At 46.8% G+C, this 72089-nt stretch overlaps 1 protein-coding gene, 1 non-coding gene and 1 pseudogene across 6 annotated transcripts in view; all 3 read left to right on the top strand.

Annotated features, from left to right (window-relative positions):
• The window catches only part of LOC132540452 (leucine-rich repeat-containing protein 52-like), a 282090-nt gene extending 257612 nt beyond the window's left edge, over positions 1-24478 (top strand). For 3 of the 5 annotated variants that reach the window (XR_009551632.1, XR_009551631.1, XM_060198188.1), the window contains one exon: positions 22968-24478. Coding sequence is in view for 1 of the 5 variants with exons in the window: in XM_060198188.1 (XP_060054171.1) it covers positions 22968-22988 (21 nt within the window). In the remaining 4 variants the exon portion in view is untranslated. Of the gene's footprint in view, positions 1-15002; positions 15090-22391; positions 22440-22967 lie in introns of those variants that run through there. The other 2 variants (XR_009551633.1, XR_009551634.1) reach the window with 2 other exon arrangements.
• A 5569-nt stretch (positions 24479-30047) lies between these two features.
• Positions 30048-30154, top strand: LOC132540568 (U6 spliceosomal RNA). Its single transcript, XR_009551766.1, has one exon. It is a non-coding gene; the product is annotated as a U6 spliceosomal RNA (small nuclear RNA).
• Positions 30155-48237: 18083 nt separating this feature from the next.
• On the top strand, positions 48238-56396 carry LOC132540310 (cytochrome b-like; annotated as a pseudogene).
• The last annotated feature ends 15693 nt before the right edge of the window (positions 56397-72089 follow it).

The following is a 72089-nucleotide window of genomic DNA, read 5'->3' as shown; positions in this document are numbered from 1 at the left end:
AAATTATGATCATTTATCTACAACCAGAAAACACATGGAAGTGCCAAAACTAAAACTATCTTGAGGAAAAGAAACAAATGGAGACATCACATGACCAGATCTCTAACTATATTATAAGGCCATCATCATCAAAACAGCCTGGTACTGGAACAAAAATAGGCACACAGTCCAGTGGAACAGATTTGAAGGCCAAGAACTAAACCCCTATACTTATGGACCTCGAATCTTTAATAAGGGGGCCCAAAGAATAAAATGGAGAAAGAAAGTCCTTTTCAATAAATGGTGCTGGGAAAACTGGGCTGAAACATGCAGAAGACTGAAACAGAAACTCTTCATCTCACAAAAAAACAAAAATAAACTCCAGATGGATCAAGGACAAGGATGTTAGACCAGAAACTATCAAATACTTAGAGGAAAACATTGATGGAACACTTCCCCCACCTAAATCTCAAGGACATCTTTGATGAAACAAACCCAGTTTCAAGGAAGACTAAAGCAGAAACAAACTAATGGGACTATATCAAATTGAAAAGCTTCTGCACAGTCAAAGAAACTATCACACAAACAACGAGATACATCACAGAATGGGAAAAAAAATCTTCATATGCCATACATCAAACAAGAGACTAAAAACCAAAATATACAAAGAGCTCAGCAAACTTAGCAACAAAAAGCAAATGACCCCATCCAAAACTGGACAGAAGATATGAACAGAACATTCCCTACAGAAGAGATCCAAAAGGCTAACAAACACATGAAAAATTGCTCCAGGTCAGTGACTGTCAGAGAAATGCAAATAAAGACAACATTGAGATAACACCTCACGTCTGTGAGAAAGTCATACATCAAAAAGGACAGCAGAAATAACTGCTGGAAAGGCTGTGGGGACAAAGGAACCCTTTTGTACTGCTGGTGGGAATGTAACTTTGTCCAACCTCTGTGGAGAGCAGTCTGGAAAACTCACAAGGCTAGACATGGACTTTCCATATGACCCAGCAATTTCACTCCTGGGGATATACCCCAAGGACTCCCTAACCCCTAACCATGTGTACACCTATGCTCATAGCAGAAAAATTCATAATAGCTAAAACCTGGAAGCAACCCAGGTGTCCTACAACAGATGAGTGGCTGAGGAAACTGTGGTATATATACACGACGGAATACTATGAAGCTATTAAGAACAAATGAACCCACTTTCTCTCACCCATCTTGAATATGGACCTAGAAGGAATTATGTTAAATGTGCAAAGTCAGAAAGATAAAGATGAGTATGGGATGATCCCACTCAAAAACAGAAGTTGAGAAAGAATAACAGAAAGGAAAACTCAAAGCAGGATTTGACTGAATTTGGAGTAGAGCACCAAATCAAAAACCCTGGGTTGAGGGTGAGGGTGGATGTTTGGCTTCACGGGATAGATGGGGTTGGGGGGATGATGGGATGGAACACAGTCTTTTGGTGGTGGGAATGATGTTTATGTACACACCTATTAATTTGTAGTCATATAAATCACTAAGTAATATGGAAAAGGAAAAACTGAATGTCTCAAACTTTTTAAAGCACAGACTGAGTCTTTTTAATACATAGGCTGAGTCTTTGATATATTAACTCTTTTAAAATCTTAGACCAGGGAGAACAGAAGCAATCAGTGGCATAGCTATATAGAAATAATGTTATGGGGCCGGATGGTGGCTTACCTGGTCAAGCGCACATGTTGCAGTACACAAGGACCCAGGATTGAGCCCCAGGTCCCCACCTGCAAAAGGTGAGCTTTGCAAGTGGTGAAGCAGGGCTGCAGGTGTCTCTCTCTCCCACTCTATCTCCCCATCCCTCTCAATTTCTGATTGTCTCTATCCAATAAAAACATTAATAAAAAATTATAAAGGAAAAAATGTTAAAGGACATAAATTATGGTAATGTTGTGCATGATACATTATATCTTATGAAATTGTTTTTTCAAAATTAACTCAATTTCCAAACACTGTGATTTTGCAATAACTCTCTATTGTCTTCTTAAACCCTAAGACAGCAGGAACCTCCCATTTCCTCTATAGAGCATATATTTCCCACAGTCCTGGAACCTCTGGGGCGGGGCTCACTTTCCTGCAAGTTTCTCTCAAGTCATAGGAAATGATAATTCATTCACCTATCCCAACCTAATCAACACAACTAGTACCACCGCAGCATGCTTCACTTCAGACTGTGTCCAGAGACATAAGGCATGCAATGCCAACCCTTCAGCCTCATTACTCAGGTGAGACCTTTCCTTTCATAGTATTCTCTAATTCCATTCCAGGTGGTTCAATTTCTATCCAAGTCCCAAAACCTAGATATAGACCAGGTCCTGTGAGATAGAGCAAATGTTCACATGTATCCATATATTAGGGCAAAATATATACCTGAAAGCAAAAGTACACAGCAGTTTGTAGTGAGTCAGTATCAATTTCATAATGAAATAGTATCTACTTAGACTTAGATACCCTCCTCACCTACATTCTATTACAGTTATCTCACTGACTCCAAAGCTCACCTTATCAAAGCAAGGACTGCAAAAGGTGAATAAAGGGGGAGAGACTGACATACTTTAATGATGACTCTTTAGACACTATCAGCCCATTCCATCAGCTGGAGTCCTACATTCCTAAACAGACTTCATGGGCCTAAACCTCAAATAAATAACTCTCTCCATTGTTACCAATAATTTCTACCAGAAACAACAAAACAGACCCCTTTTGTGGGCCCTATAGGACCTTGCCCTCAACTTGAATCAACAATGGTAGAGAATGTTTCATCCTCCCTTGAGGATGGACAACATATGTGATGCTACACCTGAGCAAGATGGGTCCTGAAATTGGGGCAGCTTGGCATGTTCCTACTCATGACTACAGAATGTGAGCTCAGATCTAGAGGGACGCAGATGTCACATAGGCTCCTAAGCTAATTATGGGCCCCAGATCACATCAAATCAATGGGGTTTACATTAAATATTTATACCCCCTTCTCATATTAGAGTGCTACTCTCTACCCTGATCCAGCTTTCTGGTCCTTTTCCCAGCCATGACATAATCTCCACAGACAATAACTTGGATACACTGGTGTATCAGATTTCAGGCTAGGGGCAAAAATAAATAGGAAAGAAAAAACAATCAACCAACCAACAAACAAAAAACTAGCATAACCACAGGCCCTTTAGAATTTAACTAAAATATGACTCCTAGCTATCTAAAAAATGGAGGACCCCCTAAAACTCTTCATCTCCATTATTCTAGCCCTTAGGTCCATTATTCGACAACAATTTGTTTGGCTTTGTATGTTAACTCTCTATTCAACTACCATGTTCCAGATGTTAGCATGCCAACCAGACTTCCCTGAAAAGACAACCCCACCAATATGTACTGGAGCTCCACTTGCCCAGAGACATTCCCCACTAGGTAATGAGACATGCTTGGAGTATGGATCCAACTGTCAATGCCCATGTTCAATGGGGAAGCAATTACAGAAACCAGACCTTCATGCTTTTGCATCCCTCGATGATCTTGGGTCCATACTCCCAGAGGGTTAAAGAATAGGAAAACTATCAGAGGAGGGGATAGGATACACAGTTCCGGTTGTGGGAATTGTACAATGCTGCACCCCTCTTATCCTATGGTTTTGTCAATGTTTCCTTTTTAGAAATAAAAAACATTTTTTAAAAAGAAAAATAATAACAGAAAGGAAAACTCAAAGCAGGATTTGACTAAATTTGGAATAGGGCAGCAAAAAAAAAAAAAAAAAACCCTTTGTTGAGGGTGAGGATGGATGTTTGGCTTCATGGGGACACAGTCTTTTGGTAGTGGGAATGGTGTTTATGTACACTCCCATTAATTTGTAGTCATATAAATCACTATTTAAGTAATATGGGGGGAAACTGATTGAATGCCTCGAACTTTTTAAGGCACAGACTGAGTCTTTTTAATACAAAGGCTGAGTCTTTGATATGTTGACTCTCTTAAAAGCTCAGACCAGGGAGAACAGAATCAACCAGTGGCATGGTTATACACAAATAATGTCAAATGACATAAATTATGCTATGTTGTGTATGGTACATTATATCCTAACAAAGGGATTTTTCAAAGTTAACTCAATTGCTAAGCAATGTGATTATAGCAATAACTATCTACTGTCTTCTTAAACCCTAAGACTGCAGGAACCTCCCATTTCCTCTACAGAGCATATATTTCCCCAGTCCTGGAACCTCTACGGTGGAGTTCACTTTCCTGCATGCTTCTATCAACTCAGACCAAATGATATTGAATCTGCAGATCCCAACCTAATCAATGCAACAAGTACCACCTTAGCATGTTTTATTTTAGACTGTTTTCAGAGACATCAGGCATGGAATGCCAACCATGCAGCCTCATTACTCTGATGAGACCTTTCCTTTCATAGAATTCTCTAATTCCATTCCAGGTGGTTCACTTCCTTTCAAAGTCCCAAAACCTAAATATAGACCAGGTCCTACGAGACAGAACATATGTTCACATGTATCCATAAATTAGGACAAAATATATACCTGAAAGCAAAAATACACAATAGTCTGCCATGAGTCAGTATAAAGTTCCTAAATAGTGTCTACTTAGACTTAGATACCCTCCTCACCTACCTCCTATTACAGTTCTCTCACTTACTCCAAAACTCACCTTATCAAGACAAGGACTGCAAAAGCTGAATAAGGGCAAGAGACTGGCATAATTTAAGGATGACTCTTTAGTCACTATCAGGCCATTCCATTGGCTGGGGCCCTAATTGGGAAGTTCTGAGAGTCCCAAACAGACATTATAGGGCTAGACCTCATATAAATCTCTCTCTCCATTTACTGGTCATCTCTATCAAAAACAACAAAATAGACCCCTTTGTGGGACTCCATAGGACCTTGCCCTCAACTTGAATCAACAATGGTAGAGAATGCTCCATCCTCTGAAGGGAAGCCAGACAACATACTCTATGCTACACCTGTGGAAGATGCATTGATATTGGAGCAGCTTGGCTCGTTTCTATTGATGACCACAGAATGTGAGCTCAGATCTACAGGGATGCAGAGGTCACATAGGCTCCTAAGCTGAATATGGGCCCCAGACCACATCAAATAAATGGGATTTATAGTCAACAATATTTATGCCCCTTTCCCATATTTGGGAGCTACTCTCCTCCCTGATCCAGCTCTCTGATCCTTTTTGCAGTCAAGACATCATCTCCCCAGACAATAACTGGGATACACCTGCATATCAGATTTCAGGCAGGAGGGGAGAGAAAGATAAAAACTAGTATAGCCACAGGCTCTTTAGAATATAACCAAAATTGCCTACTAGCTATCTAAAAAATGGAGACCCCCCTCCTGCAACTCTTCATGTGCACTCTTCCAGACTTTAAGTTCATGATGAGTCAATAATTTGTTTGGCTTTATATGTTAAATATCTTTTCAGACACCAGGCTCCAGATGCTAGCTGGATACCAACCAGACTTCCCTGGACAGACAACCCCACCAATGTGTCCTAGTGCCCCAATTCGCCAGAACCCCAACCCACTAGGGAAACAAAGAGGCAGGCTGCGAGTATGGATTGACCTGTCAACACCCATGTTCAGTGGGAAGAAACTACAGAAGCCAGACCTTCAAACTTCTGCATCCCTCAATGACCTTAGGTCCATATTCACAGAGGGTTAAAGAATAGGGAAGCTATCAAGGGAGAAGTTGGGATATGGGGTTCTTGTGTCAGAATTGTGTGGAGTTGTACCCCTCTTATCCTATGGTTTTGTCAGTGTTTCCTTTTTATAAATAAAATGAATATAAACTTAAAATATTAAAAAGAAAACTCACAGACTTATTGAAAATATATACTAAACTGGCAGGCTACAAATATCAATGGCATTCCTCTATGAACACACAAAACCAGAAGAAGGAAAGATACAGAAATCAATCCACATCACCATAGCAGCAAAAACAATAAAATATTTGGGAATAAAGTTAGCAAAGGAGTGAAGGACTTATACACTGAAAACTATAAATCATGCTTCAAGGAAATGGAAAACATCCCTTGCTCATGGACTGACAAGATTAACATCATCAAAATGATTATCCTGCCCAAAGCCATGTAAAGATGTAATGACATCCCCATCATGGTACCAACAAATGAAATTGAAGACCCAGACCCAGAAATAAGGCTCCACATCTCTAGACAACAAATCTTTTCCAAGTAGACTCAAACCATTGAATGGCAAAAGGAGAATTTCTTCAACAAATAGCACTGGGAAAGTTAAATTGAAACATGCAAGCAGAGGAAGTTGTACCATGCTCCAAAGTCAATTGCAACTGGATCAAGGACATGGATATTGGGCTAGAAACACATGGGAGAAATCATTAGCAGGACACTTCACAACTTATGCTTCATAAAAGTTTCCAGGGATTCAAATCTAACAGCAAAGAAAACAAAAGAAAAAATAAGCCAATGGAACTACATCAAACTGAAGAGCTCTGCAAAGCAAAGGGTACCGCCACACAAACAGAAGGGCATCTAATGGCATGGGAGAAGATCTTTACACAATGCACAAAATAAATAAATGAACAACCCACTTAGAGAATGGGGCCAGAACATGAGCAGAAATTTCACTGAGGAAGAGATCCAGAGGGCCAACAGATATATGATAAGGTGCCCAAAGTCACTGCTCATTATATAAAAACAGGTAAAGACAACAATGAGTTTCCACTTTACATACACACGTGAGAATGTCATTCATCAGAAAGGACAGAAATCACAAATGTTGGAAAGGATGTGGAGAAAAAGGAACATGATCCAAAGACTGTAGAAAGCAATCTGAAGACTTATCAGCACACTACAAATGTACCAATTCCTCTCCTGAGGATTTGCCCAATGGAAACAGATTTACCTATCTGAATACTTATGTTCATAGCAGCACAATTTGTTAAGTATCAGGACGTGCAAGCAACCCATATGTCCAACATTAGATGAGTGGCTAAAAAAAGGTTGGTATACACAGTGTAATTCAAATCAGCTATTAAAAATGATGAATTCATCTCTTTTTGCATCCTCCTGGATGAAACATGAGGACATCACATTGAGTGAGATAAGCCAAAAAGAGAGGGACTAATATCAAATGATCTTACTTACTAGTAGGACTTGGCACAAAGTGAAACATGAACTGGACATGGTGTACTGCACCAAAGCAGAGGACCCTATGAGGGAAGGAGAGGGATAATAAGGAGAAAACTTTGGGGGGCTAGTACCTGGCTATCCTCCACAGGTCCTCTAAGGTCAGGGACATTCAAGTAGAACAGCAGATCATGCCATTGATTCCATGGCCAGGCATTCTCCAAAGAGCCGGGCTTTTGTGTCTTTTTTAGTTTACGATACTTTTCTGACTAGCAGGGGTATTACTGAGGTTCAGTAGCAGTATTCCCAGCAACCATTCCCCCTCCTTTTCTTTTCTTTGGCTAGAAACAGAGATGAAGAGGGAGGAAGAGAGGGGAGAGAGAAGAGACTTCTGCAGCACTGACTTTGCTCATGAAGTTTCCCCTCCTGTGGGTGAAGACCAGAGATTGCAACCAAGGTGCCTGTGCTTGGTGATGTGTGGACTCTACCAAGTGGGCCACCACCTGCACTGCCCTACTTCCTCTTTCTGATAAAGAGTGAAACAGAGAGGCAGAGAGAGAAAGGAGGAGGGAGGAAAGGAGGAAAGAAAGACAGAAAGAAATATAAGAAGAAAGTAAGAAAGAAAAATAAAGAAAGGAAGGAAGGAAATGAGCATAGCACCAAAGCTTCCTCCATTATGGTTGGGGCCAGGTGCGAATCTGAGTTGAGCACGTGGCAAAGCAGCACAGTATATAGATGAACAGTGCTGCCAAACCCTAACAGGAGAATTTAAAACTGAGGGCCCCTGAGCCATCTCAGACTGTTAGAGCACCAGCTCACAGGTCTGAGGCCCCAGATATCACTAGTTCAATCCCTAGTACAACCTTATGCCAGTGCTGAGCAGTGCTCTGGTCTCTCTTCCTGTCCCATGATAAATAACTATGTCTTTCATTTTAAAAGAGAGAGCTTACAACTGCAAAGTGCCTTGAGCCTTTAGAGAGTCTGACAGGTCCTATGTCACCAGCATCTCATGCAGCCAGAAGTGAAAGATGTGTGGGGACCAGGGATGGGGAATGGGGTGCTATGCATAGAGCAGTGGGAAGCATGTGCAGTGATGGTGGACCTCAGTAGAGGAGGACCTCCAGTCAGGAGACATACCTCCGGGGTGCTTTCTCTGTCCCATTTGGTTCCAAGCGCCATGAATAGGCTCTTTCTAGAAGCTTTCTCACTAAACAGGACACCTGGCTGTGAAATACCATGACCCAGAGGCTGAGAGAACAGTGGAGGAACTGACACAGGACGTGAGTGAGGCTGGGCTGAGATCCCAGCTACTTTCTGACTCACCCAACCCTGCACTCAAGAGTCTCCATTGGTAAACCCTAAAGGGAAAGGGGGGGAGTAAAGGGGCCAGGCAGTAAGGCACCTGTCAGACTGCATACATTTCCATGCACAAAGACCTGGGTTCAAGCCCTCAGTCCTCACCTGCAGAGTCAGGAGCTTCATAAGCAGTGGATCAGTTCTATACAAGTCTCCCTACTGCACCTGCCCACCACTGTCTTTCAAAAAAAACGAGACAAATTGGGGTTATGAACCATTCAGCAACCAATCCAAAAATAAGCTACCCACCCCCCAAGAGTAGAAGCAAGTCCACCTAGGGTAAACAGCTTAGAACCTTACTAGAAATAGCTGTCTCATGAGTCTGCAAGAAAAATGTCTCAGGCACCCAGAGGTAGTCTCTTTCTCCCTTTGAAAAGTTAGCCCTGAACAGGGAAGCTCCAAAGATGACTCAACACCCCCACCTCTACCCCCAGCCTTCCCAGAAAGAAAAGAAGAGAGACACGCAAAAGAAAGCAAACATCAGGGCCAGGTAGTAGGGCACTAGGTTGAGTGCACATGTTATAGTGCACAAGGACCCAGGTTCAAGCCCCTGGTCCCCACCTGCAGGGGGAAAGCTTTGTGAGAGATGAAGCAGGTCTGCAGTTCCCTCTCTCTCTCTCTCTCTCTCTCTCTCTCTCTCTCTCTCTCTCTCTCTCCCCTCTTCCTTTCAATTTCTGGCTGTCTGTCCAATAAATACGCAAAGATAATAAAAAATTTAAAAAGTAAACAATCTCTGGAAAGGGGTATCATTTAGGGTGGGTCTCATTCATTCATTCACTCACTCATCCACTTATTTTTTCCCAGAGCAATCCATTTCCCAACTCTTTTTGAAATTGTTATTTATAAAAAGGAAACACTGACAAAAAACCATTGGATAAGAGGGGTACAATCACACACAATTCCCATTACCAGCAATCCATATCCCATCCCCTCCCCTGATAGCTTTCCTATTCTTTATTCCTCTGGGATTATGGACACAGGGTCATTATGGGATGCAGAAGGTGGAAGGTCTGGCTTTTGTAATTGCTTCCCCACTGAACATGGGTGTTGACGAGGTGATCCATACTCACAGCCTATCTCTCCTTTTCCCTAGTGGGGCGGGGCTTTGGGGAGGTGGGTCTATAGGACACATTGGTAGGGTCATCTGCCCAGGGAATTCAGGTCAGCATCATGATCACCTCCCAACTCTTAATGCATCCCTTCTTACCACCCCCAGACACCTTCCCCTTTTCAATACCTCCAAAATAGGCAACAAATACACACTCACCCTCTGGAGAGAACTTGTTGCTTTCAGAAAGCCTGTGGTTCTGAAAAATGCCTCTCCTGCCAGGGGCTCCAAGGTCCCAAGTATGATCGCAGGCACCACTAGAATCCAGAGCTGAGCATTCCTCTGGGAAAAATAAACTAATGAGTGGATTAATTAATGAGTGAATTAAAATTAAAGACCAAAAGTTACAAAAAAATTGTAGCCATTCAAATCAGATTCTTCTCCCAGCACCCATACACTGAGGTTTTGATTAAGTAACAGCTTAGACTTGTTGGAAAAGTGGGTTTCCCAGACATGTAAACTTCCACCCTCCAACACATTCAGGGGATCCCTCCTTTCTGTTCTTAATACTGAGGACCAGTTTTACCTGAGTCTGACCCATCAGCAGGGCAGAGGCCTTCTGAATCTTCTACACCTCCCTCCTTCCTTTAGATTTCTGGATGGGTGGGGTCCCCACTGCCCTACAGGACAGACTCAGGGAAGACACACACACACACACACACACACACACACACACACACACACACACACACAATACTGCACCCCTACATGTCAAATTCTCCTCAGGACACCTACACACAGCACCCCAGTCCCTGATGGAGATTGTGGCCCCAAGCCTCCTCCCTCCCAGTCTGCTGACATCACAAAGGTATCAGATGGTGACCTGGCTGTCCTGAGTCTCCCTGGTGACTCTGAGCTGACAGAAGCAGGCAGGGACCAGCCCTAGGGAGTAGGCCAACCTCCAGTGGCCTGAAGTTTCATCCTCTTCCTCCCCCTGGCTCACCAATGAAAATCTCCAAAAGAAGCTAGGGTACAGGCTTCCTACTGGTGCCTCCAGTCCTGGTGGCTGAGGGCAGAAGGAGCCAAGAGCAGCTACCACAAGTGATGTCCCGCCTTCAGGCCCTGGGCCCTGTTGGCTGCTCCTGACCTTTGGAATGGGCTTTGTCTCAGGGTCTGGGTGCCCCACTTCCTGCAAATGCCAGAAACAGGAGGCCATTTGCTTGTGGGCTGGACTAAGTGAGTACCCCTGTGACCTGTCCCTGAGCACCCACAGACTGATCCTGGCCCACAACTCGCTGACATTTCTGCCAGCGATGGACCTGGGGCTGCTCAGTGACCTGGTCTCCCTGTACTGCTCACAGAAGGGCTCCGTGAGGTGCTGGACTACACCTTTGTATGGGTCTCCTGCTTGTTGTACCTGGACCTCAGCTGCAATGTACTAGCAGCCATGCACACAGGGCCTTCTCTCCACTGGCTGTCATGCTGCAACTCAACCTATCGCACAACCCACAGCTGAGGGCAGTGCCCTGCTGGGCCTTCACCAATGCTAGTGCCCTCAACATGTGTTCCTGTCCTTGAAAGTTCCTGCAAAACTAGATCATCTAGTGGAATCCATGAGACACCCACACATGTTGTCAACTGAAAGCACCCCCAACTCCCACTGCAGCCCAGTGACTTCTGCAGAGGAGCCTGCCTTGGAGATACAAAAAAATCTTTCCTGCCTGAAGCTTTGAGGCACCAGGACCAAGCCCTAGCACCACAAAAAGCCAGAGCTGAGCAGGGATCCAGGTAAAAAGATGAAAGAAAAAGAGGGAGAGATAATGGGAGGCAGGCTATGGAGAAGGGCAGGTTTTCAAAAGCAGCCCTGGATTATTCTGTGTAGTGAGGGCAGAGGCATGGTAGCACATGGCAAGGAGTGAAGGCTGCCTGGGCAACAGCAGGGGGAGAATCACCTCTGCTGTGAACTCTATAAGGGCTCAGTCCCCTCAGTTCAGCCTCAGGCAGCCAGAAGAGAAGAGACAAAAATAGGTCACAACAGATGGCATGAAAGTCAACTCTGGCTCCATGGCACTCTGTCAATCTCTCTCTCTCTCACATAAACACATATATAGACACACATTTACACTCTCACACACATATAGACAAGACACATATATACAGGCACAGATATACACACATGTGCACACACCAACACACAAGAACTAACACACAAACACATGTAGACATATACACAGATATATATGTATATTCATATACATATTCATATATATACATATATATGTGTACACAAAACATATTGAAGTACACACAAACACACATGCAGACACAAATACACTCAAACATATATACACATATACTATGTGCACATAAATACACACACATGAAAATAAATATGCTTATGTAAGAACACACACACCTGCTATATTCATACAACACCCACACATGTACTGACACACAGGCACACACACAGAGATCTGGCCCATGCCAATGCCTCTTGGCATATCATGGAGCTCTTTCCCTTCTAGACTGAACTTACCCCTACCTCTGCCATGGGCCACCCAGGTAAGACTGACCTCTCACATTGCAAAGGGATGTGGTGGCACCCAGGTTTGGAGAGAATAGGACACCAGGTCCTGAATGCTTGGACTATCAACATTTCTTTTTCTGTGTTTATTTGTTTATTTGTTTTGCAGGGGGTCAGCGAGGGATAGAGACTACAATACTAAAGCAATGTGGTAGGGCAGGGCTCAAACCTGGGTCACACATACAAAACACATCTAGCCAACAGAGATAACTTGCCTCACTTTGGGGAGAGGGAGCCTCTGAGAAGGGGAGTCAAGTTGCTGACCTGTGATTACATGTCCAGTGGTTGGTGGCCATGGGGGGCACCTGTCACTGTGACCTGCCCACCTGTAGGGGGATGGAGCCCACACTCAGAGGCCAGTTGGCACTTGAGAGGCAGTACTAAACAGGGTTGGTGAATCTCTATCAGATCTGGCTAAATACAGGAGCTGAGTGAGGCTGGGCTGAGATCCCTAGATTGCAGCTCCCAGCTACTTTCTGACCACCCACCCATGCCTGCCCTCAGAGTCTCCATTGGTAAACCCTAAAGGTAAAGGGGGGAGTAAAGGGGCCAGGCAGTAAGGCACCTAGCAGACTGCATACATTTCCATGCACAAAGACCTGGGTTCAAGCCCTCAGTCCTCATAGATGTCTCTCCCTCCTCCACCTGCCCACCGTTTCTCAAAAAAAAGGAGACAAATTGGGGCTATGAACCATTCAGCAACCAATCCAAAAATAAGCTACCCAACCCCCAAGAGGTGAAGCAAGTCCACCTAGGGTAAACAGCCTAGAACCTTCCTGAAAATAGCTGTCTCACGAGTCTGCATGAAAAATGTCTCAGGCTTCCAGACGTAGTCTCTTTTCTCTTTTTCAAAAGTCAGCCCTGAATAGGGAAGCTACAAAGATAACTCCACATCCCCACCCCTATCACCACCCTTCCCAGAAAGAAAAGGGGAGGTAGACAGAGAGAGAGAGAGAGAGAGAGAGAGAGAGAGAGAGAGAGAGAGAGACAAAAGAAAGCAAACATCGGGGCCAGGTGGTGGTGTACTATGTTAAGTGCACATATTACAGTGCACAAGGAAGGACCCAGGTTCAAGCCCCTGGTCCCCACATGTAGGGGGAAAGCTTTGTGAGAGGTGAAGCAGGTCTGCAGTTGTCTCTCTCTCCCTCTCTCTCTCCCCACTTCCTTTCAATTTCTGGCTGTCTCTGTCCAATAAATACACAAAATAATAATTTTTTTAAAAAGTAAAGAATCTCTGGAAGAGTGTATCTTTTAGGGTGGGTCTCATTCATTCATTCACCCACTCATCCACTTATTTTTCCCAGAGCAATCCATTTCCCAACTCTTTTTGAAATTGTTATTTATAAAAAATCAACACTGACAAAAACCATTGGATGAGAAGGGTACAATTACACACAATTCCCATTACCAGGTATCCATATCTCATCCCTTCCCCTGATAGCTTTCCTATTCTTTATCCCTCTGGAGTATGGACCCAGGGTCATTATGGGATGCAGAAGGTGGAAGGTCTGGCTTCTGTAATTGCTTCCTTACATCCCTTCCTTACCTCCCCAGACACCTTCCCCTTTTCATCACCTCCAAAATAGCCAGCAAATACACACTCACCCTGGTGACACTAGAGAACTTGTTGCTTTCAGAAAGCCTGGGGAAGCTGAAGAGACAGCATAGTGGTTCTGCAAAACACCTCTCCTGCCTGGGGTTCCCAGGTCCCAAGTTTGATCGCAGGCACAAGAGACCAGAGAGGCTCTGGTCTGTCTTTCTCTGATTAAAATTAAAATAAAAAGGGTTACTGACACAGTGGCCTGGGAATTGGTAGTGACTGGTTCCAGTAAGCCTTTTTTTTTTTTTTTTTTTTTAGAAACTTTGTGCTCTGGGTGTAGAAATAATGAGGTGGTTTAGCTTTCTTTTGGCTTATCTGCAGGATGGAGTTAAACATTAAAGACCTGGGAGGAGGGGTTAAGAGCAGCAGCAGATCTGTTCCTCTCCTCTCCTTCCCTCTCTTTTCCTCCCTTTCCCTCCTCTCCCCTCCCCTACCCTCTCCTCTTCCTGATCAACTAGGAATACCACCTGGTATTCCTAGGAGACCACCTGGGACCAAAACAAGACAGGCCTAGAATGACTTCAGGAATCCACCAAATCACCAGTGAGTGCAAACACCTGTGGCTGGTGGTCAGAGAGGGGTTTAGGGGAAGATTAAGAGGCTGGTAACAGTCTGGCAGTTTATCAGTTTATCACTAGAGACACTACCTCCAGTCTATTTCAGTCTGAAGTTTTTGAATCATTTTTACTACACTCCCATTAAATGTTCCCAGATAAACTTAAAATACAGAGGAAATGCAGATGAAAGAGAGGACTGCTTCATCGTTATTTGTCCAGTTAAAACTGTTTAACAGTTAAGAACACAGAACATCACCAAACTTTGGTAGTTGGGTGCATGTGAAACTACACCCCAGTAAGTTTAAAATTTATAAACTACTATTAAATCATTACTATAAAGAAGATATTAAAAAGCATTAAATGGGGAGACAGGCAGGGAGGCAGGCTTCATCATTTTTAACACATCTTCAAAATAAATAACAAAACAACACACAACTTCTGTTTTTCTATTAAATGTGCTGTAGCCATTCTGGTTTTGATTACCCATGGAAATAGACATTTTAACTAAATTCAGTATTCATTAGTTCCTACTCGAGCAAGGCATTTTTTCATCAGGACCAGAAGTAGATATAAAGATAAGAATATTTGGTTTGAGTTGGTGTGCCCAGTGGAGTGACTGTACCTCTAGTCCCACACTGCAGAGAGGAAGCTTCATAAGTAGTGGAAAATGGCTCCAGGTCACTCTCTCTTTCTCTCTTTCCCCCTTCTGTCTTTTTACTTCTGTCCTATCATGTGAAAGAAGAGAAGAGAGAAGAGAAATGAACAGAAGAGAAGAGAAGAGAAAGAAGAGAAGATAGTTTGGTTTGTAATGACTGCAATTTTACAACATCCTTTCTCTGGGATTTAATTTATATGACGGGATGGAATGAAAATCTAAACTGAACGGGAAGCTAACACCAGATCATAGCAATTCATTTTATTATTGTGTAATATATTGATTAATATTTGGGGTTTATCTACATTGTCAAGAGATTTAGATTCAGATATAGGACAGTTCTGTATCCACCTTCTCCCCTTTGGTTGGCAGTAAAATATTGATAAAGTCTTCCCAAGTTATTCTCAGATTATAAATCATTCTATGCCTTAATTCAGAATGGGGTTTCTTTCGGTTTCATGCAATCATTCAAGCTCTACCTCCTCTTCGAAGTTTCCACAATCCTAATATGTGGAATTCCTTTATGGAGTCACTGATAGTTTTCTGCTATATGTCAACTAAATCTTTACATAGGAAATTTATTTATGACCTTAAACCCAGGATAGATCAGAGCCCCTGTTCAATGACCACAAAAGTATGTAAGTCTCCTTGTCTCTTACGTGGGGTTTATATACATATATCGAAAACAGTGTTTTCTAAGGACTCGGGAAATAGCAGGTTGTGTGCTTGGCCATGTGTGTGACCAAGCCTTGAGCCCTGAACTATATGAATGATGCCACAGCATGGGAGGGGACTGGTGCTATGGTGTCAATACCTCTGTTTCTGTATCTCCACATGAAACAGTGAGTTGTGTGATAAATTTTGCATGCATTTGATCTCAGCTCTGGAAAAAAATTGCAATAAAATACATGTAAAGAAAATACATGTAAAGAACCTTTTTTATAAAAGAATTAATCACTTCTCCCAGGCAACTCTTTCAGTATTGGGTACCCTTTTTTAAATACATTATTTTATTTTTGAGAGACATGCAGAGAGATGAAGATAGAGAGACAGAGAGAAACAACTGAGGACTGCTCCATTTAGGCTTATGGTAGTGAGGGGGATCGAGCTTGGGCAGTTCCTCCTTGCTAAATTTGGGGTACATCTTATAATATTGAGGTCTTTGCTCATGGAAGAATCTGAGGCAAGCAGTTTCCATTTTGCTGGATTTTTCAATATATAACTTAGCCTCCAAAATTAATTCTCTTAAGGCTATTCTTTAAAGCTCTCTCTTTAAGGCTATTCAAAATCTGTAACCATTTGCACATTTATACTCATTTATTTATTTATTTATTGCCTCCAGGGATATCACTGTGGCTCAGTGCCTGTACTACGAATTCACTGTTCCTGTGGCATTTATTTATTTATTTATTTATTTGGATGGTACAAAGAGATTTTGAGAAGGGAGTGTAGATATAAAGAGGTAGAGAACGGCATCTGCAGACTCGCTTCACCACTGTGAAGTGACGCCCCCACAGGTGGGGAGCCAGGGACTGGAGTGGGTCCTTAAGATATATACCATATGTGCTTAACCCAGTGCTTAAGCCCTTGTCCAGCCCCATTTGCATATTTCTCTAGAAAAATCTTTAATAGTTACTTTTTCCCAGTCCATCTTTGGATTCTATGAATCCCTCTTTGTCATGGGGAGGAATAATATCCTCTATGCACTTCAGCAACTCCACAGTGTCGTCTATGGACCAGTGGGCTTTGACTTCATTTGTTGCCATTTCCAGGCTTGGGGTCACTAAAACCTTTCCAGATATGTAGATGCCACAGCAGCAGTTCAAACTACTTCACTCTTCTTTATTTTATTTTAATTTGGCATCCAGTGTTATTGCTGGGGCTCAGTGCTCGCTCCATGAATCCACTGCACCTAGTAGCCACCATCTTTTTTGCACTGTTGTTGTTTTGACATTGTTGTTGTTGCTATTGCTGTCTTTGGATAGGACAGAAGGAAACTGAGAGGAGAGGAAAACAGACAGGAGGAAAGAAAGACACTTGCAGACCTGCTTCACAGCTTCCTGCAGATGGGGAGCTGGGGGATCAAACCTGGAACCTTGCAGTGATCCTTGCCTTTCACACTATGTGTGATAAACCCACTGCATTACTGCCCAGCTCCCCCACTGCTTCTCTTTTGAGTTTACTAATAGCCCGTTTTTATAAGCTGTGCAGTACAGTCTTCCCTCATTTATCTTGATTAATCAGTGCCAGACTCTAATGAGATAAGTGAATTTCCATGAAGTAGGATTCTTTCTTTAGAAATAAAATATTTTTGTAGCTAGAGCATAGAAAATCTTTTTACAACCTTCTAAATGTGTTTTTTTTTCAGAATCTTAGACCCCTCTACACATGAAATAACACTCCTTTAGCTTTGCTTCTCTTTGAAAGATACAGTAGCCATTGCATGAATGTTCTTTTAATTTAAAAAAAAATTATTTATTTATTTCCTTTTGTTGCCCTTGTTGTTTTATTGTTGTAGTTATTGTTATTGTTGTCATCATTGTTGGATAGGACAGAGAGAAATGGAGAGAGCAGGGGAAGACAGAGAGAGGGAGAGAAAGACAGACACCTGAAGACCTGCTTCACCACCCGTGAAGCGACTCCCCTGCAGGTGGGGAGCTGGAGGCTCGAACCCGGATCCTTACGCAGGTCCTTGGGCTTTGTGCCATGTGCGCTCAACCCGCTGCACTACTGCCCAGCTCCCTGTTCTTTTCATCTTTACGGATGGTGCGGATGGTAGACTCATCCAAGTGGTAATGGTGGGCAACCTCCAGGATGTTCTTGCCAAGAGTTTCACCTTCTCCTGGATGGTAAGCATCTTCCTCTAGCGCTTAGCCAGAAGGCTTAGAAGAAGCAGCACATTTAGGATCCATTGTGGGACTTAGATAAAGGTTGTCAGAAATCACAAACACAAGAGCAACAATGCTTCTGATGCATAGCCACATAGAAGTGCCTATGAGAGATATGTTGAATAAATTGGTTTATTTCTTAATTTTAATAATTTATTTACTATTTATTTTACTGTTAATGTATCTATGGGTTTAGGCATCTGCTTGGTTTAAGATTGAGAGTGAAAATCAGAGAGTGAGTGAGTGGAGCAGAGGGAGATGCATATAGAAGGAAAAAGAGACAACAGAGACAGAGAAGGGAAGACCCTTCACCATGGCTCCAGCTCTGGTGAATGAATATTCCCCTGCAGAAGTTCTCTTTTGTGGTGGGAGAGTGCTCCTACTGAGACCTATTCTTCACCACTGAGCATATCTTTGCGCTCTCTCTCTAGTGAATTTCCTAATATTATTGATGTCTAAAGAATCATTTGGGAGTTTAAAAATTTCTCTATTCAGATGCATTCTGAAATGTATCCACAGGGCGGCATCACACCACCACAGAGCAGGTTGTTTCTAAGTATTTTGTGGACGATGGAGAGGACAGTTTTTGGACAAAGGGAATTTTAACCATTGAATTGAACAGATCATACAAAAATAGTTTCTCTTATGGTGTGTTGAAAAACTTGGCATTTAGAATTATTATTTACTTATGTGTCCCTACTTACTAATTCCTTTATTTTTCCATGACCATATCTCTTTAGTTAAGCACATGGTAGATTCAAGATTATGTTATAGACTGCTTTATTATTATTATTATTCCCTTTTATTGCCCTTTTTATTGTTGTAGCTATTACTGATGTTGTTGTTGCTGGATAGGACAGAGAATAATAAAGAGAGGAGGGGAAGACAGGGAATGGGAGAGAAAGATAGACACCTACAGACCTGCTTCACTGCCTGTGAAGCACTGCCCCTGCAGGTGGGGAGCCTGGACCTCCAACAGGATTGTTTACCCAGTTCCTTGTGCTTTGCGCCACATGCACTTAACCTGCTATGCTACTGCCCTACTCCAGATAGACTGTTTTTTTCCTTTTAAATTACAAAGGGGTTGCAAGTCAGAGAAGTAATGGGAGGGTGAGTGAGAGGAAAGCATAGAGAAACACATCATGCCCCCACCTCTTGTGAAGCTTCTCCCATGCAAGTGCTCTCATGCAGTGATTGGCTGACAAACCCAGGTGCAAGCACAGGTTAAGGTAGATGCTCCCCACGTGAGCTATCCAACACTACACCTTGAAGAGCTTTTAACTCTTTTTTTCACTCTTTTTTTTCCCCTACTTTCTTTGATTGCTATCAGGGTTATTGCTAGCCCTCCATGTATCCCCTCCCAGTGGTCTTTCTTCCTTCCTATCTTCCCTTTTTCTTATTTGATAGGACAGATAAATTGAGAGGGAAGGGAAAGAAGTTGTATCCATGCGTCCATAACTGTATTGTAAAAAAATTAACTTTCCCCCAATAAAGTAATTTAAAAGGGGGAATCATCATGTGGAAAATGTTACTGAGTAAAGTTTTAGTCCAAATGCTTTTGCTTTATTGTTTGTAATTGGGTATGCAAATAGTTGTCAGGTTAAAAAATACAAGAGGTAAAAAAAAGCACTTTTCTTGGGTATGAATTCCTGATGCAATGAACTTGAGTGCCCAGACAGAGAAAGATATCATTATTAGAGTGCGAGTTCCACACACACTTCAAACATGGAGAGCCAAAATGAGGGCCTTTGCCTGAGTCATCTGTCTGAGAATATGCTTCTGTTGTCCTGGGACTGCTTTATAAATCTTAAACAAGTCAGAGTGGCCCAAAGTTAATTTTTTAAAGTAAAAAAAAAAATTAGATAAAGATAGGCAGCAAGATAGCCAGGGTGATGGTAGTGGGGGTGGCTGGTCAGTGGCGTACTAGTTGAGCACACATAATACTAAGTGCAGGGATCCAGGTTGGAGCCCTCACTCCCTATCTGCAGGGGGAAAGCTTCACAAGTAGTGAAGCAGGTCTGCAGGTGTCTTTCTCTCTCCCTCTCTACCTCTTTTTTCTCTCAGATTTTCTTTGTCTCATCCAACAAATTGAAAAAAACTGCCTCCAGGAGTAGTGGACTTGTAGTGCCAACACTGAGCCCCAGCAATGACCCTGGAGGCAAAAAAAAGCAGGGACAGTCAAGTGGTGGCATAGGAGGTTAAGGGCACATGGTGTGAAGTACAATGACTGGTCTAAGGACCCTAGTTCAAGCCCCCGGCTCCCCAACTGCAGGAGGTCACTTCACAAGCAGTGAAGTTGGTCTGCAGGTGTCTGTCTTTCTCTCACCCTCTCTGTCTTCCCCTCCTCTCTCTCAGTAAGGAAAACAATAATAACAACAACAGGGGTAACAACAAGGGCAACAAAATGGGAAAAAAGGCTTTCAGGAGCAGTGGATTTGTAGTGCAGACACTGAGCCTCAGCAATAATCGGGAAAAAAAGGAAAAATAAAAGAGACTGCACATTTGAGAGTGAGAGCAAAAGAGAGAGAAAAAAAAGAGGCTAACCCTCAGCTCTAAAACTCCCTTCATTATGGTAGAGCTAGGGTCAAATGTGGGTTGTACATATGGAAAAGCAATGAGCATGATATCCAAGTGAGCTAGCTATTTTGTTGGCCTTGACAAATAAAGCATGCAAGTCTTATTTGCTAACATTGTCTGCTAACATAACTCCCTAGTGCTGCATTCCATGGTGTGTGTGTGTGTGTGTGTGTGTGTGTGTGTGTGTGTGTACGTACATACACACAACAGAGCTTCCTGCTATTCCAGTGCTTTTGATGAGATTTTTTTTTCATTTTTCTAAAAATATTTGTTAATGAGAGAAGAAACTGAAGAGGAAGAGGAAAAATAACTAGAGCAACCTACTCCTACCTTTTGGTTCCTGTTTATTAATCATTTTGTCCTGCTTTATATCTTACCACATTTCAGCTACCAAGTTACAGATGCTATCAAGTTGCCATCCTGATTTTCCTAGGCAGATAACCTCACTGATGTGTCTGGGAACTTCATCTCTCCAGAGCCCACCCATTAGGGAAAGAGAGAAACAGACTGGCATTAATAAAATGAAAGAACTAAAGCAACACTCTGGCTCGTGAAATACAGTGACTCTAAGTTGCGACCCCCTACTTGAGCATCCAAAGCTTTTACCCTCTGTGCCACCTCTTAGGTCACACTTGTTTCCTTTTGAAGATATATGGGTGTATATATATTAGCTTCCCTTAATTTTAGAATATTAGACTAGTGTATGACATCATCTCTCTTTCACATCCCTGCAACAAAGCAAGTCTCTCTCCTTTGATATTTGTATTTATGCACACACCAAGACAATTTACATTTTAGTCTTCTGACAGCAAAACCTTTCAGATCCCCTCACTACTTGATTTTGTCTTCTACTGAGACCACCGAATTTTCACTGAAATTTAATAAAATATCAGTGATAGGAGCTTGAGTGTGTGCATGGCAGGCCTCCTGTCTTCCCCACCTGACTTCTTCTGGGCACAGTCCTACCAGGAGAGGTGCTGCTCTACCTCAGTTCCATTAATTAATTTTTTTATTTATACCACCAGGGCTACCTCTGGGCTTGATGCCCTCATAATGCTCTCCACTCTTGATATATATATATATGAGGTGGCTCCAGATTGAAGTCTAGTGTCATGGTTAGAACCAGTTTTAAAATTATAAAAAAGGTATTATTAGAAATACATTAACAATTTAAACCCAGTGTTGAAATTAAATCAGTTTACTAATTTGAAACCTTAAGTGCTTAACGGATTATACACTCAGAACTGAATTTTAAGTATTGAGTGATAACAGATCTAGTGTTCTAATCATGTGATAGAATGTTCTTACTCATAAAAGAGGGGTGGGGTTGGGGGGACGAGGTTGTACACCTGGTTAAGTGCTCAAATAGTGGGAAATGCAAGGGAAGGTGTAAGAATCCTGGTTCTTTCCCCACATGGAGGGGGTTTGCTTGCCAGTGGTCTTCAACAGGTCTTCAGGTGTCTATCTTTCTCTCCCCTCTCAGTTTCTCTCAGTACTATCCAACAACAATAGCAACAACAACAATAATAATAATAGTGGCAATGGAGGAGCAGTGGATTCCTAGTGCAATCACCCAGCCCCTGTGATAACCCTGGAGGCAAAGAAAAGAACCAGTTTAGGAGGAGGTCATGAACTTGTAGCAGGTGTGGCCCTTCCCCAGTCTCCAGGCAGAATAAACAGCTTAGTAACAAAGAAATAGCTTCAGGGCTGCTGACGAAGGCTGGAGTGTGCCCCACCCTATTTGGGGAAGTCCTGAGATTCCCAAACAGATATGATGGGCCTAGACCTCAAATAAATCCCTCTCTCCACTTCTTCTTCTAGCGTTTGCCCTTCTTCCATAGCCAGTCAACAGCGTCAGGTTGAGCCTGATGTAAAGTTTCGAGACCTCCTTTGAATCTGGAGAGGTGGCAGTCGTTGACTATGTGGGTCATAGTCTCTCTCCACTGTTACTGGTCATCTCTATCAGGAATAATAAAATAAATCCATTGGGGGGCCCCAATAGGACCTTGCCCTCAACATGGATCAACAAAGGTAGAGAATATTCCATCCTCCAAAGGGAGGTTGGACAACAAATTCTATGCTACACCTGAGGAAGATGGGTCCTGAAATCGGGGCAGCTTGGAACATTCCTATTCATGAACACAGAATGTGAGCTCAGATCTACAGAGATACAGAGGTCACATAGGCTCCTAAACTGAATAACAGCCCCAGATCACATCAAATTATTGGGGTTTACAGTGAACAGTATTTATATACATTCCCCATATTTGGGAGCTACACTCTTTCCCCGATCCAGCTTTCTGGTCCTTTTTCCAGCCATAACATCATCTCCCCAGACAATATTTTGGATCCACCTGCATATTAGATGTCAGGCTCGGAAAAAACAAACAAACAAATAAAAAATGAGTATAATGATGGGACCTCTGGTATATAACCAAAAAGGGCCTACTAGCTATCTGTAAAATGGAGCCCCGCCCCCAAAATTTTCATTCTAGCTTTAGGTTCATGATTAGTTAACTACTTATTTGGCTTTATATGTAAACTCTTTTTTTTTTTTAGCTACCAGGTTCCAGATGCTAAAGTGATGCCAACTGGACTTCCCTGGGCAGACGACCCCACCAATGTTTTCTGGAGCCCCGCTTCCCCAGAAGCCCACCACACTAGGGAAAGAGAGAGGCAGGCTGGAAATATGGATCAACCTGCCATCATCCATGTTCAAAGGGGAGGTAATTACAGAAGCCAGACCTTCCACATTCTGCACGCCATAATGACCCTGGGTTCATACGCCCAGAGGTATAAAGAATAGGAAAGCTATCAGGGGAGGAGATGGGATACAGAGTTCTGGTGATGGGAATTGTGTGGAGTTATACCTCTCTTATCCTATGGTTTTTGTCAGTGTTTCCTTTTTATAAATAAATATTAAGAAATAAAATAAACTATAAAAATTTTAAAAGTTCACAGTAAAAATTCAGAATTTCAGTAACATTAAATGCCATCTTTTGCCATCATTCTTTTTTTTTCCCTCCAAGGTTATTGCTGGGACTCTGTGCCTGTACCAGGAATCCACTGACCTGGACACCACCCTCTCCCTTTTTGTTGCCCTTGGTTTTTTTCTTTTTAATTATCATTATTACTGTTGCTGTCATTGTCCTTGGATAATACAGAGAGAAATGGAGAGAGAAGAGGAAACAGAGAGGGGTAGAGAAAGATAAGATACCTGCAGACCTGCTTCACTGCCCGTGAAGAACCGACTCCCCTGTAGGTGTGGAGCCAGGGTCTCAACCCAGATTCCTTATGCCTGTCCTTGCACTTCACACCATGCATGCTAACCCCGCTGTGCTACTACTGCCTGACCACCTTTTGCCATCATTCTAAAATGATTAGGATGGGTGCAGTGACTTAACAAATCTGCTACCTTCATTGGAGACAGGGTGGGGTCTGGCTCTGGGTGGGGTCACCTCTGCAGGAGAAATTATCTCCTTTATAGACAAAATACTTATAGTTTGTGCCTTTTAATTTTATACTTGCTTTTAACTGCATTCCTTCACCTACCAGTTATTATGAAGTCTTGTATCTGGAATGATTTCTATAAGGGAATATTATCTGTGCCTTAGAAATAAATTAATATACTTTTATATTCTTTTCTGTTATTTTTTATTTTCCCTTTTGTTGCCCTGTTTTTTATTGTTGTTGTAGTTATTATTCTTACTGATGTCATCATTGTTGGACAGGATATACAGAAATGGAGAGAGGAGAGTATGACAGAGAGGGTGAGAGAAAGACCTGCAGATCTGCAGACCTGCTTCACCACGTGTGAAGAGGCTCCCCTGCAGGTAGGAAGCCAAAGCAAAGGCTGGAACCAGGATCCTAACACCAGTCTTTGTGCTTTGCGCCACTTGTGCTTAATCCGCTGAGCTACCACCCAGATCCTGCTCAGCATATTGTTTATGCCTATATGATAAAGAAAAAAATAGAGCTACTCCTCAAAGTTGGTTCTGGTTGGAGACACTAAATCTACCATAGCCAGAAAAAAGTAACAGGGCAACACATAGTAGGGCAACTCTAAATTTCAAGGGAAATAAAATAATTAGAAAAAATATGCTTTTATAGAATAAAAGTGAGAAATCTAGCTTATATTAAAATAGAATACTCACATTAGCAAGATCAGTGTCTTCTTCCCCTGGAGGGAGAAAAAAAACCACTAGTTCACAATTATGAATTCAGAGGAATGCAAGTGAACATTTTAATTTAAATATTTAATGATATGTGGCCCAAATTTTGATTTATCCATCTAGAAATAAATTATGTCTTAACAATAATGGGAAAAACTGCTATAGACAAGATCCCTTGTTTCATGCCACTGAATAATGTTGGAGACTAAAAATACAATGATATAACAGCAAATGAATCTTTTCTGACCTGCAGTTTGTCATGTGTTCATCAAATCAAATGTGATCAGAGGGAGACTGTTTTGGCATCTACTACAGAAGTAACTCAAGAATGATGAGCTTTATCTAAAGTATTACAAATGTAGTAGCAGTTGCAAGTTAAATCTTATATACATATTACATAGCTGTGGTTATTATTATTATTATATAAAACTATACTGATATATACTGTGGAAAATTTATCACTATAATCTAAAAATCCCTGGAGATGCTAATGTCATGGATCTTTTGATAAGACAAAATAAACCTTTTCTTTGGTATCTATTCATGGGGTCTGATGACAAACTGTCAAATTGGGGGGTATGTATATGAGGTGACTATCCATGGAAATAAAGAGAAAGGTAGCATGGATATAGGCTGATGGCAAGGCCAGTTTTGACATGAAAATCTCTTTGCAAAACCATTATGCTATCTACCCCCACCTAAAAATTTTATATTATTTATTTTTACCAGAGCACTGTTTAGGTTTGGCTTATGGTGGTGAGGGGGATTGAACCTGAAACTTTGGAGCCTCAGGCATGTTAAGGCAAATTGTTTGTTTATATTTATTTATTTGTCCTTTTTTTGCCCTTCTTGCTTTTTAAAAAATGTTGTCATAGTTAGTATTGTTGTTGTCATTGATGTCATTGTTGTGGGATAGGACAGAGAGAAATGGAGCGAGGAGGGGATGACAGAGAGGGGGAGAGAAAGACACCTGAGACATGTTTCACCACCTGTGAAGTGACTCCCCTGCAGGTGGGGAGCCTAGAGCTCAAACCAGGATCTTTATGCTGGTCTTTGTGCTTCCTGGCACATGCACTTTACCTGCTGTGCTACTGCCAGACTCCCGCAAGGTCAGTTTTGGAATTAGACACACTGGAGTCAATTTAGATGGTTTGTATATTACATCTTAGCAGTCATTGAGTTATGTTACAGACTGGGAAAATAACACTGTCTTAGTTATGAAGCATCAGAATTCATAGAACAAGCTCAGTCTGCCCTTATAAGATGAGGTAGAATGTGTGTTTGCATGGAGACTTGCAGAGTGCTGAATTGGAGAGGTGGGACTAGTTCTTAAAGTACCCTCCCTCTAGTAACTGATTGCCAGACACAGCTACACATCAAACTCCAAGAAGACCTTTGTGGTGTCTGGAGATACTAGGCACCCCCCTCTGGGCCAGACAGGCTCCCAAGGAGGGGCAGAGAAAGAGTGTATGAGTGAGTGAGGGCAGTGCCCCTGCATCTATGCTGCCTTTGGTCCTTCTATTTCAGTGGGCACCCTTCCCCACCTAGGCCTCTCAGTTTCACTGACAGATTTACAAGCAGAGGAAAGGAACCATAGGAAAGGCACAATTCATAGGGCAAGCTCAGTCTGACTCTATAACATGAGGTAGAATATGTGTTTGCATGGTAACTTGGTATAGGGATAGGGAGTGAAAATATACCGGCAGACTGCTGAACTGAAGAGGTGGCACTATTTCTTAAAATATTGGAGACACTGGTTTGGGTTCCAGATGCCAACTTGACTTCCTTGGGCAGACAATGCCACCAATGGCCCTTGGAGACCCACTTCCCCAAAGCCCTGACTCACTAGGGAAAGAGAGATAGGCTGGGATTATGGATCGACCTGCCAGTGACCATGTTCAGTGGAGAAGCAATTACAGAAGCCAGACCTTCCACCTTCTGCACCCCACAATGATCCTGGGTCCACACTCCCAGAGGGATAAAGAATAGGGAAGCTGTCAAGGGAGGGGATGCGATATGGAGCTCTGAGGGTGGGCAATGTATGGGAATGTACCCCTCTTATCCTATGCTCTTGTCAATATTTCCATATTATAAATGAAAAACTGGAGACAATGTTACTATTTCTTATAGAGACAGTTAAAAAGTTATAAACTGGGAGTCCGGCGGTAGCGCAGCGGCTTAAGCATAGGTGGCGCAAAGCGCAAGGACCGGCATAAGGATCCCAGTGAGAGCCCCGGCTCCCCACCTGCAGGGGAGTCGCTTCACAGGCGGTGAAGCGGGTCTGCAGGTGTCTTTCTCTCCCCCTCTCTGTCTTCCCCTCCTCTCTCCATTTCTTTCTGTCCTAACAATGACGACATCAATAACAACAATTACAACAATAAAAAAGGCAACAAAAGGGAAAATAAACATTAAAAAAAAGTTATAAACTGGAGAGATAGCACTGTCTTAGTTATGAAGCATCAGAATTCATAGGACAAGCTCATTCTGAGTGTATAACATGCTTGTTTGCAAAGAGACTTGGAATAGGGGTGGAGAGTGATAGATTAGAAAGACAGATGGAATTGGTTTCTTTCTGTCTCCGTGTCCCCTGACACTCCAACACAACATGTAAGGTAACACGATATAAAATCAGGGGCCAGGAGTTACAGCACCAACATATTGGAATTGCATGAAAGAGGTACCATGTCTGATCCCAGATACCAACAGTCAGATAGATAGACAAACAGACAAACAGATCCATCACAGCATGTCATACATTTCAGAACCTTCTCAAGGATTCCTTCTCAAGTTGAGTAAAAGTCACTCTATCCAATTGTCTATCCTACAAGAATGAGGGTCTTTTGTTTATTTGTTTCCATTCAGATTGATGAATTTTTTCCAGGATACCAAGTAGGGTCTTAGCAGTGTCTGCAGGGCAGTCTTCCTCACCTCCTTCAAGCTCCTGCTAGAATGTCTTCCTCTCTCTGAGATCTTTTCTAACCATCATTAAGTTATAAAGTCTGCCAGCCAAACAATATTGCATTAGATTTCTCTATTTAACATGCCAAAATTGTACTTATTTAGTTCTCATGCATCTATCTCCCTATAACAGCTCCAGAAATGTGGAGACTCTTACTCTCTCTCTATGAGTATGAAAACATAATCTATGGATGATCACAGATACATCAGAAATGAAATAACTATGTGCAAAACAATATGTGTAAATACAAAGCAAAATACCTCTGTGTGTTTGGAGGACCTGAAATTACTATAGCGGGAGTGGGGAGATAGTGCCGCTTGTTAAGCGCATGTGGCACAATGTGCAAGGACCAGCGTAAGGATCCCAGTTTGAGCCCCTGGCTTCCCACCTGGAGGGGAGTTGCTTCACAAGCGGTGAAGTAGGTCTGCAGGTATCTATCTTTCTCACCCCTCTCTGTCTTCCCCTCCTCTCTCCATTTCTCTCTGTCCTATCCAAAAATGGCAACAACAATAATAATAACTATAACAATAAAACAACAAGGGCAACAAAAGGGAATAAATAAATAAATAAATATAAAAAGTCTTAAAAATTATTATAGCTAAACCAGCTTTGAAAATGGGCAAGGAATGGAGGATTTACTCTCCACATAATGGCTTACAGCACTAACCACATAATTTAGTAATAATAATACTGTAACTATTAAGGAATTTAGGAAGTGCTATGGTATATTACTGGTGGGGAAAACCAGACTTCTCTGTACTATATTTTGTAACTTCCTATGAATCTATCATCATTTCCAAACAAGGCTATTATTCATAGAAGGGAAAACACTACAAAATCACAGTCCACTTCCAGTGTCCAATTTTTTCAAGCATTACTTTGACCTATATCAAGGAGCTTAACTCCTTTGGTTTTTCTTCTAAGATTTTATGGTGTTAGATCTCATGTTCTAATCTTTTATTCAGTTTGAATTAGTTTTTGTATATCATGTAATATACATGTTCAGGTACATTCTTTTGCTGAAAAACTGACTGTCCCGTTTTACCAGGGCCATTTACTGGGGGAGAAAAAAACAACAACAACTGTTTTTTCTTTGTTGTGGACTTGTGGCTGTTTTCCTTTAATTAAATATATGTGGGCTTTGTTCTGTATAAGACAAAATGAAATCTCTGAAAGAAGATTTGATGAAATTGGGAATTAATATCTGCTGGTAAAGAGAATAAGTGGTAGATAGACTTCCCACAGAATACAAAATGAGAATGTGCACACAGTATATCATCCTGCTGCAGAAAATGTGAATATTTGTGGTTTTGTTTTACTCAAATAATGACCACCTAATTTCTCTGTTGGATTCTACACAAAAATAAATAGGAATATATATATACATACATATATATATATATATATATGCAAGAATGATAATCAAGAATATTTAATAACATGAATATAACACAAGTGTGGAATTTAAACAGAAGTGATTTACTTCATCTGCCTGCATGTATTTTATAGTTGATATTTATGGACTCAGCCACAATAGAAATCATTCAGGTAAAGTTTCTGAGCAATAGTTGAAAAACACGATCACAAGAGAAAACACAAGCAGAACCTGAACTAGACTTTGCGTATTGCACCAAAGTAAAAGACTCTGGGTTTGGGGGGAGGGTGGATACGAGTCCAAAAAGGATGATAAAGGACCTAGTGAGGGTTGTATTGTTCTATGGAAAACTGGCAAATGTTATGCATGTAGAAACTATTGTATTTACTGTCGAATGTAAAACATTAATTCCCCAATAAAGAATTTTTTTAAAAAAGAAAAAAAATCACAGTCCTGAAACAACATGGAATGAAAAGAACAAAAAGCAAACCAGAGACAAAAATACAGTGTTCAAGTCACATACGGGAACTTCATATACAAGTGCAGCACCGTTTTATCTATGGAAAAAGAAAAGACAGACACTAAGAAAACTGGCATACTTAACGGAAAGTAAACTGGATCCCTATCCTGTGACATAGATCACTAAAAGACAAACTTTGCATGTATTGGAGACCTGCAAGTGTAAAGGAAAATCAGGAAGCAACTAGCATATAAAACATGAGGTGACTCTGTGACAGTTGGAGAAAGACCTCTGAAATAAAACTGCTAAAACAAAATAAGAAAGACAGATGGGAGAATTTTCAGATATTGAACAAATAAAAAGATAAAACTATTAAAATCCTTTGGGCTTCTCAAAAAAATAAGAGCAGAGGCAAGGAATCAGGAAAACAGAAGAATGCTAGTGATGTATCTACTGAAATGATAAAACAGTTACACACTAAGTTCCTTAAATGAGCCTTCAAATCAACATGGGTATTTGGTGGAAACTACAGTCTCACAATATCGATTTCAAAATTAACAATAAGTGTTATGAACAGAATAACATCCATAGGAGACAGAGAGGATGTTATACAAAACTCTTTCACCAAAGGAGGACCAGGATCAGAGGTTTCCACTCAGCAGACTTATGATGTTTGCTGTAGCAGCACATATACTAAAATTGGAACGATATAGAGAAGATAAGCATGGCTAATCTGCTAGGAGGACATGCAAATTTGTGAAGCAGACTTGACATATCTTTAATTATAAGATAAATCAATTGTACTCAGTTCAAAAATACTGAATCATGGCTGAATCTTTATGTAGGGCATGGCTCCTGAGGTGCATAGGTCCTTGGTTCAAACCCTTCTGTCACACTGGAACACAAAAAAGTTTGGAGCAGCATAATGGAGCAGATCTTTCCACAATACTGCTACACAGTCTATACTATGTCCACCATAATTCTCCACTAGTCACAAAAAGAAGACCATGAAACAGACCCCAGATGAACTGATGCTTATTTATTTGCAGCTTAAAGCCACTGGGAAAACAGATTACCTGTGATGTCAGTTAACTATATTACCAAATAGCTGCATGTCACCATCTGCTCTATACAACCTTGAAAGTTTACCTTGGTAGCCAGAGAACACTTCATTCATTGTTTAATACTGTCAGCATATAGAACTGCATGCTATATTAATTAAAATTCATTATATTTATATGTACCTAGTAAAATATTTTTAAATTCTAAAGGCCCCTGAACACCTTCAGGCCTCCACCTCCTCCAGCAACCCAGGCCCCTGAACACCCTCATACCCCCTCCACCTCTCAGCACCCCAGGACCCTGAACACCCTCAGGGCCCCTCATCCTCAGCATCCCAGGACCCAGAATCCCTCAGGCCCCCTCCTCCTCTCAGCACCCAAGGCCCCTGAACACCCTCAGGCCTCCTCCTCCACTCAGCACCCCAGGCCCCTGAAAACCCTCAGACCCCCTCCTCCTCTCAGAACCCCAGCGGCCTGAACACCCTAAGGCCTCATCCTCCCCGCAGCAACCCAGGGCCCTGAACACCCTCAGACCTCCTTCTCACCTCAGCACCCCAGGCCCCTGAACACCCTCAAGCACCTTCCACTCAGCACCCCAGGCCTCTAAACACCCTCAGGACCCCTCCTCCTCTCTGCACCCCAAGCCTCTGATCACTCTCCAGCCTCCTCCTCCACTCAGCACCCCAGGCCTCTGAACACCCTCAGGTCCCTCCTCCTCTCAGCACCCCAGGCCTCTGATCACCCTCAAACCTCCTCCTCCTCTCAGAACCTCAGTCCTCTGAACAACTCAGGCCCCCTCCTCTCAGCACCACAGGCCCCTTACTCCCTAAGGCACCCTCCTCCTCTCAGCTACACAGGCCCAGGAATACCATCAGGCCCCCTCCTCCTCTCAGCACCCCAGGCCACTGAACACCCTCAGGCCCCCTCCTCTCAGCACCCCAGGCCCCTGAACATACTCGGGCCCCCTCCTCCCATCAATACCTCAGGCCTCTGAACACCCTCAGGCCTCCTCCTCCCCTCAGCCCTGAACACCCTAAGGCCCAGTCTTCCTCTAAGCACCCCAAACCCCTGAACACCCTCAGGCCCCCTTCCTCTCAGCATCCCAGGTCCCTGAGCATCCACAGGGCCCCTCCTCCCCTTAGCACCCTATGTCCCTGAACACCTTCTGGCCCCCTCCTCCACTCAGGACCCCAGGCATCTAAACACCCTCTGGCCCCCTCCTCCTCTCAGCACCCCAGGCCACTGAACACCCTCAGGCCCCCGCCTCCCCTCAGTACCCAGGCCCCTGAACACACTCTGGACCCCTCCTTCCCTCAGGATTCCAGGCCCTGAACACCCTCTGGCCCCCTCCTCCACTCAGGACCCCAGGCCTCTAAACACCCTCAGGCCCCCTCCTCCTCTCAGCACCCCAGGCCACTGAACACCCTCAGGCCCCTGCCTCCCCTCAGCACCCCAGGCCCCTGAACACCCTCTGGACCCCTCCTTCCCTCAGGATTCCAGGCCCCTGAAAACCCTCAGGCCCCCACCTTCTCTCAGCACCCCAGGCCCCTGAACACCCTCAGGCTGGCTCCTCCTCTCACCACCCCAGGGCGCAAAAGACCCTCAGGACCCCTCCTCTTCACAGCACCCTGGCCTCTGATCACCCTGCCTCCTCCTTCTCTCAGCACCCCTGGCCTCTGAACACCCTCAGGGCTCCTCCTCCTCTCAGCTTCCCTGGCCCCTGAAGACCCTCAGGCCCCCTTCTCCTCTCAACACCCCAGGCCCCTGAACACCCTCAAGCCCCCTCCTCCTCTCAGCACCTCAGGCCCCTGAACACCCTCAACAGCCTCCTCCCCACAGCACCCCAGGTCTCTGAACACCCTCAGGCCCCCTCCTCCACTCAGCATCTCAGGCCCATGAACAGCCTCAGGTCTCCTCCTCCCCTCAGCACCCCAGGCCCCTGAACACCCTCAGACCCCCTCCTCTCAGCACCCCAGGCCTCTGAAAACCCTCAGACCCCTCCTCCTCTCAGCAATCCAGGTCTCTGAACAGCTTCTGGCCCCCTCATCTCAGCACTCAGGCCCCTGAACATCTTCAGGCCCCCTCCTCCCCTCAGCACCCCAGGCCCCTGAACACCATCAGGCCTCCGCCTCTGGAGCCCCCCAGGTGTCCCTGCAGCACCCCAGCCCCCTCCTCCTCTGTAGCACCCTAGATGTCCCTACAGCACCCCTCCTCCTACTTCCTGTCCTGCACAGCTGAGTCCCTGGTGGCCATTTGACTGCATGTCCAGGGCTTCCTGCCCATAGAGCCACTGAGACCCCCATAAGCCAGGGCACAGCCAGCACCAGACACACATGTTCACTCTCAGCAGACTCCGTACACACTGGGAGTCCCATTGTCCTCCAGACCTCAGGGACACAGTGTGGGGCCTCTGGGCACCACTGTCACTTGGGGCCTGGTATAGATGGCTGGCAGCCATGAGGGCTGCCAGATGCAGGGTGGCTGCACTGCCTGCAGAGGCCACCACATGACGCTGCTGCAGCACAAATCTTCCAGGAATGGGTCCTGGTGGGGCCGCAAGTGTCCACACCCAAGGTTTATTCTGGGCCTCCAGACCCCTAGATGTACCTGCCTTCAGGTGTCCCTCCAGGTGTCCCCTACTGCAGGTTTCCCTGACTCCCAGGCCCAGCTTCCCAGCCTCCTGCCAGGAGCCTCAGTGGCCCTCAGGAATCCCTGTCCCTGGTGTCCCCACCCTGTGACCCCAGGTTTTCCCCCCACCCCAGGTGTCCCCTGTCCGCACCCAGATGTCCATCCCCAGGACCCCAGGAATCCCCGCCCCAGGTGTCCACTGGGCCCCCAGGATTCCACCCACCCTACATGCGCCCCCATCTGCCCCCAGATGCCTGGTCCCAGGACCCCAGGAAATCCTGTCCCAGGAGTCCCTGGCCCAGGAACCCAGGTTTTCCCCCACCCCAGGTGCCCTCCATCCACCCCCAAATGATAGGTCCAAGGCCCCCAGGAATCCTTGCCCCAGGTATCCCTGCCCCGGAGCCCCAGACATACTCAGCTGCCTGTTCACCCAGCTGTCTCCCCCCCTCAGAGGGGCGGGCAAGTGGCTGCATTGCCTGACCAGCCAGCAGGTGGCGATGCTATAAAGCAAACCTCTGTGGTGGGCTCAGCACCCAGCTACAGGCCCCATCCTCCCCTCAGCACCCCAGGCCCCTGAACAATCTCAGGCCTACTCCTCCTCCTCCACTCAGCACCCCAGGCCCCAGAACACCTTCATTAACCCTCCTCCCCTCAGCACCCCAGGCCCCTGAACACCGTCAGGCCCCCTCTACCTCTGGAGCCCCCCCAGGTGTCCCTGCAACACTCCAGGCCACCTCCTCTGGAGACCCCCTGATGTACCTGCAGTACCCACTCCTCCTGCTTCCTGTCCTGCACAGCTGAGTCCCTGGTGGCCATTTGACTCCAGGTCCAGGGCTTCCTGCCCATAGAGCCACTGAGGCCCCCACAAGCCAGGGCCAGGCCAGCGCCAGACGCACGTGTTCAATCTCAGCTGACTCAATACAGACTGAAAGTCCCGTTGTACTCCAGACCTCAGGGACACGGTTTGGGGCCTCTGGGCACCACTGTCACTTGGGGCCTGGACTAGTGGGCAGGTAGCCATGAGGGCTGCCAGCTGCAGGGTGGCTGCACTGCCAGCAGGGGACACCAGGTGGCGCAGCTGCAGTGTAAACCTTCCCAGGATGGGCTATGGTGGGGCCGCAAGTGTCCACCCCAGGGTTTATTCTGGGCCTCCAGACCCCTAGATGTACTTGCCCCAGGTTTCCCCCCACCTAGGATGCCCACAGACTTCCGGTCCCAGGCCCCCAGGTCTCTCCCCACCCCAGGTGTCCCCGCCCCTGGCCTCCAGGTTTCCCCCCACCTCAGGTGTCCCCGTCTGCCCCCAGATGTCTGGTTCCAGACGCCCAGGTCTTTCCCCATCCCAGGTGTCCACGCCTCGGGCCCCCATCTTTCCCCCACCCCAAGTGTCCCCTGTCCACCCCAGATATCAGGTCCCAGGCCTCCAGGAATCTCTGCCCCAGGTGTCCCCGCCCGGGACCCCAGGTATCCCCCAACTCCAGGTGCCCTCCATGCGCCCCCAGATGACCTGTCCCGGCTCCCAGGAATCCCTGCCCCAGGTGTCCCCACCCGGGGCTCCAGGTGTCTCCCCACCCCATGTGTCCCTGCCCGGGAGCTCCCAGGTGTCCCTAACCAGTCCCCTAGGTGTCCTGGTTCTGCCCACAGAAGGCCCCGTCCCCAGGACACCAAAATTCCCCTGCCCTCATCACTCCAGGCCACCATGTCCCCACTGCTACCCATCTGTGATGCGCCCACCAAGGAGACAGCACAGCCAGGACACCAAGCCCACCATGAGGAAGACTTTTTAATCCCAATTTCCTGAGGGTCCTTCTGAATCTGGGCACAATGCTATCAAAACGGGATGGGGGAGAAGGGTTCACCAGGACCAGGGCCTCAGAGCACCTCAAATTAACAGCCACCATCTTGCAGTCACCAAATACACAACCCCCAAATCCACAGCCCCCCAACCCAAAACCCCCAAACCAACAGCCCCCCAAACACACAGGCCTCCAAATCACAACACTCAACCCACATCCCCCCACCAACAGAGCCCCAAACCACAACCCACAAACCCACAGCTCCCCAAACACACAGGCCACAAACACATAGCCCCCCAAATCCATGGCACCCAAACACACAGCCCCCCAATCCACAACCCCCGCCCCCAACCCACAGCCCATCAACAGCTCCCCAACCCACAACACCCAAAACCACAGCCCCTCAATCCACAGGCCCCAAACCACAGCCCCCAAGACCACAGCCCCCAAAACCACAACAACCAAACCCACAGCCCCCAAAACGACAGCCCCCCAACCCACAATCCCAAACACACAGCCCCCAAACCCACAACCCCGAAAGCCACAAACACCAAAGCCAAAAACCCAAAACCCAAACCCCACAGCCCCACAACCCAAAACACCCAAACCCACAGTCCCCCAAAACCACGACCCTCAAACCCGCAAACCCCCAATCCACAGCCCCACAAATCCACAGCCCCTCAAACATACAGGCCCCCATACCCACAGCCCCTAAAAACCACAGCCCCCAAACCCACAGGCCACAAACCCAAAGCACCAACCCCAGAGGCCACTAAACCCACAACCCCCCAACACACGGCCCCCAAACCCACAGCTTCCTAAACCCACAGCCTCCCAAACCACAGCCACTAAAAACCACAGGCTACAAACCCCAGCCCCCCAAACACACAGGACCCCAAACCCATAGAGCCACAGTCCACAGCCCCTAAAAACAACAGACCCACAAACCCACAGCCACCCAAACCCACAGCCACCCAAACCTACAGCCCCAAACCCACAGCCCCTAAACCCACAGCCCCTAAACACCACAGCCCCAAAACCCACAGCCCCCCAATTCACAGCTCCCCAAAGCAACAGGTCCAAAATCGACAGCCCCTAAATCCCACAGCCCCCCATACCCACAGACCCAAAAACCTACAGCACCCCAAACCCACAACACCAAACCCATAGTCCCCCAATCCACAGCTCTCACCCCACAGCCACCAAACGTGGTCCCCCAACTCACAGTTCCCCAGACCCACACAGCACTGAGACACTCACAACCCCACTATCACAACTCCCAAACCTCACAGGCCACAGACCATCACAGTCCCCCTACTTACAACCTGCAGATTCACAGCACCCAGACCCTCTCAGCCCACAAGACCCTCTCAGCCCCGAGACACTCTCAGCCCCCAGACCCTCTCAGCCCCCAAGACCCTCATAGCGCCCAGACCCTCACAGCCCCCACTCTCAGACCCCAGACCCTCACAGTCCGCAGACCCTCATAGTGCCAAGACCCTCATAGCCCCCAGACACTCTCAGCCCCCAAGACCCTCATGGCCCCCAACTCACAGCCCCCAGACCCTCACAGCTTCCAAGACCCCCAGGACCCCTGACTCTCTTAGCCACCATCTGACCACAGGCCCCTCCCCCAGGATCCCACTCACCATGTTGATCTCTGACACCATGTTGATACTGGATATGTTGATGTTCATGCCTACAGCCACGGGGGGGGGGGGCTATGGGGCAGCAGTGACCACAGGCCTGAGTGTGAGGGCCCAGCACAAGCCAGCTTCCACTTACAGCCACTTACAGCTCCTCCACACCAGGGACCTCCCTACTGGACGCTGCAGTGGACAGGACCCTCCCCACTGGACAGTGAGGTGGACAGGAACTCCCCACTGGACGCTGAAGTGGACAGAAACTCCCTGATGGACACTGAGGTGGACAGGAACTCCCACTGGATGCTGCTGTGGAAAAAACTCCCCACTGGATGCTGCAGTGGACAGGACCCTCCCCACTGGACACTGAGGTGGACAGGAACTCCCACTGGATGCTGCAGTGGATAGGACCCTCCCCATTGGACAGAGAGGTGGACAGGAACTCCCACTGGATTCTGGGGTGGACAGGAACTCCCCACTGGATGCTGCAGTGGACAGAAAGTCCGCAATGGGCCCTAAAGCGGACAGGGCCCTCTCTATTGGAAGCTTAGTATACAGCACCCTGTCCACTGGGAACTGGGGTGGACACAGCACTTCTCCAGACCACAGGACACAGGTTTGTCTCAGGCAACGCTGGGACTACCAGGTGCGCTTCCGCCTTGTTCTGGACTGGACACTGCACACAGGTCACTCAGACACGAGCCTCAAGCTGGAAATGCGCTGGGCGGGCAGCACCCAGGAACTTGGGGTGTTTCAGGGAGCAGGGCACAGTCAGCCACCAGGGACCCAGTGCAGCACAGTGCTGGAGGTGGCGTTCACAGCCAGGACCATGCAGGACACTCACAGGGCTGGACACCATTCACTCTCACCTGCACCGTCACCCCCTCTCCCTGCACCCCACACCTGCACTCCACCTCCTTCCCGCTGCAACCCCTCACCTGTACCCCCACCTCCTACCCCCTCCACAACCTCACCTGCACCCTCACCTCCTACCCGCTGCACCCCCTCACCTGCACCCTCACCTTCCCGCTGCAACCCCTCACCTGTACCCCCACCTCCTACCCCCTCCACAACCTCACCTGCACCCTCACCTCCTACCCGCTGCACCCCCTCACCTGCACCCTCACCTCCTACCCCCTGCATCCCTCACCTGTACCCCACTTCCACCCCCTGCACCCCGCACCTGCACCCTCACCTCCTACCTGCTACACCCCTCATCGGCATCCCACCTCCTACCCCATGCACCCCTCACCTGCACGCCCACCTCCTACCCACTGCACCCCCTCACCTGCACCCAAAGTCCTACCCCCTGCACCCCCTCACTTATACCCCATCTCCTCACCCCTAACCCTCACCACCTACCCCCTTCACCCCTCACCTGCACCTCCTCACCTGCACCCCACCTTCTACCCCCTGAACCCTCTCACCTGCACCCCCACCTCCTACCCCCTGCACCCCCTCACCTGCACCCAATCAGCTGCACCCCCTCACCTACAGCCCCACGTTCTCACCCCCTCATACCTGCAGCCCCTCACCTCCATGCCCTCACCTCCCATGCACCCCCACTTCAGCAACCCTCAACTCCTAGGCACCTGGCACTCTCTATACCCAGCAACCTCACCTCCAAAGTCTGGCCTCAGGCAGATGTCATAGCCTTTCAGCAGCTGGTCCACTTTCTCCTTCACCAGGGAGGTGTTACTGGGGTTGCTGACACTGTGGGGAGGGGAACCTCAGTGCCTGGTGGGTGCTGCTCAGTCCTGCCCCCCCGCCCTATGGGTCAGTTCCAGGGCCCTAGGGCCCCCCCTGGAGGGGGGTCCCAGCCTGACCAGGGGGCAGATCTCCGAGTACCAGCCTGACAGAGGGGGCAGATCTCCGGGTCCCAGCCTGCTGGATGGGGCAGATCTCGGGGTCCCAGCCTGACCGGAGGGCCCAGATCTTGGGGACCCAGCCTGACCAGAGGGGGCAGATCTCAGGGTCCCAGCCCGCTGGATGGGGCAGATCTTGGGGTCCCAGCCTGACCGGAGGGTCCAGATCTTGGGGACCCAGCCTGACCTAGGGGCTGTTCTAGGGTCCCCCCGCGGGTGGGGGCAGTTCCGGGGCCCCCATCCAGTCTGGGGTGCAGATGGAGTGGTCCTGGCCCTATGGGGGCGGCCATTCTTGGGGTCCCGCCAGCTGCTGGGGTGCAGTTCCCCCCAGGGCAGACCTGTGCCCCCTGGCCGGCTTGCGGGATAAGAACCTCTGCGTGCACACAAAGGCCAACAGCACTGGAAGGGCCAGAGCCCGCAGCCCCTGAGCCCGGTGCCCCCATCCTGTGGCTGAGGGGAGTGCAGCCACACTGGTGGAATGGGGGTGGTGCATGTACAGGTGCTCCAGTGGGGGCAGGGACGGGCTGGGCGGGGCAGAGCACCCCATCTCCCCCTAGGGGGAGCACACCAATGAGTGCCCTGTGGAAAGCCCCAGAGGAGCACCATACCTGAGCACACATAGAAGCCTGCCAGAGCACCCAGAGAGCACCCTGCTTGAGCACCCAGAGGAGCACCCTGCCTGAACACCTCAGAGGAGCACCCTGCCTGAGCACCCAGAGGAGCACTTGGATGAGAATTCCAGATGAGCACCCCAAGCTGAGCACTCAGGCTGAGCACCCTGGCTGAGCACCCCAGAAGAGAGTCCCAGGGTGTGGTGCTTGGTGAGTGCTCAGGGTGCTGTGGGGTACAGGCAGGCTCCTGATGGAGGGCAGGGGCCTCTGTGCACTCAGCCAGATGAACTTAGCAAACTGGAATTGGGCTAGCTTCCAGGACAGGGGACTGGAGACAGGGGACTGGGGACTGGGGACTGGGGACTGAGGACTAGGGCTGGGGCAGGGGAAAGGGATTGAGGACTGGGGGACTGGGGACAGGGACTGGGGACAGGGGACAGGGGACTGTGACTGAGAACAGGGGACTTGGGACAGGGACAAGGGACTGGGGAGAGGAGGCTGAGGATAGGGGAATGAAGACAGGGACTGGGGACAGGAATCACTGTTTCATGTGTCCCCCACATCACAGCCCCCCTACTTACAACCTGCAGATACACAGCCCCAGATCCTCTCAGCCCACCGGCCCTCACAGACCCAAGAACCTCTCAGGACCCAGTCCCTCAGATCCACCAGACCCTCTGAGCCTCCAAGAACCACATAGCCCCCAGATGCTCTCAGCCCCCAAGATCCTCATAGCACACAGCACATCTCAGCCCCCAGACCCTCTAACCCCAGACTCTCATAGCCCCCAAATGCTCTCAGCCTCCAGACCCTCTCAGATCCCAGACCCTCACAGCCCCCACCTTAACAGCCCCCAAGACCCTCAAGCCCCAAGTCCCTAACAGCCCACAAGACCCTCATAGCCCCTAAGATCCTCACAGCCCCCAGACCCTCTCAGCCCACAGAAAATCACAGCACCCAAGACCCTCACAGCACCCAGACCCTCTCAGCTCACAGAAAATCACAGCAGCCAAGACTCTCATAGCCCCCAAGTCCCTCAGAGACCCCAGACCCTCTCAGCCCCCAGACCCTCTTAGCCCCCAAGACACTCATGGCCCCCAACTCACAGCACCCAGACCCTAAGGCTTCCAAGACCCCCATAGCACCCATGCCCTCATAGTCCACAGACTCTCACAGCCCTCAGACCCTCACAGGCCCCAGACCCTCTCAGGCCCCAGACCCTCAGAGCCCCCAGACCCCCACAGTCCCCAGGCCCTCACAGCACCCAAACCATCTCAGCCCACAAGCCCTCACAGCCCACAGACCCCCACAATACGCCAGACCCTAACAGCCCCCAGGACCACTCAGCCACCACACCCTCACAGCCCCCAGACCCCCATATCCCCCAGGCCCACACAGCCCCCAGACCCTCTCAGCCCACAGGCCCTCTCAGCCCCCAGAGTCTCACAGACCAGACCATCACAGACCCCAGGCCCTCTGAGCCCTCAGACCCACCCAGCCCCCGACCCTCTCAGCCCCCAGACCCTCACAGCAACCAGTCCCCACAGCCCCCAGACCCTCACATTCCTCAGACCCTCACAGCCCCCAGACCCACTCAGCCCCCAATACCTTCTCATCCCCGAGACCCTCACAGCACCCAGACCCTCACAGCCCACAGACCCTCTCAGGTCCCAAGACCCTCATAGCCCCCAGACCCTCTCAGACCCCAAGACCCTCATAGCCCCCAAGATCCTCTCCACCCCCAGACCCTCTCAGCCCCTAGACCCTCTCAGCCCCCAAGACCCTCATGGCCCCCAACTCACAGGCCCCAGACCCTCACAGCCTCCAAGACCCCTGACTCTCCTAGCCGCCATCTGACCACAGGTCCCTCCCCCACGATCCCACTCACCATGTTGACCTCTGACACCATGTTGATACTGGAGATGTCACCCCAGGCCTCTAAAACACCCTCAGGCCTTATCCTCCACTCAGCACCCCAGGCCTCTGAACACCCTCAGGCCCCCTCCTCCTCTCAGTCACCTGGTCCTGTCTACTCACCTGATAAGTCAGTCACGGGGTCCTGTCACTCAACTAATCCAGTCAGTGGGTCTTCTCTACTCTCCTGCTAAGTTAGTCAAGGGTCTGTGTGAAAGCTACTTGTGAGTCAGGATCCACCTCTTTCCCAGGTCATGACTCAAGGCTCTACATCAGGATGGCGGCTCCAGTGCAACACAATCCACAGCTCACAGCAGCCACCTGCCCCAGAGCAGCTCCATGGAGGACAGTGCTTGGCAGAGGACTCTACAGACCCATCAGAAGAGAAACAGCTGCACCCTTCCCTATCATGTACTCTCTGTGTACCCCCTAAGGAAGCATGTAAAGTGTAATTTAAGTCAGGTGTCCATTTCTCTCTCCAGGTCTCTGTGGCAAGTTGTTCTATACTCCTCTTGATTATGCTCCACTGCCTGCTGTTCTAGGTGACCCTTCTACAGATCCCTTGACCTATCTGGAGTTCTCTTTTCTGTGCAGTGCAATGTTGTGGTCCAGTTTCTTCTGCAGGTTTCATCCCAATTTCCCCAACACCATTTGTTGACTTGCTCTCTACAAGAAACCCAGCTGAGCTTCTAAGACAAAGCAGCACCAAGTCAATGGTAGAAAGCTGCTCCCACTAACAGAAGGTGACTTTAAAAAGGGAAGGAACAACTTGGGCATTGCATGATGACTAGGGACCCATAATAACATGAAGGGGTTACATGGATTACCCTGTCTATGAAACAAATAAGGAGCAGCACAGACACATGAAACAAGTATTCATAAGATGAGACACATTTACAACCATACAATTAAGAGTAGATTTCAATACACAATGGGATAGAGTGAATGCCCCCCTATGTATCAGATGTGCAAATGTGCCCAATAAAAAGTGGAACATTCCTACCATGGGTTGGGGGAGGGATAGTTAGTGGAACATCATCACCTGAGCTGACATTAAAAAAACACTTTCCACCAATCACAGGGCACTGGGACAGTGCCACATTCAGATGGGGGGGGTAAGAAAAGCTGTCCCTCAAGCACCCAGTATAGGTTGGGGTTGTTGCAGGGGGAGGGGACATGCTTCTTTCAGAGGGCCTGTCACCACCCAGGCCAGCACCCAGACAGTCCGTGTAGTCCAAGACTGTCTCTGTTGGATGACCTCCCCCAGGCCCCCACCTCCACTGGACATGGGCTGCCCAGGCCAGCAGCTTCCACTGGTCTCCTGGCAACAGGTCAAGCAGTTGGCATCTCTGATTCTGAGCTGACCTCTGATCAATAGATTACTCTCTCCAGGTCTGATCCTTAGGTGGTGAACTGCTCCCTCCTGCCCTTTATTCAAAAACTGAGGACTTGTCCTGCGATCAAAAGCACCTATATCAGGTGAACAGGAACACTAAGGGGCGGGGGAGGCGAGGGGAGAGTTGGCCTCTCTGGGCCACATTTGGGTCCCGCCCCTTACACACACACACAGGCACACGCACACGCACACGCACACGCACACGCACACACACCTGTGCGGAGATATTACCACTGGAATATTCAGATCCTACTCCAGCTCAGTGGCCAAGCAATTCAAGGTTCCTTCTGGGGTGTGTCCTCCCCAATTACCCATCACGGAACAGGGTGACATGTCTGGGACCTCTGGGCAGAAGATGAGCAGAGGCACAAGACCTAATACTAGAGCCTCCAAAAGAAGCCATGCCTCCTCTGACAGCTCAGAGGTCCAGCAGGTCACTGTGGGCAGGGCTGCACCAAGAGGCGCACAGGGGTCTTCAACCAAAGCTCCTAGGAAGGGAGCCCAGAAGAGGAGCATTCCCTCCTCTGCTGCTGCCCTGGCTGCTGGTGATGCCAGCACTACAGCCCCCTCCAAAGGGACAGCACACATCACTGTGCCCAGTGGGGGGAGTGACTCAGACAACCTGAGACACGCTCACTCCAAGCAGGGGACTGTGTCCCAGGGTCCCTCAGCCACTGTCTTGTCCTCCTCTGGTGCCCTGGGTGCAATGGGCTACAAAGCCCCCGGGTCTGGCTCTGAGACTGACCCAGCACAGATACGGCAGACCCCCACAGCCAGGAATACTGTCCCTAGATTTGTCATATACATGGCAGAGGTCTACCCTGGCAGGCCCAAGACCATAGGAGTGACTGCTCCCACCACAGTGTCCAAAGCAGACCCCAGCAATAGCAACAGCAACAGGGGTGATGGAAGCACTGCCATGAGCAACCCTCAGGTCCCAAGCCAAGATCCTTGCAGCACTCAGGGGAGCCAGGGCACAGTTCAGGTATCCCCCGTGCAGGTGCTCCCTGGGGGCCACATAGGGAAGGATGCCAAGACCCCCACCTCTGTCAGTGGTCCCTCCAGTGGAGCACACTCCAGCACAGGAGCAAGTGGGGTGCCCTCCTCCAGGGCAGGCATTGCTCCCCACAACTCCACTGCACCCCCAGTGACTCAGAGCTACTGCTCTACACTACCCATGGTGAGGGCACAAACCAGTAGCCAGCCCCAGTCTGCAACTGCCCAGGTTGATGGCAATGCTGGCACTGCCACTTATGCAAGGGCAACAGGTATCACCAACCTGCACAATGGAGGGACTCACACAGGCACTCTGAGCCATGATCTTTCCAAACAGGGAACTGCGACCCAGCGTCCCTCAGCCACTGCCTTGTCCTCCTCTGGGGCCCTGGGTGCAATGGACTCCAAAGCCCCCAGCTCTGAGACTGACCCAACACAGATGCAGCAGACCCCCACAGCCAGGAGTACTATCCCTAGATTTGTCATCTACATGGCAGAGGTCTACCCTGGCAGGCCCAAGGCCATAGGAGGGACTGCTCCCACCACAGTGTCCAGAGCAGACCCCAGCAACAGCAACAGCAACAGGGGTGATGGGGGCACTGCCATGAGCACCCCTCAGGTCCCAAAGCAAGATCGTTCCAGCACACAGGGAAGCCAGGGCACAGTCCAGTCATCCCCTGTGCAGGTGCTACCTGGGGGCCAATCAGGAAAGGATTCCAGGACCCCTACCTCTGCCAGTGGTCCCTCCAGTGGAGCACCCTCCAGCACAAGAGCAGATGGGGGGCCCTCCTCCATGGTGACCCCAGGTAATTGGGGCTCCTGCACTACATTGCCCACCGTGGGGGCAAAAACCAACAGCCATTCCACATCTGCTGTTGTGCAGGCTGCAGCCCCCTCAGGCATTCCCACCACTTCTGCAGGGACAAGAGATAGCAGCCTACACAATGCTGGAGACAGGAGAGTGGGTGCTATCACCATGCAGCAGACACTGATCATGGGGGACTCGACCAACATGGGGAGTGTGGGCCAGGGTAACTCAACAACTGCCCTGTCCTCCTCTGGATCCCTGGGTGGGAAAGAACACAGGGCCGGCAGGTATCACAGGAAAAGAAAGTCCACCACTGCACCATCTGAAGTTGGCATGCGCGGTGCTTGCACCACAGACACCAGTGACTTGGAGTCACCTAACAGTAAGTTGAAGGCTGTGAGGCTTACCCATGCCAGCATTCCGGGGACTGTGGTCCAGGGTTTAATGACTACTGCTCTGTCCTCCTCTGGGAACCAGGGTGGGAAAGACCACAGAGTGCGTAGAACAGTCAAGAACAGGAAATCTACCACTGCACCATCTGGAGTCACTGCTTCTGGTGGTCTGGGAGCAGGTCCCTCTATTACTGTCAACCTGTCTGGAGGCACAGCTCACACAAGCATTCCTGGTGCTGACAACAGAGCCACTGGAGACATAAAGCCAGCTATAAGGAAGCTGCAGGCTCTGAGCCTTAATCATGCCAGCACTGCAGGGACTGTGGCTCATGGTAACTCAGCCACTGCCCTGTCCTCCTCTGGGGCCCTGCATGGGAAAGAACACAGGGCCTGCAGGGAGGACAGGAAAAGGAAATCTGCCACTGCACCATCTAGAGTCACTCCTCCTGGTGCTCTGGGAGCAGGTCCCTTGAATATTTTCAATCTGTCTGGAGGGGCAGCTCACTCAAGCCTTCCTGACTCTGGCACCAGAGTCACCAGTGACCTGAATTTCCTTATCAGTAGGCTACAAGTTCTGAGCTTGAGTGACACCAACACAGGGCTGACTGTGGCCCAGGGTCCTTTACCCACTGCCCTGTCCACATCTTGGGTCCTGGGTGGGGTGGACCACAGATCAGCCAGGTCTGCCAGAAGGAAAACCACCACTGCTCCATCTGGAGTCACCACTTCTGGTGCCCTGGGGGCAGGTCCTAAGGTTCCCATCCTGTCTGGAAGGGCAGCTCACTCAAGCCTTTCTGCTGCTGGAACCAGAGTCTCCAGTGACTTGGTTTCAATTATAAGTAAGATGCAGGCTCTGAGCCTAACCCATCCGAGCATTCCTGGGACTGTGGCCCAGGGTCACTCTGCCACTGCCCAGTCCAAACCTGGGGTCTCTATGAGGAAGGGCCTCAGAGCTTCAAGTTCTGACTGCAGACCCAGGCAGACCAACACAACCCCAACTGGGGTCCCCGCCTTTCCTGCCCCTTCATCTGCAGGTCTCCCTGCAAGTGCTGCAGCCCCTCCAAAGACCACTCCCACAGTCAAGTCCAGAGCTGGGAGCCGGGATGACTATGAAATCCACACCCTCATCACTGGCCTGGCGGCTCTGCACATTTAGCTTACATGTCTTGGGATGATTTTATTTTATTGTATTTTTATCTGATAGACTTAAACTCAGAGAAGAGAGGGAATTAGATAAGAAGAAAAAGACACCTGCTGTACCTGTTTCACAGATTTTGAAGCTTCTCCCTGCAGGTGGGGAGCAGGAGCTGGAACTCAGATCCACACACACTGTCATGTGGCAATGTGTGTGGTTAACCAGGGGGACAGCCACCAACATTGTTTGATTTTTGTTCTTTATTTAAATTTATTTTTCAATTCAACTTTTTTTCATTTGGGTTTTTTCGTTATTTTACTTAGTTATTACTATATCTATTTTTAATTTACTAGAATAAAGCATATTTTATTTTTTATTGTGTCTACCATTAGTTTATTGTATGAACTTTTTATTTCAATACTTCCGGGTCATTGCTGGGACTTGGTTCCTTAACAATGCTACACATTGCTCCTGGTAGTAGTCTTATTTTCTGCTCTCCATTTTTTGATGCATGTATGTAATAAAGTATTGATATAGATAATAGTCAACAGAAGCCTGTAGGGGCTTGGCATCCACTTGCATGTTACGCTTTAATTTCTTGCCACCAGGCTTGATGCCTGCACAGTGACACCACCCCCCATTATCCTGGTGGCCCTATTTATATATTTTTCCCTGGAATAGCAACTTTGAAGGCAGGAGGAGATAGATAGGGAGAGAGACACCAGCAGCTTCCCCCCGGGGTGTGGACCAGGGTGCAACATCTGGTCTTGAACACAGTGACCTGTAGAGCAGCGGACTTGCAGGGCAGTGTGGCCAGCAGCTGGGGCTCTGGAGGGACTCAGGTGCAGGGCTGATGCTAGTTGTACCCTGTGACTGTGGCCAGTCTGCCTCCCCACCCCCAGGAGCATCATCTGCAGCATGGGACACACCAGATTAGAGTGACCTGGAGAACCTCAGAAAAGACCTGCTCAGTAAGTGTCTAGGGGATGCTCCTCTGATCCCTCTATTCTGAGTGGGAGGAAGCCCATGTACAGTGTGAATCTCAAACCAAACAAATACAGCCTACATGCAGGACAGTTCAGCCTTACACAGACTCATTTTAGCGATTACTGGTGGAGAGATCAGACTAAGTCTGCCTTAGCAGTTTTAGTGTGGTAGCACTAATGAGCAAGTTTCAGAAGTCCAGAAATACTCACAGATACACAGTGTTTTCCTAGAGACCCTGGGCGATTCTACAGGGCACTTGGCTGATGAGCATCCTGGGCAGAGTCCAGGAGGGGTGTTCTCTGGGCAGCACACAGCTGAAAGGGTGGATCCTGACTCACAAGTAGCTTTCACACAGACCCTTGAGTTTTATTTTAACTCAGGTATTGATTCTCACAACACAGCAATCCTCCAGTCTCCCCATTAGTACACACTCACTCAGCTCTTCTTCTGATCCAGGACCTACTCTGGTCCTGGAACCTACACAGGGAGTACAATCAAGAGTCCTTGGTAGAGAGATAGAGATTGAGAGAGAGAGAGAGCAAGAGAGATAAATAGAGAGAGATGAGATATACGAAGCACAGTTAAGAAGAGAGTACTAGCAAAGATGTACAGCTTCTGGTCACCATTCAAACTACTCCCAAAGTGTAGATGGTCAAGGCTTCCCACTGAGCAACGGATGAGTATGTGTTCAACTAAGAGCCTCTCTGGATTTGCCTTTGTACTCTTATTACACATTCAGTTAAATGAATGCATTTATATCACTTCCTAACACTGAAAAGATTGCTGTAATGTGCAGGTTCCTCTGCTTCTCTTATATATGACAGCATATGGGACTGCAGCCCAGGAGGTGGAGCCTTGGCTGGAGTTGGACCAAAAAGTAAGTGCTCCCAAATTCAATCCTTGACACCACATGTGCCAGAGGGATTGTCTGTGTAGGTCTCTCTCCATCACATTAGACAAGTAATAAATCTTTGAAGATGTCTATCAGCTATTAAATAATTTAAATCTCTTTTATGCTTTTCTAATATTTCCTTCATACCTTCCCTAGTGACACACTGCTACTGCCCCCTACTAGATGGGTTGATTCTGGTGCCTATAGTGAAATAATTCTGCATGCAGACTGCATTGAGTCTCCTGTTTGCTGGGCCTCTGAACACACCAGCAGGCCAGGGGCCAGGGTAACAGGGGCTGAAGGGCACCTGTCAGTAGGACCAGTGACTTCCAAGAGAGCAGGCATTGTTGGACAAGTAAGAAGAGCAGAGAGGAGCTGCCACAGGGATGTGGAGAGAGAAGTGGACACCTGGCTCTGGTAGAGTGAGTTCTTCACACTGAAAAGGGACCAGTGGAATTTCCCCCACAGAGAAATAGCCTACAGTGCAGGAAGGCCACATATTCTGTGAGGGCTCAGCTCCTGCACCCCTCTGAGCACCTCAAGAGGCCCCTTCTCTCTGCCTTCATCATGTGGGAGGGTGCCTTGAGCAATGCAGACTAAGAGTTCCCAGAGGATAAGCTGTGGACTCACTGCTGAGTGTGACAAGTCACCCAGGGCAAAAGGCAATGTTCTCACAACCTCAGCCAGTTGTACCATTTTTTGGAACAAAAACATAGAGGTTATGAGCACTGATCTGGTAAACATGCCCATGGCTTTCCTCAATCCCAGGTGAGAAGGGGATTATGCAGTGAGACACCAGCAGGTGGGAGAGAGGCCTCCTCACAGCTGTGAGGTCACCAACATCCTGGTTCCCTTCAGCACAAGCAAAAGTCAGCATGAGAGGAAATTTGACAATTCCATCAGGAAGGTAACTATGGTATTTTGTGATCTTTTTGGTCTCTAAACATTTAAAATTGACATAAGCACAATGCACTTAAAATTAGCCCCAACAAAGGTCCCTCGTTCCACTCAAATTAAATACCGGTGGGAAACACTGCACTGCCAGGTGCTAAATCACCCTTAATGGAAGCTCCTATAACAACCTGGAGAGCCTGAGTGACTCCATATAGAGCCTGGCTGGTGAGCATGCTGGGCAGAGACAAGGAGGGCTGCAACCTCTGCAGAATATGCCTAGGGTGTTGGTTACATGATTCATTCAGGAACAGGCTTTACACAAACTCATGAATTGTCATCTTTACTAAGGTCCAGCTACCCACTCTAACCCTTCTCCTTCCCAACACAGCCAACAACCTTTCTGCATATCAGCGAGCACACATACAGGCCTTCCTAAGAGACAAGGACTCCTATGATGCTGGGGTCTCATCCTAGGAAGAGTAAAGAGGGCCTTCCACTGAGAGAAAGACAGAGAGAGACAGAGACAGAGAGAAACAGAGATGACCTAATGCCAGAAAGGGATGAATAAACTAGGAGCAGATTGTACACCTTCAGGCTGTGCAACACACCAGTGTAGACAGTTAAGCCTTCCTAGCTGGTGAAGGAAGGGTCTGCATTCATCTGAGAGCATGAGAAATACCTCTGGATTTATACTTCTTCTATCACACATTGAGTGAAATACACAACTTTATGTCATTTCATAGCTCTGGCAGGATTGTGATATGCAGGTCACTCTTTCTCTCTTATAAATGACAGAATATGGAAACTGGAGGCCAGGAAGTGGAGTCTTGCATGGAGTTGAAGAAAACAGGAAGTGCTCCCAAATCCAATCCTTGACATCACATGTGCCAGAGCAGTGGCCTGGGCAGATTTTTCTCCCTCATACGTAAGACAAATTATACATCTTTGAAAATGTGTGGAAGGAACTTAGGAATTCAAATCTCATTCACGTTTTCTACTATTTCCTTCCTAATATCACTGGTGACACACCCAGGGCCTCTGGCCGTACCAGTAGGCAGGACAGTAGGAAAATGGGCTTTAGGGCACTTGACAGCGGGGTCAGTGGCATTGGCGGGAGGGTCACTAGGACAACAGGCAGTGGAAGGCAGACCACAGGAGCAGATACCAGCTTGGAAAGAGACCTGAAGAGAGAAGCAAACCCCCGAGTCTGATAGAGTGAGTTCTTCCTACTAACAGGGGACCAGAGAACCTTCGCCAACAGAGAAAGTGCTAGCACTGCAAGGTGAAAACCTGGGTGCTGTGGGGTTCAGCCCCTGCTGCCCCCTGAGTGAATAAAGAGGCTCTGTACACCCTGCCTTCTCCAAGAGGGGCTGTGTGCAGGGAGGTACAGGCAGGGAGCAGCTGAGGAGCAAGTGCAGTGAGGAGCTCCCAGGCCCCTGCAGTCTACCTTCATCATGTGGGAGGGAGCTTAGAGCTGCACTCAATAGGAACACCAGAGTATGAGCTGTGGGCCCAGTGCTGAGTGTGGTGTGCCACCAGAGATCCAATCAATAGTGCCCACAGTACTCATCCCATGGTGCTGCTTCTAGGGAAAGAACCTTATGTGATGATCAAGCCTGATATTGTAAACACACCTATGAATGTTATCCATCCCAGGTGACAAACATAAGCAGTAAGGTTGCAACTGCAGGGGTGATAGAGGTTTCCCCACAGCTCTGGTGTCAACAGCTTTCAGATGTGCTTGACCACAGCCAGGGCATCAGAAAGAAATGAAGATTGGACAATGCCAACAGGAAGGTACCTAACTATTGCGCCTCATAATTTTTCTAATTTATTAACTCTATGCACATAGAGATTTCTGGAAATAGCCAGGAAAGGGGTCCTTAGCTCTGCTCAAGTTTGCTTTCAGTGAGTGTTGCCTTCACACAGACTACTGAGTTGTCTTCTCTGCTCAGATGCAGTCACCCTCTCACTCTCTGTCTCCTCCTACTCCACAACATGGCCACCCCCATCTCTCCCTGTCAGAACACACAGCAGCCATTCCTCAGAGCCAAGGACTCATCTGGTCCTGGTGTAACACCTGATGGAGAGACAAGGAGTGCCTGCCTCATGGAAACAGAGAGAAGACAGAAAGACAGACACTGCGATGAAGAGACTAAAAACAAAGTTGTTCACCTTCTGGACCTAAGAACAACAGATTTGGTCAAAATGTAGATGGGAAAGGCTTTCTAGACAGTTAAAGAAGCCACTGTATTAATTTGAGAACATGAGAAACCCCTCTGCATTTGCACATTCATTCTCATATATTAAATGAATGGTTTCATGTCATTTCCTAGCTCAAATATGATGACTGTCCGATGCATGTGACTCTCTTTCTCTTACATATGATGGAATATGGCAACTGCTGCCCAGTAGGTTAAGACTTGGCTGATGCTGGAGAGGACAAAGTAAGTGCTCCCAAGTTCAATCCCTGACATTAAAGGTGCTAGGGTGATGATCTGTAGATGCCTTTTTCCTTCACATATTAAGAGAAATATTTCCTTGAAGATGGATGACAGTTATTAAAGAATTCAAATCTCATTTATGTTTTCTAATGTTTCTTCCTAATATCACTAGTGACATACTTCCACTGTCCCAGTTCCATGTGTCCATTATGGTACCACACTGAAATAATCCTTCCTGTTGACGCGGTGAGATTTCCCTGCACCAGGAACCTGCATCCACACAAGCAGGCCTGAGGCAGGGGTATCATAGGATTTAGGACATGTGTCAGTGGAACCAGTGGGATCTACAGCAGGGTTTCCTAGAAGCGCAGGCAGTGGAGTGTAATGGAGAGGAGCATAGAACAACATGCCACAGAGACGTGGAGAGAGAAATGGACACACGACTCTGGTAGTGTGAACTCTCCACACAAGGGAGGGACCCAAAGAGATTCCCACACAGAGCAAGAGCTGTCACTGATTCCATATTCTGTAGGGGTCCAGCCCCTGCACCCGTCTGAGTAACTGAAGAGGCCCCAAACACCCTGCCTGCTCCTGGAGGCCCTGTGAGGGAGGAGGGTTAGTCAGGGAGCACCTGAGGAGTGAGTGCAGTGAGGAAACTCCAGGCCTCTTCTCCCTGCCTTCTTCATGTGGGAGGGAGCCTAGGGCTGTACCCAATAAGGGTGCCCACCCTTTCTAAGTCTGGCTGCTACCCTGGTATTGATCCAATATGCCCACAATGTGCAGCCCCTGGGACTGCTTTGGGAAGAAAAGCAATGGGGTTACCAGTTGTCATCTGATATACATTCCCTTGACCTTCCTTAATCCATTGTGACAAAGGCTAGTGAGGTAGTGCCACTGGGGATGAGAGAAGCCTCCCCACAGATCTGGGATCACAGCATCCATCCATCCGGCCAACCTACAGCACAGACATTGTACAGAAGTAGTAAAGGAGGAACTGCCAATGCCAACACCAAGGTACCTACTGCATTCCGTGATCATTATTATCTCTGAACATAAAGGTGTAAACTCATTCCAGTTTACATGAGCAAGAAAACGCTTTCCAAGCTCCACTCAGGGTTGCAGCACAGTGGGGAACACTGCTCTCAGAAGAACTCAGAGATGCTAAGCTTAGCCCCATTCAGAGCAGTACAGACTGGGGAACCACCTGTGCACTTGTAGGTGAGGCTCCTGGCCAGAGACAGAAAGGGAGAGGCAAAAGTTTAGCCTGGCAAACACAACCCAGGTGAGTGCAGTGAGCTGTCCCCAGGTCCCTTCCCTCTGGCTTGAATGCAGGCATCCCAGCACCCACCTGGGAGGCTCCACCCAGAGTTAGGGTGTGCACTCTGAGGGGTGTGGAATGCAACCCCCCCACCCCCAGGACAGAGCCTGATTGAGCACACATGCCAATGACCTTCCTTAACCCAGGTGGAGAAGAGGGAGCAGGGAGGCAGCAGCAGCAGGAGGAAGAAAGCCTACACCACATCTCTGGACTAAGGGACACCTGGGTGCCCACTAGCACACGGAGAAGCCAGCATGGGCCGAGTGAAGACCGCACAGTTTTCTCAGGAAGGTATCTATTTTTTATTTCAGCTTTCATTCCCATCTCTATTTGATTAAAACTGACAAGCACATTGTGTTTTAAGCCAGCAAGGCCTACAGCAGGCAGCACTGCAGAGTGAGGAGGGCAGGTCCAGTCTAGGGTGTGTGTGGCCTTGGGCAGATCTACTCACCCTGTCTTCCCATCAATCCCTGTGGACAAGACCAGAGAAGATGAAGACCAGCTCACACACGGGTACGCCTCACAGAGCAGGCACCAGGGCAATTTCCACGTCTGAGAACTTTGGAAGGGGATGTGTGAATATCAGCCCTTGCCCACACCCACCTCTTTGGGGACAGAGTTCAGAAATGCTGGGCTCCCAGCATCTTGACCAGAACTAGCAGATTTCCTCCCTGGCCTATTGTAATATCAGTCCCTGCAGCTTCTCTGGCCGGCCTCTGTCTGAGCTTCTCAACCAATGGTTTGATTTTGGGACACACCAGAAGGCACTCATAGTGACCTCTCACCCTGCACAGCAGAGTCCTTTGAAACCCACACACAATGAGATGGACATTCATTTCTTTCATCTCCTGTTTTCTTTTTCATATGTATATATTGATTGATTCCCTTTTTGTTGTCTGTGCTTGGACTGTTGTAGTTATTAATGTTGTCATTCTTTTTGTAAAGGATAGAGAGAAATGGAGAGAGGAGGAGAAGGTAGACAGGGGGAGAGAAAGAGGGACACCTGCAGACCGGCTTCACTGCCTGTGAAGTGACTCCCCTGTAGGTGGGGAGCCAGGGGGCTCAAACCTGGATCCTCAAGCCAGTCCTTTCACTTTGTGCCACCTGTGCTTAACCTGCCACAAAACAGGCTGCATGACTTTCTCAGGTTTCCTTAGAGACATCTGAGTGTGGTCACAGGGCACAGTGGAAGGTAGCTGAGAGGGTGCGGGAAGGTAACTATGTCCTGGTGTCATACTGTATGAGGACACAGCACTCTGACTCAGAGAAGCAAGCACTGTTCCCGGTGCTTTCTCTGCAGAGCCCTGGGGTCCAGCATGAGGGGAACTTATGGGGGCCTTAGGTGGGGGCTGCTCAGATCCTTGTCCCACAGGGGATTCCTCCCCTGCTGTCTGAAGCTGCTATAACAAGAGAGTGCTGTGGGCAGAGCTCAGCTTTAAGGAACATTTTCCTCTGTGAGAAAGAGTGGGGGACCCCTGGGCCTGGGGTTCCAACAGTAAAGGGAGAGCAGGATGTACACTGGCTGAGGAGCTAGTCACCCAGGGTGGGTCTGCTTTAGTCTAAAGTTCTTCTCACCCCATTGCCGGACAACCCCACTTTCCCTCTTCTTCCTCCTACCCCCATTGCTGAGGAGACTTGGCTGCCCAAAAGCGGCCTTCTTGCTCTTCCCCAGGTCATGACTTAAGGCTCCACTTCAAGATGGCGGCACCAGTGCAAGACAGTCCACAGTTCTCACCGACCACCTGCCCCAGAGCAGCACCATGGAGGACGGCACTTGGCAGAGGACTCTACAGATGCCACATCAGAAGAGAAGAAGCTGCACTCTTCCCCATCATGTACTCTCTGTGTACCCCCTAAAGAAGCATGTAAACTGTAGATTATAAAGTGTAAACTGTAAACTCCAGTGGGGCCACCTGGTACCTTCAGCCAGTGGCCTCTCCTGCTGGAAATTAAACATGTGCCTTTTTAATGCACTCTTTTTGCCTGGGCTCCTTGCTTTCTCCCCACAGCCTTAGCAGGGTTAGGCAGAATTTGGGAGGGAGGGCTTGGAAGGAAGGTAGTGCAGACTGGCATCCCAGGAACACAGCTACTCTCTTCCCTGACCCAGCTTTCTGGTCCTTTTTCCAGCCATGGCATCATCTCCCTAGACAATAAGTTGGATCCACCTGCATATCAAATGACAGGCTCAGGAAAAGAAAAAATAAAAGTGTCCTGGAGCCCCACTTGTCCAGAACCCGCCACACTAGGGAAAGAGAGAGACAGGCTGGGAGTATGGATTGACCTGCCAATGCCCATGTTCAGCAGGGAAGTAATTACAGAAGCCAGACGTTCCACCTTCTGATATTGGGCCCTTACTTCCAGAGTGTTAAAAAATAGGAATGTTATCTATGAGGGGAGGTGAAGGGATATGGAGTTCTGGTGGTGGGAACTGTGTGGAGTTGTACCCCTCTTATCCTATGTTTTTTATCAGTGTTTCCTTAGTAAAAATAAAAAAAATATTTTGGATACCTATGTTCAACATAGTAGTATAACTTTGTGATTGTCACTGAAAGGAGGTTTCACCAGTTTAATAATTCATATGGTAATTCCTTTTTGAACTTATCTATACCAAAATGACACAATTGAGACAGTAATAATTAGTTGTTTCTGAGGTATAAAAAATAAATTTTAGTTCCATAGCACCACAGGCAAAAATATTAACACTAAGATCTTATAAGCCATGCAAAATAGAGCACAGTGACAAATTATAGGTATTTAAAAAACAAAACCTTAAAATATTCCAAATCACTTCACATTTATTACACGATTCTTCTTCTGAGAAGTCAATCATTAATTAAACTTTTACTTACAAACTTTCAACAGTTGTCTCTATATAACGATAGTATTGTCTTTACTATGCTCAATTTTTTAATATGTTCAAAAATAACGATAGTATTGTCTTTACTATGTTCTCCAAATAATGATGGTATTGTCTTTACTGTGTTTATTTAATTTTTACTTGATGGAGACCTTAATGGATTACTGTACAGTTGTTAACACATGAATATAAATTTTCATGTGCTCTTGACACTCTCACTACCAACTTTTCGACCGTCGTGCACCAGGACCTCAAGACTCTTCTCCTCCTTCCTCTGAGTCCTTAACTTTGGTGTAGGACACCATGCGAATCATGCAAAACTTCTATGAAGAACTATAAGCCACCAACATAGATAATCTGGAAGAAATGGAACAATTCCTAGAAACATATGCCCTTCCAAAACTGAACCAAGAAGAACTACAAAATCTAAATGCACCAATCACAGACAAAGAAATTGAAACCGTTCTTAAGAACCTCCCCAACAAAAAAGTCCTGGACCAGATGGTTTCGCAAACGAATTCTACAAAACTTTCTTTTCTTACATATTGGTCGAGGTCTTCATTATGATTCCTATATATTTACAGAAACAGGAAATATCAGAGTTATTTTGTTAATCGCTACTATAGCTACAGCTTTCATGGGTTACATTTTACCATGAGGACAAATATCCTTTTGAGGAGCTACAGTCATTACAAATTTATTATCTGCTATTCCTTATATTGGAACAGATCTAGTACAAAGAATCTGAGGAGCATTTTCAGTAGATAAAGCTACTCTAACCCGTTTTTTCGCTTTTCACTTTATTCTCCCATTTATTATTACTGCCCTCATAATAATCCACCCATTTTTCCTTCATGAAACTGGTTCTAATAACCCTACAGGAATTATTTCAGAATCTGACAAAACTCCATTTCACCCTTATTATACTATAAAAGATATTCTAGGAATAGCCTCATTAATCTTTGTTTAAATAATATTGGCATTATTTTCCCCAGATCTTTTAGGTGACCCACAATTATACCCCTGCTAACTCCTTAAATACACCCCCACACATCAAACCTGAGTGATATTTTCTATTTGCATATGCAATTCTTCCATCAATCCCCAACAAATTAGGGGGTGTCTTAGCATTATTCATATCTATCTTTATTTTATTTATTATACCTTGCCTACATACTTCAAAACAACGAAGTATAGCATTTCGACCTATAAGTCAATGTGGTTTCTGACTACTAGTATCAGACCTTTTAATTCTTACCTGAATCCGAAGCCAACCTGTAGAAGACCCATACATCATTATTGGCCAACTAGCTTCAATTTATTACTTCTTTTCTAGTCTTATCTTAATACCTTTAATTGGCCTTATCGAAAACTATATACTTAAATGAAGAGTCTTTGTAGTACAAATATTAATACACTGGTTTGGTAAACCAAAGACGTGGGAATACACCCTCCTGAGACAACCAAGGAAAAGAGTACAGTCCTAACATCAACACCCAAAGCTGATATTCTTACTTAAACTATTCCCTGAATATACATATATTATAAGAATATAGATAGATATGTAACATATAGATATGTAATAGTTACCATGGGAATTAACTATTGTTGGTGCACTAGGTTGAACAAACTTACTATTACTATACACAAGGAGCTAGGTTCAAGCCCTCCAGTCCCTATCTATAGGGGAGGAACAATGACAAGCAGACCTGCAAGGATTTATATATCTCTTCCTTTCCACTTCCCCTTCCTTCTCAATTTTTATCTTATCAATTATAATAAATCTTCAAAATCTTACTATTAGGTAGACAATTTGGAAAAGATTACATGACTATGTGGAAATTATAAATATTTACAATTTTTATAAATATTAAGCATTGATATCAATAAATATTAATTATAAATATAATATCCATATTTAAATATAATTATAATAAATATTTAAATATAAATTATATTTATAAAAATTAAATATTTATAAATATTTTAAAAATATTTATTTATTATATAGGCAGCAGATGATTAGAATATAGAGAACATTATTAAGAACTTACTGTTGGTGGCCCAGCCAGGACCGGGAGCGGCGCGTGGACTGAGCGACCATCTTTTCTGGACGCCAGGGAGTCAGGTGCCTCACCCTGACAAGCCCTGGTGTGCCTTCCTCCATCCTGCTCTGTCTGATAGGGCGCTTCAGCGGGCAATCCAGTGATTGGCTAGAAGCTGTTGCTCCTCCTCTGGCATCTGGAGCTGGGCGCACTGGGCAGCCAGGGCCCACTGTCGCTGGCACTTCGTCTTCCTGCTGGTCCACCAGAAACAGCGGAAGGCCTATGTGCTCGACTTCCAGCGCGGCTTCTTGTGGGCTGTGGGCGGGTAGCAGTATCAGTGGCCTGCTGCTTGCAGGCCTGCGAGCTGCGGGTGCGGAGGAGTGGTGGGCGGTTGGCTGGTGGTGGACTTCCTGCTCTGCCTGTTCCTGTGCATGCCGCCCTAGGCGCTGTGCTCCTACCAGGACCAGCCATGAGCCCAGCGCGGCCCCCTCCCCTCCTTGCCCCATGAGCCCTGAGCAGGTGCTGCAAGGCGTGGCCCTGGCCTGAGGGAGTCCCATGGCCAGGGGTGGGTAGGCCAGGCACCTCCTCCGAGCGTCCCACAACAGCCTAGCTTCCCCACAGAGCCATGGACTTCCTGCAGGTGTCACCCAAAGCTAGAGAGATGGCAGCCCTCAAGCACATGGACTGTGGGCCCGGATGCCTGGGGGGAGAGGAGCAAAGCAGAACCAGGAGCTGGAGCCTCAGTACCCCAGGCCCCTGAACACCCTCAGGTCGCCCCTTCTCTCTGCACCCCAGGCCTCTGAACACCCTCAGGCCCCCTCCTCTCAGCACCCCAGACCCCTGGACACCCTAAGGCCACCTCCTCCCCTCAGCACCCAAGGCCTCTGAACACTCTCATCATGGTAAAATCAACATGAATCAAACATCATGGTAAAATTAATTTAACATGCTTGTATACTGATTTGAAAGTTATGGAAGTGAAATGGAAGAAGTGAATAACTGGGTATACTAGATTTTAGAAGAAAATCTAAATGTGTTACTATATTTTGAAATTAAGAAAACAAAAAGTAACTAGAGATACAAAAGAGTATATGTGAGAGAAAGGACATGACTTTTAAAATTTAAATTTATTTGTTTAATAGGGCAGAGAACATTTGAGAGAGGGAGAGAAAGAGAGAGACTGTAGCAGTGTTTCATCATTCAAGGAGCTCCCCCCCTGAAGGTGCAGACTGAGGGCTTCAACCAGATTTTTGCACATGATAACATGTACCCTTATCTTGGTGTGCCACTGCTCCGCCTAAAGAACATAACTATTCTACACATGAATTTGTTGAAGAGTTTACTATGTAGCAAAGGTCTTTGACTAGACCAAATGCAGCATAGGAGTCAATATGACAGAACAGTTTGGTTATGTGCCAGAAGTCTCATTCAGCAGTTACTTAGAAACATGTATATTTATAGACAAAGAAAACCGTAAAAATTGCATATGGTCTTCTGACCCTTTGAGCACTTAAATTTAACTGGAGAAGTGAAGTGGAAGCCAATTTAATCTCTTTTTTTCTCCCCTTTTTAATACCTTTGTGGCACAATATTACACCTACTATTACAATTTGATGCTCTGAGTTAAATCCCTGATGGCCAGGCTCTGAGATTACTAAAAGGAAAAGCTGTTGTTGGGCACCTGGGTTGCTTCCAGGGTTTAGCTATTATGAATTTTGCTGCTATTATGAATTGAGCAGCTGAGAAAGCTGTGGTATATATACACAATGGAATACTATGCAGCTATCAAACAATGAACCCACCTTCTCTGACCCAACTTGGACAGAGCAAGAAGGAATTATGTTAAGTGAGCTAAGTCAGAAAGATAAAGATGAGTATGGGATGATCCCACTCATCAACAGAAGTTGAGTAAGAAGATCTCAAAGGGAAACTAAAAGCAGGACTTGACCAAATTGTAAGTAGGGCACCAAAGTAAAAACCCTGTGGTGAGGGGTAGACATGCAGCTTCCTGGGCCAGTGGGGGGTGGGAGTGGGTGGGAGGGATGGGTCACAGTCTTTTGGTGGTGGGATTGGTGTTTATGTACACTCCTAGCAAAATGTAGTCATATAAATCACTGGTTAATTAATATGAGAGGGGGAAAATCAATTGTGTCTCAAAGTTTTTCAAAACACAAACTCAATCTTATATTGCATATTTTATATGCAGACTCTCTCAAAAGCCTGGACCAAGTAGATCAGAAGCATCCAATAGCACAGCTATATACAAGATACTGGGTACTGTACTGCAAACCATAAGAAAAGGACTTTTCAAAGTTAACCCAATTACCAAATAATGTGATGATAACATTAACTATTGATTGTCTTTTTAACCCTAAGATAGCAGGAACCTCACATCTCCACTATACAGCCCCTACTCCCCCCAGTCCTGAAACCCTTGGATAGGACCCACTTACCCGTATGCATCTCCCAATCCATATCAAATAATATTGCATCCGCCGATCACAACCTAGCCAACGCAACGATGGCCACCACAACATGCTTCACTTCAGACTGTGTCCAGAGACTTCACGTGTGGAATGACAACCCTTCAGCGTCATTACTTGGGTGAGACCTTTCCTTTCATAGTATACTCTAATTTCATCTCAGGTGGTTCACTTTCTAACAAAGTCCCAAAACCTATATATACACCAGTTTCTGTGAGAGAGAGCATATGTCCACACGTATCCATAAACTACTGCAAAATATATACCTGAAAGCAGAAGTACACTAGAGTTTGCAGTGAGTATCTCCCTAACACTTCCTCTCCACAATTCCAAGCTTTGGGTCCATGATTGCTCAACAATTTGTTTGGCTTCGTATCTTAACTCTCTTTTCAGTCACCAGGTTCCAGATGCCATCAGGATGCTAGCCAGGCTTCACTGGATTGAAGACCTCACCAATGTGTCCTGGAGCTCAGCTTCCCCAGAGACACAACCTACTAGGGAAAGAGAGAAGCAGACTGGGAATATGGACCGTCCAGTCAAAGCCCATGTTCAGCGGGGAAGCAATTACAGAAGCCAGACGTTCTACCTTCTGCAACCCACAATGACCCTGGGTCCATGCTCCCAGAGGGATAGAGAATGGGAAAGCTATCAGGGGAGGGGGTGGGTTATGGAGATTGTGTGGTGGGAATTGTGTGGAGATGTACCCCTCCTACCCTATGGTTTTGTTAATTAATCCTTTCTTAAATAAAAAAAGAATTAAGCTTTTTATCAGTGATTAGCAAAAGAAGGTTAAAAATAATTACAGAACTGTATGTCTCCTTAGTTCAAAGCCAGGTTTTGGATTAAATGTTTGATAAAGGTTTCCTGACACGTTATAAAACATTTAGCAAAATTCCCCCTAGTGCATTTAAAGCTTGTTTCTGTGCAGAGCCAACCATCAAGACAGGAGCATTTTAGCAGACCTTTGTGCACATCAGTGTGGGAATGCAGAAAATTGCTTTTATAAAATACCAAAGGAAATGCACCCCTAAGGAGAAAGGGGAACCGTGACCTCACAGGTGTTTCCCATCTTTCATGTTTGGTAGTGTGATTTGCTGCTTGAGTAAAACTGAAGAATCAGTCGGAGGCAGTGATAGAGCAGTGTGTTGATGACATGATTAATAACGAAAGGCCTTTGCCTGTAGTTATACACATAACCACAGCAACTAGTATGGAAAGGATTGAAAGTGAATAAAGACAAATGAAAAAAATTATTTCCTAATCTGATCTTTTCTAAATCTCTAATGCAATGTATTGAATCTTATTATGTATGGTATTCGCTTCCTCCTACAGCTCCCCACTTCATTTTCTATCTCACTGTCATCTCATTTTTCAAGAATATGAAGGTTGATCCATTCCATCCCTTCATTTTCTCCCCTCCAAGGGTGGAGAAAAGAGGGAAAAGATGAGTCTGATAGAATACACCTTTTCTAATAGTGGAACCATAACTATTCCTCAGGAGACTTCAGTCAGCAAGTTCCATGCTACCTTTCTTTATTTGCTTGCATTCAGGCACAGTATCATGTCATGGCTATTCACCCACATCTGGCACTAGTGTGAATATGCCTACTACCTATCTATAGAATGCAGACCCCATCCTCCCAACTCTTCATCTGCATTACTCCAGCCTTTAGATCATGATTAGTCAACAACTTGATTGGCTTTATATGTTAACTCTCTTTTCAGCCACCAGGTTCCAGATGCTAGCATGATGCCAACTAGACTTCCCTGGACAGACAACCACACCGATGTGTCCTGGAGCTCTGATTCCCCTGATTCTATAAAAATGTATAGATTTGTTTTAAAAGTGTACCTTGTAAAGCAAACAACAATAACAAAATAAAACACACAGTGAGCTTGGACAACTGTTTTGAGAATTGTAATAAGGATACAGTTTCTCTGGTTGGTTGAATTTGAGCTCAATGATTTCTAGGCATATTTTAATCTTGCTTATCACTAATCCATTTCACGATAGTCTTTGACACATAATAGGTACTTCATAAACTATAACTAAATCAACACACAGTAAGTGATATTCTCTGTGTCTTTTCTTGTTAGAATATCTTTATCAAAACTTTTTGAGGAACCTTTACCTCTATAACCCCCTAAACTCAATTTGGTTGCCCTTATATTTCTGAACTTCTACTGTCTCCTAATGTATGAGTATTAATTAGCACTATGAAATGAGCAACTTGGCAATTATCAGGTAATATTCTAGGACTTAAAACTAAACCCCATTGATTCTAAATTATCATCCCACTTGCTTTTGTCTTATTTTTGATGCCAGCTTGTTTTCTTGCCCTGTTGCTCATTCTCATAAAAGAGTGAAGCGTTGGGATTCTAATATCTCTTGAACTAAATTTAACACAGTTACTTTCTGAAAAAGTAATGAACAAATATAATGATGTCTCTATCTTTCCTAAATTGTATTCCTTTATCATCTGTGATGGTCTCCTTTGGATTTTCAGTAACTTTCCATTACTCCCATGTCCAGTATAGACATAATTACAGAAGCCAGAACTCCTTCTTAAAGAGAATTTTGGGCAGGTTAAAGGCAGGTGGCGCAAAGCACAAGGACCAGCATAAGGATCCCAGTTCGAGCCCCTGGCTCCCCACCTTTAGTGGACTTGCTTCATAGGCGGTGAAGTAGGTCTGCAGGTGTATTTCTCTCCCCTTAACTGTCTTCCCCTCCTCTCTCCATTTCTCTCTGTCCTATCCAACAACAACAACATCAACAAAAACAGCAATAATAACAATAAAAACAACAAGGGCAACAGAAGGGAATAAATAAAAATAGATAAATATTAGGAAAAATAATTTTGGCCCATAATATTAGATTGGGGAATGTTAGGCAAAGGTGATGAGATATCTCTGAACCCCACCTTTACTGTGGCCCAGAATTGTGGTGACCTGGAATCTTTACTTTTGCTTGATCATAAAGAGGAAAGAGAATCTGAAGAACACCTGAGAAAGGTTTTGTTTCCCTTGCCCAGAGGGAAGAGGAATATAGGAAAGACACCCAGAAGTTGTACAGGTGTAACTCAGAAAGGTAGTGAAGACGGGACCTTTAAAGTAAATAAAAATGCATATCAGTTTCAACTGGGGTCAGAAATCTTTGCCAAAATGGCTCATATAATTGCCTAGTGTGTAACCTTTCATTTTCCTAACTAAAAATGTTTAAAATATCAGAAGAACAAGCAAAGCAGAAACCTATGAAGAACACTTACATAGATTTAGAGAGAAATAGCCTTTAAAGGTGTAGTAAAAAAAAATCACTAATTTGAGTCCTATAAATACACTCAATGGAGTGCTACTCAACAGTTAAGCAAGACTATACTGTGCCATTTCGGACAGAATGTATGGACCTGGCTGTGACTGTGGTTGTTCTGATCTCAGAAATATAGAGAAGAGAAACACATGAACTGGAAAAAAGAACATTCGGAAGCAGTAACAGGTGTAGTATGATGTCCCAGCTGTGACCATGAACTGCGAGCTCAGACCAATAGGGACTCAGCAGCTACACAGGCTCTGGCAGTAAATATATATATATATATATATATATATATATATATATATATATATATATATGCCCTGGTTTGAGAGGTTGGAGGTAAACAGTTAATTCTATCCACAGAATTTTGTTTTTCAATAATGGGAGCTATTTACTGCTTTAATCCAACCTTCTAGCCCTTTTCTCTACTCTGAAGCCATTTTGTCAGACGATGCTTATATCCAACTTCATTATAGCTATCAAACTCTAGCAAAACTACCATAGGTATGGGCCCCTAGAAACATGCCTAAAATGGACTTTCTAGCTTTCTTCCACCCTAAAACTCCTGATCTCATCTGCTCTAATCCTACTTTTTGGTTCCTGTTCATTAGCCTTTTTGTCTTACTTTATGCCCTGCAATCTTCTGCAGATGCTACAACGATTCCATCCTGACTTTTCTGTGAGGAAGTTCTCAATGTGTCCTGGAACCTCACCTCTCTAGAACGCTACCACACCAGGGAAAGATAAAAGTAGGCTGGGGTTATAGATCAACCTGCCAACGCCCAAGTCCAGTGGAGAAGCAATTATAGAAGTCAGAACAACCACCATCTGTACCACCCAAACAATTTTCATCCATACTCCCTGTGAGAGAAACATGATAGGAGGAGGAAGAGGGGGAGGGGGAGAGGGCTCAGAACTTCAGCTCTATCAGGTCGCAGAGACAGAGGATGAAAAGGGGAGAGATATTTGGATGTAGTAATGGAGTTATGTATAGCTTGGAGGGAAAGAGAGGGCTAGACCTAGAAGATAAAGGAGGCAATTATATACAAATGTAGACAGATAGTTGTAGAGATGATAGTTAATTCATGTCTGCTGCCTTGGGGAATTGCCATGGACTGTAATGGAGGGATTAGGGATCCAGAACTCTGGTGGTGGTAACAGTGTGGAATTGTACCCCTGTTGACATGTGATTTTGTAAATCAATATTGAATCATTAATAAGGGCCAGGTGATGGTGCACCTGGTTAAGTACATACATTACAGTACAGAAGGACCCAGGTTCAAGCTCCTGCCCCCCCCCCCACCTGCAGGGAAGAAACTTCACAAGTGGTGAAGCAGGGCTGCAGGTGTCTCTCTGATCCTCTCCCTCTCTATCTTCCCCATTCCTCTCAATTTCTCTCTGTCTCTATCCAATAATAAATAAATTAGAGTCAATAATTTAAAAAAAGAATAGAATGCAAGAACACAGGGGTAAAAGGGCAAATATAGATAATTATAGGTAGTTAAACAAATAATAGTTAACCCTTATCTATGACTTTGGGAGAACTAGTGTAGTTTCCAATGGAGGGAATGGATACACAGAACTCTGGTGGTAGGAACAGTGTGGAATTATACCCTGTTATCTCTAAATTTTGTAAATAAATATTAAATCACTAATAAAAACACCTCTAAACCCAAAACTTCAAAAATAGCTATTATATTTGCAGAACTTACTATTTAACATACTAAATAGACTGTAGGGCATTTTCCTACCTGCTTTTATTTTTATCTTTATTTTTTCATTATTTAGGCTCTATTATACAATAAATGACAGCCTAGTCTTGGAGAATGCAAATATTCATCTATGCAAATATCACCTATTAGTTCTCTGAGCGATTATAGGCATGTCTCTCCCAAACATTTTTCAGATTTTATATATAGGTAAAGTCATGAGCTCCTTTTATTTAGGTGATGCATAGCTAAAAGGTGATTCCCTTTGCTATATTGTTTCTGTGAGGGGAAAACACAAGGATTGAGGACAAAAACTATTATTTTAGTCCCACTAATGTAAATATATATATATATATATATATATATATATATCTTTTTATTAGCCTTTTACAGAAGTCAATTGATAAAATAAATGAATGCTTAAAATTCTTTCCTATTTAAGCACTAAAATCTCATTTATAGAAATGCAGTTTATTCTAAGTAGCACCTACATTCATAGTTTGGATTATGAGTCAGTAGGAAAGTAATATCTAAAAATTGTCACTTCTTAGCTTTGCTTTACTAAAGCAAGTATGATTGCCCAAAAGTAAAATAGTTATTTTCAAGTCAGTATACACTTCTAGAGAGATCTGCTTTTGCATATGTAATAGTATAAAGGGACTGACTACTCACAAGGATACAAGAAAGTTCTATTTACAAAATTTATGCCAGCTTAGCAAATGATTTCTGTACAACAAACACTCTGGAGAACTATTGGAATCATATGTTCCATAGGTAAAAGTTATCTTATAAAAAATAAAAACCATCAGGGGTTCCCGGTAGATGGCGGACAGAGAAGCTGCTAGTGGCTTGAGCTCCGACCACATTGATGGGAAACAGTAGGATTTTCTGCCCTTGGTAGGCCAGTCAATAAGGGGTCCTAACGGTGACAAGAAGCAGGTCACTATAACTTAACATGGGTTAAAAAATAGAGCAAAAAGAAAGGAAAATTTTTTTCTTTTAAATTATTATTCCCAAATTGCATCCAACCCCCCAACACAGACTGAATATTTTTAATACACCGGCTATGTATTTGATATGCGGACTCTCTCAAAAGCCTAGACCAAGTATATGAGAAGCAACCAATAGCACATCTATAAACAAGATACTGGGTACTGTACAGCAAACCCTATCAAAAGGATATTGCAAAGTTAACCCAATTACCAAATAATGTGATGATAACATTGAATATGGATTGTCTTTTTGAACCCTAAGACAGCAGGAACCTCACATCTCCACTATAGAGCCTCTACCTCCCCCAGTCTTGGAACCCTTGGATAGGGCCCACTTACCCGTATGCCTCTCCCAATCCATATCAAATAATATTGCATCTGCCGATCACAACCTAATCAACACAACGATGGCCACCTCAACATGCTTCAATTCAGACTGTGTCCAGAGACTTCACGTGTGGAATGACAACCCTTCAGCGTCATTACTTGGGTGAGACCTTTCCTTTCATAGTATACTCTAATTTCATCTCAGGTGGTTCACTTTCTAACAAAGTCCCAAAACCTAGATATACACCAGTTTCTGTGAGAGAGACCATATGTTCACACATATCCATAAACTACTGCAAAATATATACCTGAAAGCAAGCAGAAGTACACTAGAGTTTGCAGTGAGTACCTCCCTAACACTTCCTCTCCACTATTCCAAGCTTTAGGTCCATGATTGCTCAACAATTTGTTTGGCTTTGTATGTTAACTCACTTTTCAGTCACCAGGTTCCAGATGTCATAAGGATGCTGGCCAGGCTTCCCTGGACTGAAGACCCCACCAATGTATCCTGGAGCTCTGCTTCCCCAGAGACCCACCCTACTAGGGAAAGAGAGAGGCAGACTAGGAGTATGGACTGACCAGTCAACGCCCATGTTCTGCAGGGAAGCAATAACAGAAGCCAGACCTTCCACCTTCTGCAACCCACAACGACCCTGGGTCCATGCTCCCAGAGGGATAGAGAGTGGTAAAGCTATCAGGGGAGGGGGTGGGAAATGGAGACTGGGTGGTAGGAATTGTGTGGAGTTGTACCCTTCCTACCCTATTTTTTTTTTTAAATTTATCCTTTCGTAAATAAAAAATAAATTTAAAAAAAAAGGACAGGACTCTGTGGTCCTCAGTGGTGTTTGTTTGTTTGTTCCTGTGTCCCTAGGAGGACAGGACTCTGTGATCCTCAGTGGTGTGTGTGTGTTTGTGTGTCCCCAGGAGGGCAGGACTCTGTGGTGATGAGTGCTTTGTGTATGTGTATTTGTGTGTCCCCAGAAGAGCAGGAATCTGTGGTCCTGAGTGGTGTGTGTATGTGTTTGTGTGTCCCCAGGATGGCAGGCCTCTGTGATCCTGAGTGGTATATGTGTGTCTGTATGTGTGTGTGTGTGTGTATCCCCATTAGTACAGTATTCTGTGGTCCTGATGGTATGTGTGTGTGTGTCCCCAGGAGTACAGGACACTGTGATCCTATGTGCTGTGTAGATTTTCCCCAAGAGGGCAAGAATCTGTGATCCTGTGTGCAGTGTGTGTGTGTGTGTGTGTGTGTGTCCTCTGAAGGGCAGGACTCTGTGGTCCTGAATGGTGTGTATGTGTATGTGTATGTGTGTGTCCCGAGGAGGACTGGACCCATGGTCCTCAGTGGTGTGTGTGTGTGTATGTCCCCAGGATGCAGGACTCTGTGCTCTTGAGTGGTTTGTGTGTGTGTCTGTGTGCTTGTAACCAGGAGGACAGGTCTCTGTAGTGGTTCTTAGTGGTGTGTGTGTGTCCCCAGGAGGACAGGTCTCTGTAGTCCTGAGTGGTGTGTGTGTGTGTGCCCAGGATGACAGTAGTCTGTGGTCCTGAGTGGTGTGTGTGTGTGTGTGTGTGTGTGTGTGTGTATCCCCAGGCAGACAAGACTCTGTGGTACTGAGTGGTATGTGTATTTGTGTGTGTGTTTGTGTGTCCACAGGAGGGCAGGAATCTGTGGCCCTGAGTTGTGTGTGTGTGTGTGTATGTGCGTGTGTGTGTCCTCAGGTGTACAAGACTTTAGTCCTGAGTGGTGTGTGTTTGATAGTGTGTGTCCCAAGGAGGACAGGACTCTGTGATCCTGAGTGGTGGTTATGTGTGTCCCCAGGAAGGTAGGACTCTGTGGTCCTAAGTGGTGTGTGTGTGTGTGTGTGTGTCTCCAGGAGGACAGGAATCTGTGGTCCTTAGTTGTGTGTGTGTGTCCCCAGGATGACAAGACTCTGTGGTCCTGAGTGTGACGTCTGTGTATATGTGTGTCCCCAGGAGGGCAGGACTCTGTGGTCCTGAGTGGTGTGTGTGTGTGTGTGTGTGTGTGTGTGTGTGTGTGTGTGTGTATGTGTATCCCGAGGAGTGCAGGACTCTGTGGTCCAAACTGGGGTGTGTGTGTTTGTATGTCCCCTGGAGGGCAGGACCCTGTGGTCACGAGTGGGATGTGTGTGTCCCAAGGAGGGCAGGACTCTGTGGTCCTGAGTGGGGTGTGTGTTTTTGTATGTCCCCAGGAGGGCAGGACTCTGTGGTCATCAGTGGTATGTGTGTATGTGTATCTCCAGGAGGACAGGACTCTGTGGTTCTGAGTGTGTGTGTGTGTGAGTGTGTCTGTGTGTGTTTGTGTATATCCCTCGGAGAGCAGGACTTTGTGATCCTGAGTGGTGTGTGTGTGTGTGTGTGTGTGTGTGTGTGTCTTTGTGTCTGTCCCTAGGAGAGCAGGACTCTGTGGTCCTGAGTGCTGTGTGTATGTGTATTTGTGTGTCCCCAGAAGGGCAGGACTCTGTGGTTGAGTGGTGTGGTGCTGAAAGGTGTGTGTATGTCTGTGTGTGTGTGTGTGTGTGTGTGTGTATCCCAGGGATGACAAGACTCTGTGGTCCTGAGTGTTTTTTCTATGTATATTTGTGTCCCCAGGAGGGCAGGACTTGTGGTCCTATGTGGTGTGTGTGTGTGTGTCCAGATGGTCAGGACTCTGTTGTCCTGAGTAGTGTGTATGTTTGTTTGTGTGTCCCTCCTAGGGACATACACAAACACACACACACACACTCACATGACTGAATAAGGAGGGCATGACTCTGTGGTGCTGAGTGGTGTGTGTGTGTGTGTGTGTGTATCTGTGTGTCTCCAAGAGGACAGGAATCTGTCATCCAGAGTTTTGTGTGTGTGTGTGTGAGTGTGTGTGTGTGTGTTTGTCCCTAGGAGTGTAGGACTTTGTAATCCTGAGTTTTGTGTGTGTTTGTGTATGTGTGTGTGTGTGTGTGTGTGTGTCTGTGTCCCTAGAAGTATAGGACTCTGTGATACTCAGTGGTGTGTGTGTGTGTGTTTGTGTGTCCCTACGAAGGCAGGACTCTGTGGTCCTTAGTGCTGTGTGTATGTGTATTTGTGTGTCCCCAGGAGTGCAGGACTCTGAAGTCCTGAGTGGTGTGTGTATGTCTGAATTGTGTGTGTCTGTGTGTGTGTGTCCGCTAAAATGCAGGACTCTGTGGTCCTGATTGGTGTGTGTCTGTGTGTCCCTAGGAGGATTGGACTCTGTGGTCCTGAGTGGTGTGTGTGTGTGTGTGTGTGTGTGTGTATGTTTGTGTGTCCCCAGGAGGTCAGGAATATCTTGTCCTGAGTTGTGTGTGTGTGTCCCAGGGACAACTAGACTCTGTGGTCCTGAGTGTTTTTTTCTGTGTATATGTGTGTCCCCAGGAGGGCAGGACTCTGTGGTCCTATGTGGTATGTGTGTGTGTGTGTGTGTGTGTGTGTGTGTGTGTGTGTGTGTGTGTATCCCCATGAGTGCAGGACTCTGTGGTCCTAACTGGGGTGTGTGTGTTTGTATGTACCCTGGAGGGCAGGACCCTGTGGTCATGAGTGGGATGGGTGTGTTTGTGTGTGTCTCCAGGAGGGCAGGACTCTGTGGTCCTGAGTGGGGTGTGTGTTTTTGTATGTCCCCAGGAGGGCAGGACTCTGTAGAAGTCAGAGGTATATGTGTATGTATATCTCCAGGAGGACAGGACTCTGTGGTCCTGATTGGTGTGTGTATGTGTATGTGTATGTGTATTTGTGTGTGTGTGTCCAGATGGTCAGGACTTTGTGGTCCTGAGTAGTGTTTATTTGTGTTTGTGTGTTCCAAGGAGGGAAGGACTCTGTGGTGCTGAGTGGTGTGTGTGTGTGTGTGTGTGTGTGTGTGTGTGTGTGTGTGTATGTATGTGTGTGTCTCCAAGAGGACTGGTATCTGTGATCCTGAGTTGTGTGTGTGTGTCTGTGAATGTGTGTTTGTGTATGTCCCTAGGAGGGCAGAACTTTGTGATCCTGAGGGTGTGTGTGTGTGTGTCCCCTGAAGGGCAGGACTCTGTGGTCCTGAGTGCTGTGTGTATGTGTATTTGTGTGTCACCAGGAGGGCAAGACTCTGTGGTCCTGAGTGGTGTGTGTGTGTGTGTCTGTACGTGTGTGTGTGTGTGTGTATCCCCCAGAGGACAGGACTCTGTGGTCCTGATGGTGTGTGTCTCCCCAGGAGGACAGGACACTGTGGACCTAAGTGCTGTGTGTGTCCCCAGGAGGGCGGGATCTGTGATCCTGAGTGCAGTGTGTGTTTGTGTATGTGTGTGTGTGTGTATCCCCAGAAGGACTGGTCTCTGTAGTCCTGAGTGTTTTGTATGTGTATGTGTGTGTCTAGAGGAGGACAGGACTAGTTTTGGGGCTGGAGGCAAAGGACTATGGATAGGGGACAGAGACTAGGGATAGGGGAGAGGGACTGGGGTTGGGGACAGGGACTGGGGATAGGGAACAGGGATGGGGGATGGGGACAGGGACTGGGGATAGAGGACAGTGACTGTGGATGTGGACAGGGTCTGGGAATAGGGGACATGGTCTGGGGATAGGGCACAGGGACTTGGGATAGAGAGCTGGGACTAGGGATAGGGGCAAGGACTAGGGATAGGCGACAAGGGCTGTTGATAGGGTATAGATACTGGAGATAAGTGGACAGGGACTGGTGTTAGGGGCTGGGGACAAGGCCCTGGGGATAGGGGACAGGTACTAGGGACAGGGCACAGGGACTGGGGACAGGGGGCAGGGACTGGGGATAAGTGGACAGAGACTGGGGTTAGGTGCTGGGGACAAGGGACTGGGGACAGGTAGTAGGAACTGAGGATAGGGGACAGGGACTGGAGTTGGGGACAGGGACTGGGGTTGGGGACAGGGAATGGGGATTGGGACAGGGACTCAGGTTAGGGGGCAGGGACTCAGCCTCCAAGACCCTCTCAGCCCACAGACCCTCTCAGTCCCCAGATCCACACAGCCCACAGACCCTCACAGCCCCCAAACCCTCACAGTCACCAGACCCTCACAGTCCCTAGGCCCTCTCAGCCCCAGGACCCTCTCAGCCCCCAGACCCTCACAGTCACCAGACCCTCACAGCCCCCAGGCCCTGTCAACCCCCAGGCACTCTCATTCCCCAGACACTCACAGTAACTGGACCCTCATAGCCCCCTGACCCTCCCAGCCCCCACTCTCAGACCCCAGACCCACACAGCCCCCAGACCCTCACAACCCCCAGACCCTCAGAGCCCCCAAGACCCTCTCATCCCACAGACCCTCTCAGCCCACTGACCCTCATAGGCTCTAGACCCTCTCAGCCTCCAAGACCCTCATAGACCCTAGACCTTCTCAGCCCCCAAGACCTTCATAGCTCCCAAGACCCTCTCAGCCCCCAAGACCCTCATGGCTCCAACTCACAGCCCCCAAACACAACTTTCAAGACCCCCACGACCCCTGACTCTCCTAGCCGCCATCTGAGCACAGGGCCCTCCCCCACGATCCCACTCACCATGTTGACCTCTGACACCATGTGCATACTGGAGATGTCAATGTTCATGCCGACGGCCAACGAGGAGGACTGTGGGGCAGTAGTGACCACAGGCCTGAGTGTGGGTGGCAGCACTGAGGGCCCAGCCCAGGCCAGAGTCTACTTGCAGCCCCCAGCTCCTCCACAATAGGGGCCTCCCCACTGGATGCTGCAGTGGACAGAACCCTCCCCACTGGACAGAGAGGTGGACAGGAACTCCCCACTGGATGCTGCAGTGGACAGAAACTCCCCGATGGACACTGAGGAGGACAGGAATTTCCACTGGATACTGCTGTGGACAGAAACTCCTCAGTGGATGCTGCATTGGACAGGACCTTCCCCACTGGACAGTGAGGTGGACAGGGACTCCCCACTGGATGGTGCAGTGGACAGAAATATCCCGATGGACACTGAAGTGGACAGGAACTCCTACTGGATGTTGCAGTGGACAGAAATTCCCCAGTGGATGCTGCAATGGACAGGACCCTCCCAACTGGACAGAGAGGTGGACAGGAACTCCCCACTGGATGCTGCAGTGGACAGAAACTCCCCGATGGACACTGAGGAGGACAGGAACTCACACTGGATACTGCTGTGGACAGAAACTCCTCAATGGATGCTGCAGTGGACATGACCCTCCCCACTGGAAAGTGAGGTGGACAGGGACTCCCCACTGGATGGTGCAGTGGAC

The sequence above is a fragment of the Erinaceus europaeus genome, chromosome 9 (genome assembly GCF_950295315.1).
Source record: "Erinaceus europaeus chromosome 9, mEriEur2.1, whole genome shotgun sequence".
Taxonomy (NCBI): domain Eukaryota; kingdom Metazoa; phylum Chordata; class Mammalia; order Eulipotyphla; family Erinaceidae; genus Erinaceus; species Erinaceus europaeus.
Note: the sequence above shows the minus strand (reverse complement) of the source record. Positions and strands in the feature narration are given on the sequence as shown.